The 72089-nt window shown below is 44.6% G+C and overlaps 2 long non-coding RNA genes across 5 annotated transcripts; one reads left to right on the forward strand and one right to left on the reverse strand.

The window, feature by feature from the left end:
• Nucleotides 1–7436: 7436 nt before the first annotated feature.
• On the reverse strand, nucleotides 7437–39907 carry LOC110125419 (uncharacterized). Of its 2 annotated transcripts, XR_011491519.1 has the most exons (4): nucleotides 39471–39907; nucleotides 38110–38202; nucleotides 10201–10269; nucleotides 7437–8665 (listed from the first exon to the last, which is right to left on the reverse strand). It is a non-coding gene; the product is annotated as an uncharacterized lncRNA (long non-coding RNA). The 2 variants fall into 2 exon arrangements; XR_002310057.2 differs by lacking the exon at nucleotides 10201–10269 and having other exon boundaries at nucleotides 7438–8668; nucleotides 39471–39612.
• Nucleotides 39580–51588, forward strand: LOC110125418 (uncharacterized). 3 transcript variants are annotated; one of them, XR_002310054.2, is made up of 3 exons: nucleotides 39594–40159; nucleotides 41127–41228; nucleotides 51295–51588. It is a non-coding gene; the product is annotated as an uncharacterized lncRNA (long non-coding RNA). The 3 variants fall into 3 exon arrangements; XR_002310053.2 differs by lacking the exon at nucleotides 51295–51588 and adding an exon at nucleotides 41431–42777; XR_002310055.2 differs by lacking the exon at nucleotides 41127–41228 and having other exon boundaries at nucleotides 39580–40159.
• Nucleotides 51589–72089: the final 20501 nt, after the last annotated feature.

Consider the following 72089-nt stretch of genomic DNA (forward strand, 5'->3'; position numbering starts at 1 on the left):
CTTGGGAGAGACCTCCAGAAAAGCAAAGATGGGGGACTTCAGTGGGCTCCAACCAGAGACCAGGACAAAAGCAAATCCAAAGGAACAGAGGGATCTCCAGGCTCAGAGGAGCTTCGGGAGAGGGATTATTAATTCCTCCAGGGCAAGCCTTCCTTCCAGCAGGAACAGCTTCCAAAGCTAACATTTCCCTGAATGCCTGCCTGACAGTGTGACCTAAGTCCAGTTCAAAAATGCATCTGAAGAATTGAAGGCAACAACTTCGATAATTTTATTCAGAACTGGAAAAAAGTGACCTTGGGCTAAGACTCCTCCAGCCCAAAGGAACGATTTAAGTGCACGTGTTATTGCTGTTATTTAATCTGCTATACCAGCACCCAAGAGAATAGAACAATTCCTCCTTTCAAGCTTCCTCAGACTCCTCCCATCACAGAACTTCTGGGATGGAGCGATTTGGACTTAAAAATGCTAGCTATTCTTGCTCATTATGTTCCAGTAGAATGCTACTTTTCAGAGCCCAAGTCCCATCTCCTGCTTTTTGCCCTGACAGCCATGGATTGTGCAGATCACATGGACAAAGCAGGGTTGCATAAGTTCTTCTTGGTGTTAAAGTTGAAAATAAAAATGATTGAGCACCACTCTGCCTTTGCCTCAGCTCAGAGAATAAGAGTCAGATGCTTTCTTTAATTTTCAGGTGCACTCAGGCTGCAAGCGCCCTGCAGGTATGTTTGAAAAACCCTTTTGAAAGGATCTGGGACTCCCCGGTAGCCCAGTGGTTAAGGATCCACCTGCCAATTCAGGGGACAAGGGTTCAATCCCTGGCTGGGGAACTAAGATTCCACATGCTACGGAGCAACTAACCCCATGTGCTGCAACTACGGAAGCCTGGGAACCACAACAAGAGAAGCTACTGCAATAAGAAGCCCAAACATGGCAACTAGAGGATTGCCCCCGATCGTCACAACTAGAGGAATCCTATGTGCAGCAGTGGAGACCGAGCAAAGCCAAAAATAAACAAATAAATAAATTCAAAAATAAAATAAAAATGGCAAGAAAGCTAAACTTAAAAAAAAGAGAGGATTACATGCCCCGTGGTGTCTCTTGGGCACATCTAAGCCACGGCTCTCCAGCTCTGATAAAGCATCCTTGATATATGCTTTCCCCTTATCTGTGCACACACCCGACATGCGTGCCTAAACTGTCCTCACAACACCTGCAAGAGTGATAAGCCATCCACTCTCAGAGACATGTTCAATATTTGTCACATTTCTCAACCTACCACTGGTTCGAAGCTTTCAGAGGGGTTGTTCGGCTTCCTCACATAAGTGCACACAAGGTTTACACCTTCCAGGCTGATTTGTTGCCCTCTGCAAGATTTTCCATCACAATGCAAATTTTTGGACATTTGAATCAATTTTTTGCTTATTTTTTCCTAATATAATGTTTCCATTTCTAGTCACTGACTTGAAAAAGTAGCACTGCATTTTTACTGTTAAGTTTTACTCTATATGCAATACATATATATTTTGCTATTATGTATGCTTCTTCTTAATTTAAACTTTTAATAACTTAAATCAACTTGCTTATTCATGTGTACAATGTGTTCAGGCTGTGTACCAGACAGGGAATTAAGGAAAATATAAACTGTATTATTTGGGCTCAAGGAATGCCCAATCGTGTTCAATGAATAATACAGAATAGCATAAAATACAGTCCTAAGAAACCTGTATGCAGGTCAAGAAGCAACAGTTAGAATCGGACATGGAACAATGGACTGATTCAAAATTGGGAAAGAAGTACGTCAAGGCTATATATTGTCACCCTGCTTATTTAACTTATATGCAGAGTACATCATGTGAAATGCTGGGCTGGGTGAATCACAAGCGGGAATCAAGATTGCTGGGAGAAATATCAGTGATCTCAGACATGCAGATGATAATACTTTAATGGCAGAAAGCAAAAAGGAACTAAAGAGCTTCTTGACAAAGGTGAAAGAGGAGAGTGAAAAAGCTGTCTTAAAACTCAACATTCAAAAAACTAAGATCATGACATCCAGTCCCATCACTTCATGGCAAATAGATGGGGAAAAAGTATAAACAGTGACAGATTTTATTTTCTTGGGCTCCAAAACATTGTGAACAGTGACTGCAGCCATGAAATTAAGGAAACTTCTTGCTCCTTGGAAGAAAAACTATGACAAACCTAGAGAGCATATTAAAAAGTCATCACTTTGCTGACAAATGTTCATATAGTCAAAGCTATGGTTTTTCCAGTAGTCATGTACAGATGTGAGAATTGGACCATAAAGAAGGCTGAGTACCTAAGAATTGGTGCTTTCGAATTGTGGTGTTGGAGATGACTCTTGAGAGTCCCTTGGACTGCAAGGAGATCAAACCAGTCAATCCTAAAGGAAATCAATCCTGAATATTCATTGGAAGGACTGATGCTGAAGCTGAAGCTCCAATACTTTGGCCACCTGATGCAAAGAACTGACTCACTGAAGAAGATGAGATCACTCTGATGCTGAGAAAGATTGAGGTCAGGAGAGGATGAGATAGTTGGATGGCATCACCGATTCAATGTACATGAGTTTGAGCAAATTCCAGGGGATACTGAAGGACAGGAAAGCCTGGTGTGCTGCAGTCACAGAGTCAGACACGACCAAGGGACTGAACAACAGCAACAATGCTTGATCTGTAGGATACATGAGCCAGCAGCTCAGGAACAAGTTTATAGCCTTCAAATCTCCAGAAAAACAGGATTCCTACCACAAAACTGGCCCAACATAGAGGATGGATGACAGCCAGATTCTTAACTAGCAACTGTTTCATAAGAGAACTGGAATGACCTCTTGCAGGACAAGTTAAAAAACTTCATATAAAGAACCCTGTGGAAAACATAAACTGATCCTTTTACCAGTCCTAATGTGGAGAGGCTCTGTCCCGGACATTTCTAGGATAAGATGGAGGAGAGAGACCCATCTGACTCTTAAAAAAGAAGAGCCTTCACTCACCTTGGGTGCACCGGTCCCAGAGCAGTGGGCTTTGGCTCTCCCTCACCTAGTTCCAAGGGGTTCATTTCACAAAAACTTACAATAGTCCTCAGACTGTATCAGCCTCCCACTCATCCCAGTACCATAGCCGTCCACATCTCCTGAGAGTTGACAGGCACATTATCAGGAAGAAAGGGAAGAGCAAGCCTTGACCCCAATTCAACCTTGGAGATCATCCTCCCAAGAGTTCTCAGCATCTTTTGACAAATGGCACCATCCAGAGCCCTGGAGATGTAACGATGGCTCCAGGCCAGCCTTCCTTGCACTTTTAGCAGCAGGCACTTTCACTTAGATCTTCCCCTATGAGCAGATTCAGTCAAACAGGTGAATCCCAAATTACATAAATCCAGTAGGTACAATTTAAGGGGGGATTGGGGGGAAGCAAACATTTTACAGTAAGAGAGAGGACACATTATTATCGTGATTAATATAGCATAAAATTTAGAGTATCTGATACTGGGGGGAATGGGGGGAAATTATTTTAAATAATTTGAAATTCATATCCCTTCTTCTAAGTGAGGTTGTTGTTGTTAAGTTGCTAAGTCATTTTCAAGTCTTTGCAACTCCATAGACTCCATAGTTAGGGCTTCCCAGGTGGTGCTACTGGTAAAGAACCCGCCTGCCAATGCAGGAGACATAAGAGACATGGGTTTGATCCCTGGGTTGGGAAGATCCCCTGGAGAAGGGAAAGGCAACCCATTCCAGTATTCTTGCCTGGAGAATCCCATGGACAGAGGACCCTGGCAAGATACAGTTTATGGGATTGCAAAGAGTCAGACATGACTCAAGTAACTTAGCACGCACTCACACACGGACTCCATAGTGAGCTCCCAATTCCAGTTAAAGTCAACCTTAATTCATTGACTTAGGTGTCAAGTCTTGACAATAGTCTCCACAAGGTTGTCGTATCTGTGTCTGTAAGCTGAATGACTTTGCCCAAATTACTTAACCTCTCTGATACTGTTTCCTTCACCCTAAAGATGAAGCTGTGATTTTTAGGTTCTCTTCCAACTCTCAAAATTTTAAATTCAATGACTACACTACACAGAAATAGCCTTACCCTTAAATAGCTATTTTTTATATAGGGAATAACTTCTGTAGGTAGTAACCTCCAGCATCCCAAGAAATGCACAGAGCCATGCTCAGTAGGCTGGGACAGACTCCTTCTCCAGGGAACTTAAAAGGAGTCTTCCAGAATGGCCAGGGTGATCCACTCACACCAGCCTTATAGTCACGCTTGACCCAAAAAGAGCCACACCGTCTGCAGGGATGAGGAACTCTGAAAAAGTAGGGCAGTGATGGAAACTGTACGATGTTTAGCCACAGCTGGATGGGATTTCAGGAAGCGAAGGGTCAAATGACAAGGTGACTGTCATGCTGTCAGCACATTATTCTTGCAATGCTTAGGTTTCTGGACACCAAGTGTTCAAACTGCCCCAAGGATTTGGAAGATGGGGTTGGGAGGAGAAGCAGAAGAGGGAGGGAAGGGTGAGGTGCATGCGTGTGGAGTGACAAGTTACCCTGACACTCACCTGAGTCCCTGAATGAGGCATTGTTTGTGCTCTTGGTAACCGGAGCTTCTCTGATGTGTCAAGTACATTAAGGGCTTCTCCACCCTTCCCGCTGGGCCTGTAGGGCGTGTTGGATGTGTTGAAACAATTCTAGGCTCAAGAAGATGGCTCACTAGCCACCGAAGTCGGCGCCCAGACACTGCCCTGGGCCTCAGGCAGCTCGGGAGATCTGCTGTGTCAGGGACCCAGCGCTATGGTCTTCTTGTCTTCCAAAAAGGCTGTGGCAAGCTGGCTGGTGTGAAACGGAGGAGCTCTAGGTGGCACGGACCTTTCGCCTGTATCCCTGAGGGATGAACACGGAAGATGCTCTGGGAGCTCCGGCTTCGGGACCTGACACCTGTGGACATTGCCTAATCCAGAAAGCAAAGGAACTACATTTGTTCAGCGGGGGAAGTGACCTCTGCTCATCTTGGGTGTAGAGACTGCCTGTTGCATCCATTTGAACACAGTGGCACCTAGGGGGCCATGTGCATGCACACACAGACACACACAAGTGCCCACCCCTCAGCCATCCCCTCTGCTGTGACCAAAGTGCCCCGGGCTCCCAGAGAATGTGAGAATGTGCTCTGCTTTCTGCCAGGGTGACAGTGGGTGGAACCAGATGGATCAAGTGCTGCAGAAAGGGTCCCAGTTTGACACGAAATTTGCTGAATGTGCTACTGGTACCAAACAGGGCAGAGGCTTCCCTGGTGGCTCAACAGTAAAGAGTCTCCCTGCAGTGCAGGAGCTGCAGGTGATGCGGGTTCAATCCCTGGTGGGGAAGATCCCCTGGAGGAGGGCATGGAAACCCACTCCAGTATTCTTGCCCGGAGAATCCTATGGACAGAGGAACCTGGCGGGCTACAGTCCATAGGGTTGCAAAGAGATACGACTCAGCAACTCAGCACTCGTGCCCGGAAGCAGAAGATTTCAGCCTCCGTTCCAGTGGCCAGAGCACAAACCCCACCCCTGGATCCAAATCCTTGTGAGGTCTCTGAGCACAGGTCCCCGATAACTCCACCCTGAACAGAAATGAAGCCCATGCCTGTCTCTGGGCTCTACTCACCCCTGCAGGTAAAGGCAGGTTGGGTGGGGCCCCTTGGAGGAGGCTCCCTGAAGAACACCTGTTCTGAGAAATGGTTAGGATGACTCACCACGTGGCACTCTTCCCTTGGACTCAGCCCTGACTGTGCCTAGCCGGCTCAGAGCAATCAAAAGGGTGGCTCTTGGGTGAGTCATAAAGCAAGAGGCTGACCATTTACACTCCTGGGGTTTGGGGGGGGACCCAAGACCTTTCCAAAAAGAAGCAGGCAGAACCGATTTCTATTCACTCTTTCTCTTTCTGGATTCTGTTTGCCTGTGGTGATGATGGCAAGTGCCACGAGAAGTACTAATACGCTTTTCACTGCTTCTAAAACTTGTTGAAAGTTTCTGAGCCATGTTCAATGAGAAGAGTTAAACTAAGAAGGCCACACAGTTTGTTTTTCAACATAAATGATCAGATTACACAACCGACAATCTAAATCTGTACCATTCAATATGGCAGCCACTAGCCACATGTGACCCTCTAGGTAGGTAAGTAGGTTTAGTTGCTCGGTTGTTTCCACCTCCTTGTGACCCCATGGACTGTAGCCCGCCAGGCTCCTCTGTCCATGGGATTTTCCAGGCAAGAATATTGGAATGGGTTGCCATTTCCCTCTCCAGGAGATCTTCCTGGCTCAGGGATTGAACCCAGGTCTCCTGCATTGCAGGCAGACTCTTTACTGACCCCATTTCAATCAAAGTCATTGAAATCTAAAATGCAGTTCCCCGGTCACACCAGCTGTATTTCAAGTGCTCACATGTGGCTAGTGGCTGCAGTAATAGACAGCAAGCTACAGAGCAGCTCCACCACCACGGAAATTCCTGTTGGATAAGACCTGATCTGAACACACGGCAAGTGTTAGACTCAGTTAACCACTCATTCATCTGTTTATTCAGCAAATATTTATGGAGGGTTGGCTTTGTTTCAGGAGAACCAGAGAAAGACCAGGTGGTGTCTGTGCTCCAGGACTTTGATTGGCACACATAGGGGTAATCATAGCTATGTACCTTTCTCATCCCGGGAATAAAACAAGCCTCAGACAAGTGAAGAGAACTCTTAAAAAGGTCAGCTTTAGGGCAGAAGAGGGGGGGAGGGAGTCAACTGGGTGAGCTTATAAATCTTTCATTCAGCACCTGCTTGCAGATGTGTGGGTGGTAAGTTAGCTTAGACTTGAGTAACAGGTGTCATAGCCACAGAGCGAGAAAACCAAGGAAAGACAGCCCAGACCCAGAATTCTCCTAGGAGAACTCCTGACTGTGCCTTTTAAAGAGGGCAGCTTTGTGAATGAGCTGGCGGGGGAGACGGCCATTTCTCACGCCATTTTATCCTAACCAAAGGGCGCGGGTAAGCTAAGTTTGCCATATACCTCCTGGAATTCCTGAACACCCAACTTCCCTCCACACTGCTGAGAAAGTGGTGAGCAACCAGCTGGCTTTTTCTCCAGCACAGCTGCTCCTTGTTTGAAGGATTTTCACTGAGTGATTTTAAATGTTTTTACAAGGTGTTCAAATTGGGCAACCGCATTTGATATGCAGAGTCTGAGAAAGCGATCACAAAGCACCAAGAGTGACTGGTTCCCACAGAACTTTTCAGGGAGGGGACGTCTAAGGAAGAAAGACACCAGAGTAAAGGGCAGACCCTGGCTTTAGTCACTTGAAATACCACCTGGAAAGGATGACTTGAGCAGGAAAGAAGCACATGGAAAAATGCAGGAAGCTGAATCAGAGCTCCCAGGAAGATGAGGAGGTTATTTTTCAACCCTGAGGGAGTTGTAATGAGTTACAGTTGGGTGATATGGTGCAGCCGTCCTCCAAAGACACTTTTGAATTTGTTTGGGGAGAATGTCTTTTCACACTTGGGGATCACTAGAGATGGTTTGTGAGTCACAAGTCCAGGTGCTAGGTTTCTCTGGGCAGCCACACTACAGAATAACTATTATGAAAGATTATGGAAACAGGAATTCTATTTTTTTATTATTATTATGTTTTGAGTAGGGTATGTATTCTCATGATTCAAAATTCAGCAAAAGTATGAAAAGGTTCAGGGTGAGAAGTCTCTCCCCACCCCCACCCCCTGCCTGCCTGGTCCTCACACCTCTCCTACCTCCACCTGGACAGCCATTTGGAATCCATCCCAAGCTCCTTTCTGTTTTGACAGGAAAATACAAATTATGTTTTAATTTCTCCCTCTCCCTCATCACCATTTCACACAAAATGTAACAACTATATACACTGGTCTCGCCAGCTCGCTTCAGTCATGTCCGACTCTGTGCGACCCTATGGTCTATGGCCTGCCGGGCTCTTCTGTCCACTGGATTCTCCAGGCAAGAATACTGGAGTGGGTTGCCACACCCTCCTCCAGGGAATCTTCCCAACCCAGGATTGAACCTGGGTCTCTTGCATCTCCTGCATTGACAGGTGTGTTCTTTACCACCAGTACCACTTGGGAAAAGCCTATTCACGGGTCTATCTTTTGCTTAACCATTTAATAACTGTCTTGGATGTCTTGTAATTCTTCTCTGTTGGGGTAGAGAGCACAGGTCATTCTTTTTCACAGTTGCATGGTTCAATGGTTGCAGGAAGGGGAAACCCCCTTCCAGGGCCCCAAGAATGGGCTTTTATCAAACACTCAGAAATGAATTGTCCAAGGAGATATGTGTGCTGAAAAAGCAAAAGACTCTATTGGCAAGGAGTGGCCAGGTGGGAAGCAGCAGGATAAAGGAACCCAGGAAAACTGCTCAGACGTTTGACTTGCAGTCTTGGGTTTTATGGTGATGGGGTTAGTTTCTGGGTTGTCTCTGGCCAATCATTCTGACTCAGGGTCCTTCCTGGTGGCGCTCGCATCGCTTAACCAAGATGGATTCCAGCGTGAGGGTTTCTGGGAAGTTGGCAGGATGTATGGTCTGCTCCTTCCTCCTTTTGGCCGCTCCAAGTTCTCCAGATTAGTTTTTGGTGGCAGCACTGCATTCATCATCGGGCCCTCCTGCTGTGAGACAACTCAGATAAGTGGTTATTATCATGCCTGACCAAGGAGTACAATTTTGTCAATGGTTCCCTCACAAGACATCATCAATTTAATGGTACCCTATTGATGGACACTTAGCTGCTTCCCATATGTACCATTTCAACAATGCTGTAGTTAGTTACCCTGAATATACATTATTTCACATGTATGTAGTACATTTCTACAGTAAAATCCCAGAATCAGAGGTTGAAGGGTATAAGCATTTATAATTTAGGTGGATATAGCCAAATTGCCCTCCATGGAATTTTGCAAATTTACACTTAAACCAGCAAGGATCCTGGGTGCCAACAGAATGAATTATCAAATTCTGGGATTTCTGCCAATACAATAGGTGAAAATGGAATCTCAGTAAGAACTAATTTGCATTTCTCTTATTATGAGTGAGCTCAAACACCTTTTATGTGTTTAAGAGACATTTGTGTTTGCTTTTCTATGAACTGTCTAAGAGTATCTTTTGCTCATTCTTCTCTGGAATTACCGGTTATTTTTAAAAGTCAATTACTTATTAATTTTTCTCATCAACTGTATTATCAATTTCAAACTCTTTACTTCTCAAGGACACTAGTGCTTTGTCTGTGATAGGAGAAACAAAGAACATAAACACAGAGCTAATCAGGAACACTCTTGCCCACAGGTGTTTTGATGATTTCCCATAAAATTCTCATCAAGGCCTTCCCGGCCCTCCCCTATACTCCGCCCCGCTGTGCCCGGCCCTGTCTCCTCAGGTCACAGCAGGTTTCTGACTGTCCCTCGATCATTGATTTTCTTCCTTGAGGCCTTTGTACTCGCTGTTTCCTCTTCCTGGAATGACACTTTCCCTTTGTCCTCCTGGTAAATTCCTCCTCACGTCCTCAAGGCCTGTGGCACCTTCTCCCACAAAGAGTGAGTGTGGAGAGGGGAGAGTGCCAATGTGAGGCTCTGAGGTTCTTCCTCCAACTCAGAGTGACTGAGGCGGGGCCCAGGCTGGGCAAACACCTGGAGAGCAATGTGAGTCAAGACATGGGGTCAGTGGGAGGCCCTGTGAGCGGCAGAGACTTATGAGGCCTGAGGATGGACCATCAGGAAGCGTCTGCAGGGCAGGGCTCGTGGAGGGGGAGCCTGGCGGTCATAAATCCTCATGGGGCGTGAGGCCTGAGCCTCTGCGCTCGGTGGGTTGTGCTTTCTGAAGAGACCTGAGGACAGAGAGCAGAGAACTGGGAAGGTCGGGGTATGAACACCAGGAATTCAGGACAAGGCTACAGAATCTCTCAGGGGATTGTAAGTAGAGCAATTTCAACTGGAAACCTAGGCACCCTGACCTAACCTGGAAGTCCCCACACTTCCAGGAACCCACAAGGAGAAAAGGAATGAGTGATAGCTCAGCCTCTGGCAAGAAGAGTAACTAAAGGAAAATATTAAGAAAGACAGAAAGTTCTGCGAGTGCAGACTCAGGGCAGCCAGAGACTGTGAGAGAGGTGGGAGAGCCTGGGAGGAGACTCAGGAAATACTTTAACCCTAAACCACACAGCGCAGGTCCCAGCCGCTGTCCGTCCCATCCAATGTCTGTCCAGATTCACCACAGTCTGAAAAAAAAAGGAGGGTTTCCTGGCTGCTAAATCGGCCTCCTGGCTGTGCTGTGCTTCAGGGCAGACAACTGGGGGGTTGGCAGGTACCATGAGGAAAGGAAAGGGGTCAGATGAAAAAACCTGGACTCAGCCTTTGCAGGGCCTCCCTGGTATCTCAGACGGTAAAGAATCTGCCTGCAAGGCAGGAGATGTGGTGTCACTCTCTGGGTTGGGAAGATCCCCTGGAGGAGGGCATGGCAACTCACTTTGGTATTCTTGCCCGGAGAATCCCCATGGACAGAGGAGCCTGGCAGGCTACAGTCCATGGGGTCGCAAAGAGTCGGACACGACTGAGCGACTAAGCACAGCACAGCACAGCCTTTGCAAGAGACGGGCCCCTAGCTAATCTCCTGGGGAGTGCCCTCAATCAGCCAGGAGAAGTCATAGCAAGAGCTCAGAGGCACCGTCTCATTGGAGGCTGCCCTAGGAGCAGCTGTTCAGTACAGCCCACTCTGAGGCTCCCCCATACACTTCCTCATGTATTCACTCTATTTGTTTGGGGGGGCGTCTACTTCATGTCGAGGGCTTCCCTCTTTACCTCAGTGGTAAGGAATCTGCCTGCCAATGCAGGAGATGCAGTAGGCTCAGGTTCGATCCCTGCGTCAAAGATATTCCCTGGATCTTCTCCAGGTAAGGTCCCCTGGAGAAGCAAATGGCAACCCCCTCCAGTATTCTTGCCAGGATAACCCCATGGACAGAAGAGTCTGGTGGGCTACAGTCCATGGGGTCGCAAAGAGTCGGACACAACTGAGTGACTGAGCATAAGGGAGCTCTGCATATTCAGCACTTTGCCAAGAGACATAAGGATGAGAGAAGCACCGCCTGCCCCATCACTGTGGTCCAGTGGGAGAGATGGACGCATATACCAGCCAGGGTCACATGTGCTCAGATGGAAATGAGCAGTGGGGCTTGCAGAGGTGCAGAGAGCAGGGCCAGGCCCAGATTTGGGGTGTTTGAAAGGCTTCCTAGCAAAAAAAAGGACTCTTCAACTGATTAGGGTCCCTCAGAGAATGACCTATCTGTGAGAGGCCCCTGGGTGCATGTGTCCCGGGGTGGAGTGGAACGCTTTCCCGCAGTACAGAAGGAGCCTTGAGTTAACATGCTGGTGTGTGTTCAGTTGCTCAGTCGTGTCCAACCATTTTGCAACCCTATAGACTGTAGCCCACCAGGCTGCTCTGTCCATGGGCTTCTCTGGGCAAGAATACTGGAGTGGGTTGCCATTCCCTCCTCCAGGGGATCGTCCCAACCCAGGGATTGAACGAGTCTCCTGTGTCTCCTGCATTGCAGGTGGATTCTTTACCCACTGAGACACCAGGTAAAGGAAGAGACTAGGAAACCAGAGAGATCAAGGCTTTCTTCCTCCTGATTATTCTGACCCAGCAGTCAAATTCCTACACAACTATACCTCGGAAGGAATGCATGCGCAAATTCCAAGTCCAGGATAGAAGCCCTGCCTAATAGAATCCATGCTCACTCTTTTATTACTGACTTTTGTATCAGCTCTTAGCTGATACAGTCTTCTGCATTGAACTCCTCTTCCCCTGTCTAACTCCTTTAAGGATCTCAGATCTTCCAAGAAGCCTTATTCAATATTTATATGGTCTGGATACAGTGAGGCTGCTTTGGTCTGCAGTGAGTGAGAACTGGAGATCATCAGAGCCTGGCCCTCAGCATCTTTCTCTTAGCTGCTGTTCCCAAGTGGCCCCTTCCCCAGGGGCCCCCAGGAGTCCTGCAGGTAAAAGGACATCTCTCTGTTCAGTCTTTGCTTCCACCCAGCACAAGTAGAGATCCTCCATTCCCTTTCAGGGCGGAGGAAAGTGTTCTGCGGTATTCTTATTTTAAACCCAGAAATTCAGGCTTCATTTTATTTTTCCTGACTTCATTTTTTATTGTAAGCAGTTAGCAGAAGCAAGAGGTCAATAAACCCTCGACGGACAACACAGGAAGGAAAGTGGATACGGGTTGTGGTGGTTTCGTCGCTAAGTCATGTCCAACTATTTGCTATCCATGGACTGCAGCACTCCAGGCCTCCCTGTCCTTCACCAACTCCCAGAACTTGCTAAAACTCATGTCCATCAAGTTGGTGAATGCCATCCAACCAGCTCAGCCTCCGTCCTCCCCTTCTCCTCCTGCCTTCAATCTTTCCCAGCACCAGGGTCTTTTCTAAAGAGTTGGCTCTTCGCATCAGCTGGCCAAACTATTGGTGGATACCAATTGGAACTGCTCTTTTTCCCTTTGCAACTTAGAATTCCCGAGGCCAGGCTGCCTGTTTTCTTTCATCAGAGGAATAGATGAGATCGTGGAACCCGTGATGTTTATTCTCTCCTCCATCAGGATGCTAAGTAATGAAAGCACATCTGGGCTTGCTGCCTGGGTCTTCAGTGAGCAGTGAAGGCCAGTGCAGACATCTGTGCTGATTGGCCTCCAGCACAAGTGTCTGGGGTAAAGTTACTCTAACCCCATTGCTGTCGTTTTAGCTTCCCAGTCTAGCTACAGAAAGGATACAGCTATGGCAGCCACATACAGGAGAGCCCTTCTAGGTCAGCTAGCTATGGGACAGCATCAGCAGCTGGGCCTCCTAGAAGGATGGGAGGCTTTTTGCCAGTGAAGGGCCTGCTTCTCTAACATCTTGGAGAAGTAACAGTGTAGCATCAAAAGTATAGGTCAGAGTTGGTAAATAGAGCAGAGCTATATTTACTCTCTCCTCTCTCAGGCAGACAGCACTACTAATCAATCATAATACTGTTCCTTTTGAAAATATGTACCATCCCGGGAGCCATAGTTACTGACACAGATCCTTGGGCTGCAGAGAAACTGAACGCATTGATCTCCTTTCCCAGGAAGTTTGTATGCTATGCTCAGTCACTTCAGCTGTGTCTGACTCTTAGAGACCCCTGGACCCTAGCCCACCAGGCTCCTCTGTCCACGGGATTCTCCAGGCAAAAATTACTGGAGTGCGTTGCTGTGCCCTCCTCTAGGGGATCTTCCCAACACAGGGATCGAACCCACCTCTCTTACTTCTCCTGCCTTGGTAGATGGGTTCTTTACCTCTATTCCAACTAGGAAACACTCCCAGGAAGTTAGAGTTTATCGCTAACATCTGAAACGGTCCTTTGCTGACACTTTTATAATTAAGAGTTCAAGAAAATGCATTCTTTTCTCCTTGGGAGAAAATCATTGAGCTGCTGGTTTATGGGGTGACTCATGGCAGGCAAAAGCCTGGATGGGGGGGCCTTCTTTCCAGGGAAGAGCCCAGAAGGTACAAACCTTGTCCAGGAGGACCTGAGATCAGATGGCAGGATTTCCCACATCCTGTAGCATACAGAGACAACTAAGTATTTCCCACAACCAACTGGGGCATGGAAGCAGCTAAGAGAAACAGGACATGGGAGGTATGGGGCCCCCAGAATTGACTGTGTATGTTACTCTCAGAAAGATGCCCAAAATAGATATTAGAATCTGCCTGCAATGCAGGAGACTGCCTGCAATAAAGGAGATGTGGGTTCCATCCCTGGGTCAGAAAGATCCCCTGGAGAAGGGAATGGCAACCCACTCCAGTATTCTTGCCTGGGAAATCTCATGGACAGAGGATCCTGGCGGGCTACATTCCATGGGATCGAAAGAGACAGGCATGACTTAGTGGCTAAACCACCATAACAAATAGAGAATTTTAGATTACTGATATCTTTAAGCTTGTATCCTTAGAACTCAGCTAAATGAAGCATGAATTCATCAAGCCCCTGTTCTCAAGGGCCCACATTATCTGGGGGACAGAGAAGCAAACAAGCCATTAGGATGTGATGTTTTCAGTGGAAAGGGTTTAAATGATGCAGAAGCTCTTTGTGCAGAAAATCATTTTGTGAGAGTTCTGCCATCTCTCTCTCTCCAATCTCACCTTTGGGACATATGTTAGTTATCTGTTGCTGTGTAACAGATTACCTCAAAACTCAATGGCTTAAAATGACAAACACTTATGATCTCGAAAAGTTGCCATGAGATAGGAATTTGGGTATGGCTTGGCTGGGTGGTTCTGGCTCAAGACCTCTCAGAATGTTGTAATCAAAACATTGCCAAGACAGGAGGCCTCCCTGGTGGACCAGTGGCTAAGACTTTGCGCTCCCACTGCAGCAGGCCTGGGTTCGATCCCTGGTCAGGGAACAAGATCCCACATGCCGCAATGGAGATAAAAAATCCTGTGTGTCACAACTAAGATGTGGCGTGTCCAAATAATAGCTAAAGATATTAAAAACAGCAACATCGCCAGGGCTGAGGTCCGTTAGAGGTTTGACTTGGGTGGGAGCATCCCGGTGGCTTACTCACAGAACTGTCACATGCCGGTTGTCGGCAGGAGGCCCGAGTTTCTCAGTATGTGGACATCTCCACAGGGCTACTTGAGTGTACTCATAGCATGGCTGCTGGCTGCCTCCAGAGTAAAGGAAGAGAAAGGAAAGAAACCACATTCTGTTCATCAGGAGACACTTACTAAGTCCAGGCCACAATCTAGAGAATTAAACTCTAGCTCTGGAAAGGAAGAGCATAAAGCAATTCGTGGACGTATTTTAAAGTCACCAAAGGCCATGAAGGAAATTAGATTCCTGAACTGCTGCCACGGCCCTGTTCCCCCAAATGTGGTGGGTGATTATGGGCTCAGTGATGATCCCATCACAGGAGGAAGATCCACTTGACAAGACTGGAACTGGGAACCAGACGCAGTCAGGAAAGGTTAGGGGTACCTAAGCCGAAGAGCAAAGGCAAAGTTGTGTCACTCCTGGGATGGGGCCCTCAGGAGCCCAGCACAGGGGAAGGGGCAGGAGCCACGTATAAGCTGCTGCTGCTGCTGCTAAGTCACTCAGTCGTGTCCGACTCTGTGCGACCCCATAGACGGCAGCCCACCAGGCTCCCCCGTCCCCGGGATTCTCCAGGCAAGAACACTGGAGTGGGTTGCCATTTCCTTCTCCAATGCATGAAAGTGAAAAGGGAAAGTGAAGTCGCTCAGTCGTGTCCGACTCCTAGCGACCCCATGGACTGCAGCCCACCAGGCTCCTCCATCCATGGGATTTTCCAGGCAAGAGTACTGGAGTGGGGTGCCGTTGCCTTGTCTGCAGGTATAAGCAGGGTTCACCAAAGTCCAAGGGGCCTCTTTGACAGGAGGATCCAGGAGGGACAGGGAAGTATCCAGAGGTCTAGCCACGGGGGCTGAGACCCAGGCCCGTGGCAGAGCTGCACTGCCCACTGGGCACCCCAAGCGTGATCTTAGAGACCCAGCCCACCAGGGGCCTCTCACAACTCGAGAAGCTGTTCTGCTTCAGCCAGAGCTGAGTCAAAATTTGGCAATCCAAACACTCCAAGTCAAGTCATTAAAATTTCAACACTTGTGTAAGTCTGTGTTTTAAGAGCTGGTATATTTCTTTCCTATTTTTTATTTAAAATTAAAAAAATGTTTTTAAAGTGTTGTGTTGGTTTCTGCCATGCAACAAGACAAATCAGCCATAAATATATATAGATCCCTTCCCTCCCCAGCCTCCCTCCCCTCTCCTCATCTCATCTCTCCAGGCCATCACAGAGGGCTAGACTGGGCTCCTTGTGCTATATAGCGACTTCTCGCCAGCTATCCATCTTATACTCGATAGTGTAAATATGTTGAAATTCCTTTCTCCATTCATCCCACTCTCTCCCTCCCCCACTGTGTCCACAAGTCCATTTTCTACATCTGTGTCTCCATTCCTTCCCTGAAAATAAGTTCATCAATATCATTTTTCTACATTCCATATATATGCATTAATATACTATATTTGTTTTTCTCTTTCTGACTTACTTCATTCTATGTAACAGGAAGATCTGGTATATTTTTAGATTTGAAATATATAGTCAATCCTAAAGGAAATCAGTCCCGAATATTCATTGGAAGGACTGATGCTGAAATTAAAACTCCAATATGTTGGCCACCTGATGGGAAGAACTGACTTATTGGAAAAGACCCTGATGCTGGGAAAGATTGAAGGCAGGAGGAGAAGGGGATGACAGAAGATGAGATGATTGGATGGCATCACCAACTTAATGGACACGAATTTGAGTAAGTTCCGGGAGTTGGTGATGGACAGGGAAGCCTGGTGTATTGCAGTCCATGGGGTCGCAAAGAGTCGAACACGACTGAGCGACTGAACTCAACTGAAATGAATGGGGATGGGGATGGGGATGCTCCAGAGGGGTCTCTAAAACAAGATTGACCAATCAGCATGTCATAGTGCACTCAAGGACTTTTCACTGGTGGGCAGGGCCCCCACCAGGGATATGCCACTGGTGACCAACACAAAGAACCTGGCACAGGGAGCAGGTGGGGGCTGGAATCCAGACTGTGTCCTGTCCACCAAGCCGGGCATCTTGGTGCAGGGGTGAGCCAGCTGGCAGGAAACGACACATTTGTGTATTTCCTAGTTTCTGCTAGCTGCTGACTCCACTAGTGGGTTATGCACCAGTTGAAATACAGATGCCTTTGGCCTTTAGGGAGGCCAGGAAGGCTAGGACAGTGGCCTGGGGCAACCAGCACAAATGCCTCTTGCTGGGAGCAACCTTGTGGTTAACTCAAAAGAAAAGAAAAGAAAATGAATGCCTGAATCCAGCCCTAACCAGGTGGCTAACCAGTCAACAAGCATCAGTACCAGACCTCAGGAAGGTCCGTGTGTGTCCAGTACAGGCCTCCTGCTTAGTAACTGATCCCTAGTATGGGTAGCATAGGTCCAGGACTGAGCAAGGCGGCACAGAAGCAGAGCCAGGGAAAAACAAGGGGATAGGTAGCCCACACACAGGGCTTGTCCTCATGGCCAGCTGGGAGGCAGCCTGCCAGGAAAGTGGATCCTTCCAGACTTTGCAAGCTGGCTGCTGGTACGGAAGAGCCATGCTGGGGCCCTCCTCTGAAATGCAACCATCTCCCACCCCCACCTCCACTCAGAAGAGCTCTATTCTGGCCAGACGGACAGGCTGTGATTGGGCCCAGAGCAGCATACAGGTGATGGATAGGAGGCTGGACCCCTGTGTCTAATAATGCTTGAATCTGGTGGAGGTTCTGTTGCACAGATCCCCGAAATGACAGATTTGGAGCCGGGGCTGGCGGACTGGGCCGTGCTGAAGGGTGTGACATATGCAGATGACTCACGTGCCTGCGCCTCGGGGAGGGGGGAGCTGACTGACAGCTTCATCTTGCAGCATCCGCAGCTCTCAGGGCCTGTTCATAAAGAGGCCTGGACTCTTCTCTTGTCTTCTGGCAACCGGCCAGCGCACTCAGGCATGACTTAGCCCAGAAATTGGGTTTGACTTTAAAATGCTCCTTGTGATGGTTAACCCTGCAGCCAAGACAGGCTCTGGGTTGAATTACTGAACGGCGCGGATGCTTGCCTGCCCCAGCCAGACCCTTTCTTCTCCGCAGCTCCCTTGTCTGACAAGTAATTTTAAATATGCAGCAACACACCACCCTGCGCTCACCCAGCCTAGCGCTGAGCCGCGTTCCAGCCATGCTTGACCAGCTGCCAAGACACCCAGGGGACCAGGCCTTGCTCCAGGGTCATGGGGACTACAGATTGGGGCCAATAGATATCTTGATGATCTCCACGCTATTGTTCTGAAGGAATCAAATCTTGCCACATCTAAAACTGAAATCATTCATTAACCCCAAACCAGCTGTTGTCTCTACTTTCATGAATGGAGCCACCATCTATGCAGCTGCCCAAGCCCATGTCTTGGCTTCACCCTTGCTTCCTGAGGCCTCCTCATTCTACAACCTGGGATCATCTCCAGGCTTTGTCTGTAGAGCCTCTAAAACATTTCTCAGATACCCCCAATCCTCTCCCTTCTCACTGCCGCTGACCTGTCAGGCTGTAAGCATCTCTCCTCTGGCCTCCTCATGAGTCCTTCCAGTCAAGCTCTCTTTCTCCAACCCTTTGACCACAACCATCGAATCATACTACTGTTCAACCTTCCTGGGTTCTTCATTTGAAGATAAAGCCTAAACCCGTTAGCATGTTAGAGACAGCTCACTTTGAGTATGAGTTCTGCCACTTGCAACTCAACCTGCAAAATAAGAGTAATAATGACAATGAGGATTTTAAATGAAAAGATGTATAGAAGTGGCATGAATCGGTATCCGGTTATTGAAAGTACCAGAAAACTCTCTTTTATAATTATTGCTACTATTCACACCCTGCTTCCCTCTCCCTTTCCATCTGTATCTCCTGACCAGAGGGTCATATTCTAGGCAACCATATACATCCACTAAGTGTGTCCTCCCATCTCATGTGTTGATGATTTACTGATACTATTCTCCTGCCTGGAATGACCTTTATCTCCTTTTCTAGCTGATGAATTGCTACTCCTTCAAGGCCTATCTCAAATGTTACCTTCCTTGAGATGGTCCTAATGTTCCCATCTTTGCATTTTCATGACCTTTTAACTCTATTATAACCCATTGCCTTGAAATATTGTTCTCACACGTGCCTCCTTCATCCTACAGTAAGCACTATAAGAACAGTGGAAAGGTATCCTTTCAAACAGTCATTCAATAACAGGGCACATGGCATCTTTCATGGGACAGGCACTGTACTAGGCACTGCAGGCACAAAGATGCTTTAGACACCATTTACATTAATCAGGGTTCTTTCTTGCAGACAACAGCATCCATTCTAACTAGTTTAAACAGAAAGACTTTTATTACAGAAAATTGAGTAGCTCACAGAATCTGGGGGAGGGTCAGGGCCAGGCTTGGTGTCTCTACAGACAACAGCAACGTAGCTGGGAACAACAAAGATTAAGAAAAATGGCCAAAGACATCAAGGCAATGTCCTGGTAGAAACACCACCATACAACCACCTGTGCTACAGGCTGCAGCCTAAAGACTCCAGAAGAACCACTATCACCACCAAGATTGCCAGAAGTTTCAAATCTTCATTGTTGGCTTCTGCAGAGGTCTCCTATGGGTATACTTGCTTGGCGGAACTTAGGTCACATTTCCTACACCCCCAGCTGTAAGGAAGTCTAGTTAGGGAGGGTTTGGAATGGGTGTTGAGGGAGCCACGCTACATCATCCTTGCTCTTAAAGAGCTCTAGCCTTGGGAGAAAGTCAGGCAAGGAAACGGACCTTACAGTGTTATCAGTGTGGCACCTGGGGAGGCAGTGAAAGCAAGAGGAGCAATTCCCAGGCCAGGTGAGGGGGCTTTGTATGAAAGGCAAAGATCTGGATGCCAAGTGTTAAGAGCTGGCATTTTATCCTGAAGGCAGTGCGTAGTCAGTACGTGACTTAAAACAGGTAGGTGACATAGTCACATTTGAGTTCTGGAAACGTCAACCTGGATTGGAGAGGGGCAGTTAGGAAGCTCCTGCCATCATCTGGATAAGATAATGATGGTCTTAAGCAGAGGTGTCAGTAGGGCTAGAGAAAGACAGAGACAGGAAATGTTTTAGACCCAGAGGCAGGTTGACGACAGGGATGAAAGAGATTGAGGCTTGTAAGTCAACGGCCAGGTTCTGGTTTGGGTGGTTGGGTAGACTGTGATATGTTTCGCCAAGATGTGGTCACCGGGGAAGGTATAAATTTGTGGGGAAGGATGATGAGTCCTTTTGTACCTCTGCTTCTGAATGGTTTTCTAGATGGTGCATGTGAGCAATCTGAGTGGGGATGTTGAGTAAGCACTTAGATAAGCCAGGTCAGGTACCCATGAGGGAGGTTTGGATGTCCAGCTGCTATTTGCTGCCTTTTTTTTTCTGACCATCCTATCTTGTTTCGGATGAGTTACACTTTGGGGCTCTCCTGGTGGCTCAGACAGTAAAAAATCCACCTGCTATGCAGGAGACCTGGGTTGGATCCCTTGATCAGGAAGATCCCCTGGAGAAGGGAATGGCAACCCACTCCAGTACTCTTGTCTGGAGAATCCCATGGACAGAGGAGCCTGGTGGGCTACAGTCCCTGGGGTCGCAGTCATGACTGAGTGACTCAGCACATACACCCACTTTGGGGCAACCATGTGGTTATGGGGAATGGCCCTCCTCACCTATATGAGCAGTCGTTCAATCAGGCTGTCTCAGCAGAGCACGCTAGCCTCAACCACAGAGACTGATTCAGGTGTGGTCGCATGATCTGAACTGGGCAGCTCGATGGGAAACATACCCAGGCTTTTGCTGAACCCATCAGAGGTCCAGCAAAAGACCATCAGATGGTCTGTTTCTATGAGGCTGACAAGTTGATAAATGAAACCGGAGAATGTCCAGGGGCCACGCTTCCATCAGGTCTCTCTGATTGAATATCAAGGTGCTGGATGGTACCGGGAGGCTGACGGGCTAAAGAAGAGGGGAAGTGCGTCACCCAGGGTGACATGACTGCGTCTCCTGCACTAATAGCACTACCTGCATATGCTAAGCATGTAATATACATGTAATGGATGAGGAAGTGAAGGAAGCCTTTAAAACATATACTTAGGATATGGTACTATATCATGTCATTTAAATTATTCATACCTTGAGATTGAAAAATAGATCACAATGGATCTAACAGATATGCAGAAATTTCTGGATTTTTCCAGACATGCTGTATGATTTTGCACAGCCATTTCACTTTAACGTTTGAAGACATTTGTGAGTAATACTACACACATCACAATACGAAACACTGCACGGAGATCAGCCATTCCTTTCCCTTCAAATGGTTGACGCCATAAAAATAATCACAGGGTAACAGTAGGACTCACTTTCAAAGTCTCAGAGGTGATTTTCTAGGGGCTGGCTCAGCAAGGCAGCAGATCTGATTAAGTTGCACAGTCAACAAAGGCAGTATAAATTAAATTGTCATTTTAATCAAGTAGGGATCCAACATATAAAAGCTATGTAATACTTCTTGCTTAACATCATGGACCGCACTTAATCCATAACTTTGTTTCGTAGGTATGCTATAAAACAGTTAAAAATCTAGTCACGATTCTCCATTTTGCTCCTTTCTTTGGCTAACAAAGGATACGAGAAACCAGGGGAGCCTACGGATCAGGCTGTGGGCAATTAATTCACCTGACCTCTCATTTTCTTTCCATTTTTCCACCTGTAACCAGAAACCAACATATGCCCTGAGCTTTAATGAAACAAATTACCCAGAGGGCATTTGGAATATTTTCCCCGGTTATGAGGAAGATGAAGGCACTGCGGGTGGTTAGAATTTGTTTGGGGCTGTTGGGGAACTGAGGGAGAAGAATGCTAAAGAAAAAGAGCAGAAAAATTGAGCAGGCATGGTTTGGGCCATAAAAGAATGGTCTGCACATTCCTTCTTCCTAAGCTGTAATAATAAACAAGCCTGGCAGGAAGACACGACTCTCCTCCCTCCGGCTTGTCCTTTCCTTTGCCGGGTGCCTCCCAGATCCTGCCGCTTGAGTCAGGCTGTGCCACCCTTCTCTGGAGTCCCCTGAGCCTGACTGAGAGAGTGTTTGTGTAGACAGGAAGCCTGAGAGTAATGGAGCTAAATAGAAACATTTCTGCTATCAGGAGATGAAGAAACACTGCAACACACATACATAACGCACATGCAAGCAAGCATGCAATTTTCTAATCCCTTGGGCAATTCTGGCCAAGGCTATTCACCTAGACTGTCCTGCTTTTGCCTGCATGGCACAGCTACCCCAGGGGTAATTTGCAGCAGCACATGCTTGGCAGGGGGTGGGGGGTGGGGAAGGGGAGGCTGGAGCAGTAGGCATTTTTGCTAGACAGATGCCAGCCCCCTACTCCCCACCCTTTCCAGAACCTGTCTGTCTTCTTCCTCTCAAACACCCTCTTTATTCACACCTCACACGCCCCATCCTCTTCTTAGGGAGAAAAGAGTGTATTATCGTATAGTGACTTTTCTAAGGCAGCAAGTAGGAAGGAAGTAGGAAGGCATGTGCAAGGAGGGACTGAGCTATCGGGTGGTCACAGAACGGCTGCTCAGTTAAATTAGCATTTGTTGAATGACTGACAGACGGAAAAGTGTTCGGATAACTCATAGAACCAAAAGAGCTTTAAATGCAATCCAGGAAAAAGCAGAATATTCTTTCCTCACTCTTCTATCCTACTCGACCCACTCAGCGGCATCTCTGAACTTTGTCCCCCACCCAGGAGTCTTGGGACTTCCCTGGTGGTCCATTGGCTAAGACTCTGTGCTCCCAATTCAGGAGGCTGGGTTTTGACCTGGGGTCGGGAAACTAGATCCTACATGCTGCAACTAAGACCCAGCATAGCCAAATAAATAGATAAATAAATATTTAAAAAAAAAAAAATCATGGGCCTAAAAATGCTACTTTAACCTGGCTAAGCCCCCAGATGATGAAATAAACCACATGTCTGAATAAGTGGAGGGGCTAATACTGTAGATAAGAATCCCTACAATACCAGGAGGTCTAGAGATTCTACCACCTCCGACATCACAGAAACCACTGCTTCTAAGACTAAAAAGGCCCCAAATCGTCTAATCCTTTTGGGTCAACTCAAACTGAAGGCAACTGTTAGTACTAAAAATGAAAGGAAAATAAAATAATAATGCTGTTGTCTTTGAGCTCCTGTTACGTGTCAAGTACTTCCCTAAATTATTTTATTCAATAAATATATTACCTCTGGTTCTACCACCCCACTCCACAGTTCGATATGCTGAGTTTTCGGGAGATCAAAGGACATGTCCAAATAACACACGGAACAGAAAACTCTGGCAGAGGTGGAATTTGAACTCAGATCTGTCCACTTCCTAGGTGCACACTGCTAACCTCCCTGGAAGGGAGGGGAGAGTGGCTTCATCTGCACTTACTTTCAACAAACAGTCCCCTTACTTGGCTACTGCATTTAGAGTTCTAGCCTGATCGTTTTTCCTGCAGGCCAGCTTTTCTCTTAAGAGAATCCCATTTTCCCTGTTACAGAGATAGCTGTCCCTGCAGAAAACCCTGCTGACCCATTAAAACGTTCTCATGAAAAGTGCCTCTGGCCAGACCAATAGGAACCAAGATGAGGATACAAACTCCAGCCTCTGGTGATTTAAGGATCTGTTGGCTTCATAGCCTATGGGGCTGGTACAGCTACAAATGCTATTAAGGCAAAGCCGCAGAAATAACAGGCCAAATTAAGCTTTAATCTCCGAACCATTGTAAAGATAATGAGTGCACTTTATAATAATTGCCGGAAGTGAAGGCAGTGAGGAATACCTTGGAAAAGGCCTCAGCTTCAGTTTCTTCTTGTGCAAACCAGGAATTGCAGTGCCAGCCAAGGCCCTGAGCTCAGAGAGGGCTAGGACAGTTAGTGAGGTGGAAACAGATTTAGAAACAGGCCTGCTTCTACCAAGGGGTCTGCCAGCCTTGGCTCATTACTAGTAGCAACCAGGATGACCACAGCAATCCCCACCCACCTTGAGGCGGGTTCTCCTGCATGTCTTTCCCTTAGGCTAGAAATCCAGCTCATTTATATAACAAGCTTCAAGGCAACACTTATCTCCAAGCAGGAGGGACTTTGACTTTATTCCCCTGTCTGTGACTTCCACAGTGGAGGCGGGCACTCCCAGCCTCCTGTGAATTTGGTGAACCAGCTGACCATGTCTGCCAAGCCTCCCTTTTCAGGGTACGTTTGAGTCATCATTGTCCAGCATCCTCAGTGGGGTGGGTTCATGCATCACATTGGGTTGTCAAGGCCCAGGGAGCAGAGGACCTAGGGGCGGTAACTGGGAGCAGCTCCCATCTATGTGTCTCCTATTCCTGTCTTCATTTTGGCTTTTGCTTGTTCAGTTTAGATGAGGGAACGTTTGCCCACAGAACTACAAGGAAGCAGGTAGAGAGGGCCCAGGGAAGACAGCTGCGATGAACGCTTGTGTGCAAGTCTCTGCTTTTGGATCCCTGAGGTATATATGTAGGAGTGCATTTGCTGGGTCATATGGAATGGTTCTATTTATATAAGGTCAGTAAGAAGATTGGTGATTGCCAGGAGCTGGGGTAGGAGCAAGGAGTAGGGAGTGACTACTTAATGCGTACAGGGTTCCTTATGGGGTGATTGAAAATGTTTGAGAATTTCATAGAAGTGGTAGTTGCATAGCATTGTAAATGCATCGAATACCACTGAATTGTACATCTTTTAATGGTTGATCTTATGTAAATTTCACTTCAAGAATAAAGTTAAAAGTTAATAAATAAAAAATAATAAAGTTTAAAGTTAGGATCCCAATTCCCAGGGAAATGCAATGTGAGATCAAAGTAACTGACAGCATAAGGGGCCCGTGCTGATAAATGCAATTCCCAGAGAAGCGTATTTTGTGGGGAGGAAGAGGTGTGAGGCTGCCAGGGCTAACACCATGACAGGCGGCCCGGACCTAAGTTTAGATTTCCCCTGAAATGGTAAGATTCCCTACCCCATCAGGTCACCTGGAGCCAGCCAATCAACATGCGCCCAGTAAGAAAAAGGGAACATATCAAGGGAAAGCTGAAAAAGCCCGCGAACGCCCAAGTTTGAAAAAAGCCCGCAAAAGTTTGGACCAATAAAATTACTTTGCAAACATGTAACCAATCCACTTAAGCCAGCTACCAACTGCTTATGCTCACCCTATGAATTTGTGTAACAGCTTGGGCTCGGGGCTCTCTGACCCCACACCACTGCATTGGATGCGGCAGGAGCCCTGACTCGAGTCAACAATAAATTTCCCTTTTTGTGAGTTGCATTGTCTTGGAAGCCTTCTCTCTTCCCGCTCGGGGATTCAGACATCAGGCATAACAGAGGTAGTCTGAGAGTTTCACAAAAATCTTCCTGCTGTCAATACTATCATAGGTACTCCTTAGAATACAGTTAAGTCCTTTAAACCTCTTTCATGAACAGTATTCACAATCCAGGTACAGATCTCTATACATCTTATATACCTCCAAGTTCAGAATCACTGCCCTAGAATAAAAGAAGGAGAAAAGAACCAGATGTTTATGTGCGTGTCTGGTCCTTGGAAGATTCTGCTTTGAAGATAAAGGAGGGAGAGGCACAGCACGGTGACAATAGTTCTTGCATGTTGCATGGTGACAACACGATATTGCATATTTCAAAATTGCTGTGACAGTAAATCTTAAGTTCTCATCACACACACATGAAATTGTATCTATGTGTGGGGATGGATGCTAACTAGACTTACTGTGGGGATCATTTTGCAGCATCAGTTCAGTTCAGTCCCTTAGTCGTGTCCAACTCTTTGTGACCTCATGAAGCACAGCACACCAGGCTTCCCTATCCATCAGCAACTCCCAGAGCTTACTCAAACTCATGTCCATTGAGTCGGTGATGCCATCCAAGCATCTCATCCTCTCTCGTCCCCTTCTCCTCCCACCTTCAATCTTTCCCAGCATCAGGGTCTTTTCCAATGAGTCAGTTCTTCATGTCAGGTGGCCAAAGTATTGGAGTTTCAGCTTCAACATCAGTCCTTCCAATGAATATTCAGGACTGATCTCCTTTAGGATGGACTGGTTGGATTACCTTGCAGTCCAAGGGACTCTCAAGAGTCTTCTCCAACACCACAGTTCAAAAGCATCTATTCTTTGGCACTCAGCTTTCTTTATAGTCCAACTCTTACATCCATACATGACTACTGGAAAAATCATAGCTTTGACTAGATGGATCTTTGTTGGCAAAGTAATGTCTCTGCTTTTTCATATGCTGTCTAGGTTGGTCACAACTTTTCTTCCAAGGAGCAAGCGTCTTTTATTTCATGGTTGCAGTCACCATCTGCAGTGATTTTGGAGGCCCCCCAAAATAAAGTCTGTCACTGTTTCCATTGTTTCCCCATCTATTTGCCATGAAGGAAAGTTATGACCAACCTAGACAGCATATTAAAAAGCAGAGACATTACTTTGTCAACAAAGGTCTGTCTAGTCAAGGCTATGGTTTTTCCAGTAGTCATGCATGGATGTGAGAGTTGGACTATAAAGAAAGCTGAGTGCTGAAGAATTGATGCTTTTGAACTGTTGGAGCAGACTCTTGAGAGTCCCTTGGACTGCAAGGAGACCCAACCAGTCCATCCTAAAGGAGATCAGTCCTGGGTGTTCATTGGAAGGACTGATGTTGAAGTTGAAACTCCAATACTTTGGCCACCTGATGCAAAGAGCTGACTCATTTGAAAAGACCCTGATGCTGGGAAAGCTTGAGGGAAGGAGGAGAAGGGGACAAGAGAGGATGAGATGGTTGGATGGCATCTCCAACTCAATGGACATGAGTTTGGGTAAACTCTGGGAGTTTGTGATGGACAGGGAGACCTGGCATTCTGCAGTTCATGGGGTCGCAGAGTTGAACACGACTGTGCGACTGAACTGAACTGACTGATGGGACAAGATGCCTTAATCTTAGTTTTCTGAATGTTGAGTTTTAAGCCAACTTTTTCACTTCCTCTTTCACTTTCACTGTCAACAAGAAGCTCTTGAGTTCTTCTTTGCTTTCTGCCTTAAGTGTGGTGCTATGTGCATATCTGAGGTTTTGCAGCATATACAACTATCAAATCACTATGTTATACTTGTTTAGTCACTAAATCATGTCCAACACTTTTGCAACCCCATGGACTGTGGCCCACCAGGCTCCTCTGTCCATGGGATTTCCCACGCAAGAATACTGGAGTTGGTTGCCATTCCCTTCTCCAGGGGGCTTTTCCAAATCAGGGATGGAAACCACATCTCCTGCATCAGCAGGCCAGTTCTTTACCATGGAAGCTGCCATTATGTTGTATGCCTGAAGCTAATATATTGTTGTATGTCAATTACACTGCAATAAACAAACACAAAACATTCCCACAGGACACAGCAGAACACATAAACAAATTAGACAACATGCCATATTTTCTAACAAGATGACTCAATGTCATTTACCTTTCTTCTATCAAGAGTATGTGGATCTTCTTAATATGATGTTTGTTTAGCATAATCTCAATAAACCCATAAATAGGAAAAATGAGGAGCATGGAAAATCTTGCAAATGTTTCTACTTGTTTGTAAGCTTTAGTCTAATTCTGTGTACATATTATTCCTTTTTTTTTTTTTTCTGTCCCACTGCATGGTTTACAGGATGTTAGTTCCCTGAGCAGGGATTAAACCCTTGCCCTTGGGAGTGAAAGGGCCAAGTCCTAACCACTGGATGCCAGGGAATTCCCCCATTCTGTGTACATATTAAATCTCTATAACATAACCTGAATCCATGTTAGTGGATTTATTTGTCTGGAATGCAGTCAAATGAGATGATGTCATCTCATTTGGGGGAGGCTTGAAAGAGGCTGAGGTCTATTAAAAGATACTTTTAAAAAATAAAAAAGGTAAAATCATGACTTTCATGCAAATACAAAATCATCACCTGTCAAATATTTTATTTAACTCATTAATCAACAAGGGAACCTGAAGGTATCACGAAAGAAAGGTCAAAGGTCATCTAACACATTTCCGGTTAGATGAAGAATATGAAAATGAATAGACAAGTGAATGCAAACTGTTCAGTATCTACAGATTATCAGTGGTGTTCCAGAGGACATGATTTGCATTCCTATGACTAGAGATTGTTACAATTAATTTCATACAAGCAAACATCTACCTCTGCAGAGATGTAAAATAGCCTCTTCAAAGACAGATGATTGAGCTGGCCCACTAAGCTTCAAAATCTTTCACAATTTTTTCCTACAATTCTCTAAAAAATTTCTTTTTAACTTGAGGTACAGCTCACAGCAGCACTATTTACAATAACCAAGACATGGAAACAACCTAAATGTCCATCAACAGATGAGTGGATAAAGACAATGTGGTACATGAATACAATGGAATACTACTTAGCCATGAAAATGAATGAAATCATGCCATTTGCAGCAACATAAATGGACCTAGAGATTATCATACTAAGCAAAATAAACCAGAAAGAGAGAGACAAATACCATATGATATCACATTTATGTGGAATCTAAAATATGGCACAGATGAACTTATCTATGAAACAGAAACAAACTCACAGAGAGAGAGAGCAGTCTTGCGGCCACATTTCTGAAGTCTGGGTGTGCTTTAACTGCCTGACAGAAGACCCTTGGTATTGACCTGGATCTCTCTCCCTCCAGCCCTTTAGGAAGGGCAATGTTCCCCCAGGGTCATAGAGACGAGAACTCCCAATCAGCTCACAGGCTAGAAAGACAATTTCTCGCATTTCCTAGACTGTCAAAGCCCTGAGGGCAAATTTTCCTGCAACTGAATGGTTTCCCTGTGGAAGAACATGGAAGTCTTATACACGTTCTTTACCAAGTGGCGAAAACAGGGGTGAAGACGGCTGAAACAATTCCCCTTGTCAGCACGACTCATCAGGCCCACCCCTCCTGTTCCCTGGTCCGTGGGCTCTCTTTTCCTTGGCATTTCTTTCAGATCACGCCAGGTGAGTCATTACCCACATGGCCCCGATTCCAGGTCCTCCTTGCTTGCTGTTGGTGGTGAATTTAGTCGCTAAGTCATGTCCGACTCCTGCAACCCGCCAGGCTCCTCTGTCCATGAGATTTTCCAGGCAAGAATAGTGGAGTGGGTTGCCATTTCCTTCTCCAGGGAGTCTTCCTGACCCAGGAAGCAAGGGGATCTTTCTTGCTTGTTGGGAAACCTTGATTAGCTGCATTGGTGCTGCCCTTCTCAGCCTGACTGGCACCACTGGAGCCCTAGCTGGGTCAATATAGTTATTCTGTTCCTGACATTTCTTGTATTCAGATGTCCCCCTCCATGAATTCTTCCTGGCTGGAGTCAAATTGTATTGAGCAGTTTGAAACAAAGAGAGCTATACTACAGACCCAATATGAGTTTCTTATCCATGTTCAAAGTCAGTTTTTCTCTGAGATAGAAACTTTAGGGTCTGGATATAGACCAGAGGGAGAGAGAGGATGCATAGCACTGAGTACAGAACATAAAGAAGACCCTAGTCCCACCCTTGAGAAAGTTGGTATCTAGGTGGGAAAGGTAGAGACTTTCTGTATTATTCAGGATTTTCCAGAAAAATAGAACCAATAGAATGCACATACATGTAGAGAGTGAGACAGAGATTTATTTTTAAGGAGTTGGATCGTGTGGTTTGGGATACTTGGCCAGTCTAAAATCTGCAGGATGATCTTAGACGCAGGTTAGAGACCCAGGGATAAGCCATTGTTGCAGTTCAAGTTCAAAGGTCATATGCTAGAGAATTCACTCTTCAGCTCCGGAAAACTCAGCCTTTTCTTCTATTCAGACCTTATCTGTTTGCATGAGGCTCACCTACATTGCTTTCCTGGTGGCTCAGTTGGTAAAGAATCTGCCTGCAATGCAGGAGACCCAGGTTCAATCCCTGGTTTGGCAAGATCCCTGGGAGAAGGAAATAGCAACCCACTCCAGTATTCTTGCCTGGGAAATCCCCTGGACAGAGGAGCCTGGCAGGCTACAGGCCATGGGGTTGCAAGAGTTGGACACAGCTTAGCAACTAAACCACCACCACCTACATTGTGAAAGGCAATCTGCTTTACTCAAAGTCTACTGATTTAAATGTAAAGCTCATCTAAAAATATCCTTATGGAAACATCTAGAATAATATTTGACCAAATATCTGGACAAGTTGGCCCACCTAAGTTGTTACATAAAATTAGCCATTACAGGGACTTCCCCTGGTGGTCCAGTGGTTAAGACTCCATACTTCCACTGCAGGGGGCACAGGTTTGATCCCTGGTGGGGGAACTAAGAATCCCACATTCTATGTGGCTGAGAAAAAAAAAAAAATTGGCTATCACACTTTCCCAGGTCCACAGCTTGGGTGAGCCAGTGGGTCAGTAGTCCAGATGCTGAAGACTCTGCCAAAGAATGAGGCTGGTGCTAGGAGAGGGGAAATATGGCTTCAGAGTGGCCAAGCACGAGGTTATGGAAAACTAAATCCACCTTATTACACTCTGTCCATCTCTCTAACTACCCGCCCCTCCCCATCTCCCCTCCCCCCACCTCACCCTACCCGCTGCAGACAGCTGCTCCCTATGATGAAACAGAGGGAAAAGTTCAGCCCCACTGGAACCAATGGTTTCTCTTTACGTCTGTTTGGGGCTTTGGGCCCTGGGCAATAGGTTGAATGGTGCCCCCCAAAAGATATGCCTGTGCCCTAATACTTGGAACCTGTGAAGATGACCTTGTGTGGAAAGGGAGTCATTTCTGGTATAATTAAATTTACAACCTTGAGATGAGATCATTCTGATTATCTAAGTAGGTCTAAATCCGGTAACAAGGTTCCTTGTAAGAGGAAGGCAGAGGGACACTGGATAAGAAGGTCATGTGACGATGGAGGCCATCACAAGCCAAGGAATGCCTGGAGCTCCCAGAAGCTGGAAGAGGCAGGAAAGGATTCATCCCAGAGCCTAAAGACACCTATTCCAAATTCCAGGCCTCTAGAACTGGGAGGCAGTTGATTTCTGTTGTTTTAGGCCACGAGGTTTGCAATCACTTGTTACAGCAGCCCCAGGAGACTAGCACCCCTTATTAGTGGCCTTGGAAGTTGTCTCAGGCACTATGGATCCAAATGACAAAATAAACAGTGCCACACTGCCTGAGGGGAGGCAATGCAATGCCCTAGCTACAGAGACACTGTAATGATACACACATATGTGTCCATTCATCCCCCTCCACAGATTATCCAGTGCCAGCCACGAGCCCCAGACATCATGGTAGGAGCTGATTCTACAAGGATGCTCGAGACATCCTGGGGAGTTGTTGCTCCAAAGCCGATTGTGACAGATGTCTCTTGGTCTAGTCTTCCCTTATTAACGAACAAATCATCCCATGATGAGCTGTGCTGTGTCCAGGGCTCGGTGTAAGAACCAGTTCTGATCCTGAAGCACTCCTTCCTGAATCCCTTTTGCGCCCAGCAGTTTGCGGCTGCTCTGATCCAGCCACATCCTCCCTCTCCCAGCTCCCTGTCAGCATCACTCGTATGGTCCCCAGAACCTATTTCCAGCCAAAATCCTTTCTTCCCTGGAGCACCTAGCAGAAAGCCCCTTGTGACAGTTGAGATTAAGAGTTCCGGCGCAGGGTCACGCTGCCTGAGTTTGATCCCCAACCTTGCTGTTTACTAGCTGAGTAAATTTAAGAAACTATTTGTGATTTGCTAGCCTCAATTTCCTCATCTATAAAATGGTGATAATAGTGCCTGCCTCACAAGGCTACTGAATGGATTAAGTAAGAACACTGTCTCATCCCCAGGTAATGCTCAGTAAGTAGCAGCTAATCATTATTTTTGCAGAACTGGTCCCCTTTTCCAGTTGTCCTCTGTCTCTCATTAGGAGGCCTGGGGTTCCCTCAGTTCTAACTTGGGAAGTTCTGTTTGCCCAACAAAGTCATGAAGGCATCTCTAGAGTGTGTGAGGGCAAATGGTCTTGAGCCAATCGAACAGAACAGCAATGAAAAGAACAACCTGGTAGGCTGTGCATCACACAGAGAGGAAATGGGGTTCAGCCTCAGTTAACACTGTGCCTGCCTGGATTTTCAAAGAAAGAAAGTGGCCCAAGCAAGAAAGGAGGTGGGGGTCCATGCTTCAGCATTCTTCACACTCAGAACCACGCTTATGCAACTCTGGGGGCCATTAGAACTGAGCTTGTGCAATGTGGCACGCCTAGAGGCATGCACCTCTGACATGTTGAAAGGTAGAGAGTTTGGTGGACTTAAAGATACTCCTAATTCTCTTTTAACTGAGCCTTAAGATTTACTTTCATTAAAAATGGCACTCAGAGCTCAAACATGTTTATGTACATGTTTAGAGCAGCACTATGCACAATAGCCCAAAGGTAGAAACAATTCACATGTCCATCAACAAATGCAAGGATAAACAAAATGTTGTATGTCCGTGCAATGGAATATTATTCAGCCATAAAAATGAATGAAGCAGCGATACATGTTGCAACACAGATGAACCTTGAAAACATTAAGCCTAATGAAAAAGGCCAGACACCAAAGGTCACATGTTGCATGATTCTGTGTATGTGAAATATCCAAAACAGGCAAATCCCAGAGACAAAAAGAAGATTGATGATTGCCAGGGACTGGGTGAGGGAAGAATGAGGAGTAATTGCTTAGTGGGTACGGGGACAATGAAAATGCTTTGGAACTAGATAGGTGCATACAACATAATGAATGTGCTGAATGACAGTAAGTGGTTTGCTTTAGAATTTTATGCTATGTTAATTTTATGTTATGTGAAGTTCACCTCAATTGTTTTAGAAGTTAACATGTAACCCTTTAATGGGCTTCCCAGGTGGCGCCAGTGGTGAAAAACCTGCCTGCCAATGCAAGGGACACAAGAGACATGAATTCAATAGCTGGAGGATTGAATCAGGAGGATCCCCTGGAGGAGGGCATGGCAACCCACTCTAGCATTCTTGCCTGGAGAAGCCCAGGGACAGAGGACTCTGGCAGACTACATGGGGTCGCAAAAAGCTAGACACAGCTGAAGCGACTTAACGGGCAGGCAGGCAACCCTTTAACATGAAAGAATTCAGAATCTGAAAACCATCAGTGCTACCCCTCCTCCCCAAGTCTGGTTTTAGGAGCTCTGCTTATTGCCCTTCCAGGGAAGAGAAGGATGGTGCAAATTTGGAGCCAGTGCAATGACTCATCCTTTCGTGGGGATTATTTTGAAAAGAGCCAACCAAAAAGTCGGGTCAGATCAACTGCAAAAGAGGGCTTTGATTTCAAAGGCCATTTGTTCTAAGTTATGTTATCTTTCTTGCACTCAACTAAAGCTTCCATTCCAGAAATATTAGTGTTTTTTTAATACCTCCCCCACACCAACTGTAAGATCTCACAGCAGCTTTCTGGATTTGCAGCAAACTCCACATTCCTTCAGAGCATGCTTGGCCAAAATCTTGAATGTCCCTGCTTGACATATGGAGAGAAAATTTGCTCTTCCCACTGCTGTACCCATTCTCTAAAAGGTCTTCCCAAAAGATACTCCTGATAACAATTATGCAAATGTGTGGCTAAGGCAAGCTTACATTTCTACTTCAGGTAGAACAAATGCCAGGATCTCTATTCAGTGCTCTGGGTACCTGAGACCAATGACTCCCCAATGCTTCTCGGATGGAATCCTTCCTCTCATTTATCACTTAGAGTAGGCTCTCTAGGGCTGGCATGGCAGTTTATCAATCTTGAGAATTTAGACTTCTTCCAGATTATTTATCTGCTACTCCTAGGATGCTCCCCTTATCCACTCAGTCCAAAAGGGCTCAACCCTCACATCCACACTTCAGCCTGCAGGACAAGAGAGAGAGGATAGGATATTTGCTCAGTCATGTCCAACCCTTTGTGACCCTACGGACTATAGTCTGCCAGACTCCCCATCCATGGAATTCTACAGGTAAGAATGCTGGAGTGAGTTGCCATTCCCTTCTGCAGGGGATCTTTCCAACCCATGGATCGAACCTGGGTCTCCTGCATTGCAAACAGATTCTTTACAAATGCCAGGGAAGTTTCCGAGAGAGGAGCAATGGAATATAAACTTACTTCCTTTCTGGAACATGACCTGAAATTTTCACTCTTCACTTCTGCTGATGCCCCATTAGCCAGAATCTAGTTACACTGTCACAGGTAGTCACAAGGGAGACTGGCCAAGTGCCCAGCTTAAACTTCTATTACAATAGGAAAGGGGGATAAGGGACATGGGGAAGTACAACTAGGACTCAGCCCCAAGCGACTCTGAACGTCGCTTGATGATCAATCGCCCCTCTGGGGTGCTGGGGTGCTCGTGTCGTGTGCAAGCCCCCCAGGGGTCACGTTGCTGGGGGTGTCCAAGCCAACTTAACATTCCTTCTCTTACCAATAACCCCAGTCTCTTTACTGTCATTCAAAACAGGAAGTCATGCCCCACCTCCCAGCTTTTGCTTATGCTCTTCCCTAACTAGAAATATTTCATCCCCTTCTCCACACGCATATTGACTTTACCATCCCCTCAAGTCTCATCTCCTCCCCAAAATATTCCCTGACAAGCCCAGCCCACTCTGACTTCCCACAGCATTTCTTGATCTTTATATTTTCATACTCTGTTCCCTGTAGCTAAGTCTTAGCTTCAGAACTAGACAGCAGGTTTCTTGAGAAGAAAGTCCCCATCATACAGTTTTCTTATATCCTCTATGGAATCTTGCTTAGTGCTATGCACCCACATCTGTTTAGTAATTATGCTTTGAAATAAACTGAATTTGATTAAAGTGACATACTAAATAATTTAGGACAATATTATTATTTCCCTTTAATTACAGTACTTTTTTAACCTAAGTTTTCTACATAATTAAAATCATTGTAAATAAGCAAATGCACAAGTACATAAGTATCTTCATAATTAAAGAAACAGGTTTTATTCTTATTTAGTTTTCTAATTCAATTGTAGGCTGGACAACTTTGCATCAGCAGTACCTGCGCTGTTTCAGAAACTAAGTAAGATAAGAATAGCCTAAGTGTCTAGCACAGGATCTGACACATAGGTGGTGCTGAGTAAATGCTACAAGAAAAAGTCAAGGGCAGAGTTTAAAGGTAAATTGAGTTCAACTGTTTACAACTTACTGCACAAACAAGGATTCCGGTGTTAGACTGGTTTGAACTTCGGTTCTTCCACTTATTCACAGTTTTGCCGAGCATTCAATGAATTGACTAGTATGTTTGCCATCTTCCATTATCTCTCATTTCCATGTACACCCTTCTATATATTTTTTTAATACTGTCGGTTTCTAGTCTGCAAATTATATTTCCCAGATTTCCTTGCTAGCTGATTTCCAGTTGGGGTATGTGATGGAAGGCACAAGGGGGACATGGGAAAGCAGGAGGAAAGAGGAAGAAACACTCTTCTTCCTTACACCATTTTTTTAAATTATTATTTATTTATTTGGCTGCCCTGGGTCTTAGTTGCAGCACTTGAGATCTTCTATCTTAGTTGTGGCATGTATGATCTAGTCTACTTACCAGGGATCAAACCCAGGCCCCCTGCTTTGGAAGCAAGGAATCTTAGCCACTGAACCACAAGACCTATTACACCTTCTTTTAGACTCCTGTGACTTTTGACACTCCTAGCACTGTTGTCAAGCCACTTTCTCAGAGGTCCTAGCCACACAGCACCACCTCGGCAGTCCTGCTACCAGGTCATGATGGCCCCGCAGCAGCCCAACTTCTAAAGTGGTGGCCTTTCTTCCGCATTCCTAGGTTCTCATTATACCTCTATCCTTTTGTTCGCCCGACCTTCAAGTTGCTCCCTGTGTTTACTCACCTCACTGCTCCCTTTTGGATGTTCCGACACCTGTGAAATTCATTCACTCTGTTAAATACCCTCTAGTTCAAATACCTTGTATAATTTCTGTTTTCCTGACTACCTTTTGACCAATACAGTATGTAATGTACTTAATGTATTTCATCTTCTCAACAAATGTGAGTTCTCTCCTAAGTGATTTCACTCTGCTGTGTTGTAATGGAAGTAAATATATATTAATTTTATTTTTTAAATTCTCATTTCTTTTTTTAGAGTTGTTTGTCTTTCTCCACAGGCTCCCAAGAATTCCACAAAGACCATGGTTCTCAGCCTTAGGTATGAACTATAATCAGCTGCAGAATCCTCAAAAATACAGATGATGAGGCCCTTCTAGGACCTTAGAAAGGATAGGACTGAGTTATTGCATTTTGAGGAAGTTCTCTAGGTAGTTATTGGTGCTAGTTTGAGGACCCCTGGTTTAGATACTCACAATATAGTACATTAAGTATGATCTCTTAATGCTTCATCATTGGTAAAATGTACCTGCTTACCAGTGTCTCAATACATGTTTTTTGATAATGATGCTGACACTTTACTCAATTACCAGTTGAATAATCTCTTGTTTCAGTGGCATTAAGATCAGACCAACAGTGAACTGGTTTACCAACATGATACTAGGTGTTTCTTGGCTCCATTACAGGCATGAGGGAGGGGTAGAGCAAACTCACATGGATGGTAAGTGGTAGAATCAAGGCTTGATGTGTTGAAATTTAGGGGCAGCACCAAGAAAAATTATATTCTCAACATCTAGGCCTATACCACGCATGCATGCCCAGTCATGTCTGACTCTTTGCGACCCTATGGACTATACCTTGGCAGGCTCCTCTGTCCATGAAATTTTCTAGGCAAGAATACTAGAGTGGGTTGCCATTTCCTATTTCAGGAGATCTTCTCAACCCAGGGATCAAACCTACCTCTCCTGTATCACTTGCATTGGCAAGCAGATTCTTTTACCACTGCACCACCTGGGAATCCCCAGATCTATATCACTCAGAGATAATTCAAGCCCGAGATGAGGGAATCTTAGGAAGAACAAAAGAGGATGCCACAAATATTGATCACATCACCTGTTCTCTGGATACTCTTACCTCTTTCTTTTCTACTGTTCTTTTCATACTGACCTTATTAAGGAAAACCTCAAACCCATTACAGTCTTACTCCTTTAAACCTATGTTTCTCTCACCCATCCCCCATACCAGATTTGCTAGATCCAAATCAGAAGCCCACAAAATGCCCCTTGGGTAAAGAGTGATCCTGTGAATGCTTTGCCCTCACAAGAAAATCATGGCACTAGACTCTCATCGAATGCTGTGCTTAGGCACTCAAGTCGTGTCTGACTTTTTGTGACCCCATGGACTGTAGCTTGCCAGGCTCCTCTCTGTCCATGGAATTCTCCAGGCAAGAATACTGGAGTGGGTTGCCATTTCCTTCTCCACATCAAATCCTATCCCTTCTAATTATTAATGTACCAAATGATGTCTCATTGGTGGGCTTCCAAATTCTACCTCAGCTGAGAAACCCAGTGGTAGCCAACAAAGTATAATGAAAGAATCCAGGAAAGGGTTAGTGTAACACACCGGGTGACAGCAAACGGTGTGTCTGTTTTCTCCTTTTTTTACCACAGCCCACAGCATATGGAACTTCCAAGACCAGGGATCAAACCCGTGCCCCCTGAATTAGAAGCATGGAGTCTGAACAACTGGACCACTAGGGAAGTTCAAGGACAACTTAATTATTATTTTAACAAGTAAATCAGAGCTTATACGTCCAAATGGCAAATTTTTTCAAGCCACGTTGCCATAGCTCACTGTATTTTAAAACTCTGCCTAGAGCCTTGCTGTAGATTTTTATGAAAAGTTCTCCATAGCCTCAAATGGGTGTATTTGATTATTTGGAAACAACTGGAGTCATTTGAAAGTAAGCCTGGTGAACAAGGTATGTGATCAAGCTGGGAGACATCATTATGTGCTGGGGCTGTAGCCAACTGAAACCAGGAAGGAAGGAGAGTGTGAACAAGTTGTGAACACAATTTGCAAATGTAATGGAAAGCATTTTAGATAGTATTTGGAAGGAATTACAGTCTCCCAAGATGATGATTTTAAAAGATCCCTCTCATTCTGAATAAACTGATCATATACATGTACGTGGATCTTTTTCTTTTTTAAATCAACCTGTTTTATTACAACCTATTATAATATTGTTGGAAAAGGCACTGGCACACCACTCCAGTACTCGTGCCTGGAAAATCCCATGGACGGAGGAGCCTGGTACGCTGCGATCCATGGGGTAGCTAAGAGTCAGACACGACTGAGCAACTTCACTTTCTTTTCACTTTCCTGCTTTGGAGAAGGAAATGGCAACCCACTCCAGTGTTCTTGCCTGGAGAATCCCAGGGACGGGGGAGCCTGGTGGGCTGACATCTGTGGGGTTGCACAGAGTCGGACACGACTGAAGTGACTTAGCAGCAGCGGCAGAATTATTGTAATAACTTTATAATATTATATTTACAGAAGTTGTTCTCAGTTCTGTCTCCATGTATGAAGATCCCAAGCTGTCCAGGGTATTTTCTCTGCCCATCACGACTCAAGGCAATAAGATTGTCTGAAAAAGACAGGGATTTTGGAAAAAGATTGGTATACAAATTTGGGCCTCAACTACTTACTCTCTCTGTGATCTTAAGCAAGTTATTTGAGCTCACTGTACTTTGGTTTTCTTATCTGTAAAATGAGTATAATAATACTTATCCCATGGGGAAAATAAGAGAATTAAAGAAAATAATGTATGCAAGTGCCTAGCGCACTGTCTTGGCCCAAAGCAGACACATGCAAACATGACTATTATCAATGTGTGGATGCAGTGTGGACCATTTTTCGTGTGTGTGTCTATATGAACCAGAGAGCCAAGCCCAGGACAGCCTATGATGAGTTCTAAGCAGGGCAGGGAGGAGTGAATGATAGCACACTGAAACAGTTTTCCTCTTCTCTTGATCCGCCAATGTCTTGTGCTGTACTTAGTAGCTCAGTCATGTTGACTGCAACTCCATGGACTGTAGCCCACCAGGCTCTTCTATCCATGGGGATTCTCCAGGCAAGAATACTGGAGTGGGTTGCCATGCCCTCCTCCAGGGGATCTTCCCAACCCAAGGATCAAACTCAGGTCTCCTTCATTGCAGGTGGATTCTTTACCATTTGATCTACCTGTGGGATCCTGCAAAACTGGAGTCTTATCATCTCAAAATGCATCAGTATGTTAGAATATTAATACAAAGATATCTCATTGACCCAGTGGTATTGAGGATGCAGCTTTCTACATACCCCAGATAATAAGCTTTTCCCTTTGACAACCAACACTTTCGATGTTAACCATTTGGGAGAAAATCATTCAAAAACATGTATTTACCACTGACTTTTTGAAGCAAGGGTCATGACTTAACATTTTCGTTTTAACCCACTGTCATCATTAGGAGCAAGCATTGCAACCTGGAGTGGGGCTCAGGCTTAGGCCTGCTGTCTGGGTTTTCTGACTTCTCCTTCCTCGATGTCAGTCTTTGTCCAGATGTGACAGGCTTGAGAGGAAACAAGTTCACCAACCTTGGAAACAGGCAGACACTCAGAAATCCCCAATGTTTGGGAGAGTGGTCACCAACTACTTAGGGCCATGGGTTCTTTGATAGGGTGTTCGGAGTGAGACCCTCCTTCAGCCATGTCAGCTTGAGCAAATTACTGTACTGAATCTGTTTCTTCCTCTGTTCAATGAGAATAAAAATAGTAGCTACATTGTAGGGGAGTCATGAGTCTTAAAAGGGGACACTTAGACATAAAGTGTTTCGCATGGCACAGGACAGACAGCAAATGCTCAATAAACATTACCTCTGTTCTTACTGTTACTGTAATAAAGCAGGATGAGCAGAGCCCTTTGCAGACAGCCATTGTTGTGTCTCCATACTCCACACCCTGTTACTAGGCAACAGGGCTTAGCCATTGATTGGTGCCTCAGATGGCCCCACCCACAAGCAACCAACTGTCAATGAACAACCATTACTTGTCCTGCTCAGCTATTGGTCAGCACCGCAGTGGACCCTGCTCACAAGTAACTGTCAGTGAGGAACCACTGGGGAAGTGATTGAGGAAAAGGTCACTGGTGTGGTGGTCGTCAGGTGGAGCTTGAAGTAAGAGGCAGATTCAGGGCTTCTCCTGGAGATCCTCCAGCTCACCCAGCCTTGGCCCAGCAGGTGAGCTGGAGGGCCCAGGGAACAGAGTGGGAACTACACCCTGAGAGATCCGGAGCCCTCACCAAGGCCCTCCACTAGCCATGGCCCAGGCCTTGAGGAGCGGTGAACCTCTCCCCCATCCCTATCTCTGTGACCTAATAGCAGTGGCCGTCTGCCTGACCTGTGAGACCTGGTCTCCCCATTTGGGCCACCTGAGGAGACTGAGGGCCAGCTGGGTTGGGTGCCTGGCTCCCTCAGGGATGACAGCTGGGAAGACTGGGAACCTGGCCCTGAAGGAGCTGCCAACCGAGATCCGCCTCCTCTTAGCCAGGACGGGGACGTTGGAGGGTGAGAGCTGTGGTTCGGGGTCTTGCCCTTTCTGGTCAGGACAGAGAATAACATTCATCTGGTAGAGATTTACAGGAACATCCTCACCTGACTATGACCAGACCTCAAGAACGAAGGAGCTGACACCGAGACGTTTGCAACAACTCACCACGCCCATCCCTCACCTCTTGCTTTTAAAGGGACTTCCTGAAAGCTTTCAGTAACTTTGGGGTTCTTAGGGCATAAGTCACCCATCTCCTTGTATGAATCGGTAACAAACCTTTCTCTCTTCCAAACTCTAATGTTTTAGCCTTGATGGTCCCCGCTGGGTGTCCGGCATACAGACTTGCAATGTCGGTAACTACTAGCAAGTAAGGTCTCAGGGACACTGACTGCTCTCCCGTGACACTCATAAACACCCACGCTTTGTACGTCTTTTCTTCCATCCACTAAAGATTGTGGAAGGAGTAGCCTAATGGCCAGTGACTAGAGTGCTCTTTGTTTTCCCCCATAATCTGGTAAAACCACCAGATAAGAGAGTTTCAGCCAATGAAAACCTCCAATCATTCTATCAAAGCCAATCCAAGCCTTCTTGTTAAGGACCACATTTCTTACACCGTGAGTGGCCAGCCAGACCAGCCATCTGCACCTCTGTGAGCCCTGCAGGCAGACACATTGAGAGTAGGAGGGGACCCCAGGGGACCAAACACCTCTGTCAGATGAAGTCATCAAACCCTGGCTGGTGATCCCTGGTGGCAGAAGGGCAGGGAGGCTGGAAGCCCCCAGAGCCTCTCATTTGGCACCCTTCCTGGCATTGAAAAGAAATGTGCCCAGAGCGATGGCAGCTGCATTGATCTGATGAGGATTAGGGAGACTGTGCAGCTCTCCAAGTGGTTATTTTCTATCTTGTGTATCCTGTAGGGGGTTAATTAACATCCTCGACGGTGTGCTATTCTGGCTGTTTCACCACTGGGGGATGTAATTTCAGGTCACTCTGAAGTTAAGTGAAGACAACAACAACAGCTGCAGCCTTTGTTGAGGTCCAGACTGCCAGCCGCTGAGCAGGCCCCAGCCCCGCACTTCATTCTGTGTGAGCACCATTAATAACCAACAAGGGGCACTCAAATCAGGGGACTAGAGCTTTCACTGAGCATGCGCCCCTGGGTTAGGGGCTTTGTACTAACTTCCTGGTGACATGCCTCCCCCAGGGACTCACTGCCTCAAAATGAGATTCCCAATACAAGTGCCAGACAGGAGCCTATCTGACAATTTTCTGTATTTTATGTCCCCAGGACTGTTCTTTCTCCATTGAACCTATGCAAGCTCCATTTACACATCAGCAGCTGTAGCCCACTTTATCCAGCATTGTTTTTTTTTAATATATATATATATAAAGTTGGAGGTCTATGGAATTTTTATAAAGCAAGTCACATTTTAGATGCACTAGCTGACCTTGAAACTGCACTAGTTCTACTGCCACATAACAAATTACCCCCAAAACTAAGTGGATAACACAATAAGGAATATTTATTATCCTCACAATGCCTGTTTGTCGGGAATTCAAGTGTGTCTTATCCATGCAGTTTCTGCCTGGGGTGAATCATGAGGTGACTGTCATGATGTCAACTAGACCTGCTTGTGCCCGGGAGGGCCAGCTTCCAAGATGGCCTGCTCACACGGCAAGCAGGTTGATGCTCTTCTTGTTGGAGGCCTTACTTTCTCCAAACATGAGCCTGTCAGGCTACTAAATGTGCTCACAATAAGGCCACAAACTACCCTGAGAGTGAGTATCCATGAGAGGGAGCCAGGTAAGAGACGTCCTTTTTATGACTCAACCTCAGAACTCATGTTCTATTCTCTAGAAGGCAGGCAATCACGCAGCTGGGGAGGGAATTAGTTCCACCTTTTTTTTTAATTGAGGTATAGTTGCTGAGAGTATTATATAAGTTTCAGGTGTATAGCATAGTGATTCACAATATTTAAAGGTTATACTCCATGAATAGTTATTATAAAATATTGGCTATATTCCCTATATTGCACAGTATAACCTTGTAGCTTATTTTATACCTAATAGTTTTTACTTCTTAAGCCTCTACACCTATTTTGCCCCTTCTCCCTTCCCTCTCCTGACTGGTAACCAATAATTGTTCTCCACATCTGTGAGTCTTGTTCTTTCTTGTTATATATTCACTAGTTTGTTTTCCTTTTTAGATTCCACATACAAGGGATATTATACAGCATTTTCTTTCTCTGATTTATTTCACTGAATAGAACACCCTCCAAGTCTATCAGTATTGCTGCAAATGGCAAACTTTCATTCATTTTTATGGCTGAGTAATATTGCTCTGTATATGCATATACTACAGCTTCTTTATCCATTCATGTGCTGATAGACACAGATTGTTTCTATATCTCAGCTATTGTAAATAATGCTGCAATGAACATTGGAGTGCATGTATCTTTTCTTTCTTTTTTTGGTACTTTTTAAAATAGAATTCTATTTATTTTTGGCTGTGCTGCATCTTTGTCGCAGTGTGGGCTTTTCTCTAGTTGTGGTACTCAGGCTTCTCATTGCAGTGACTTCTCTTGTTGGGGGGCATGAGCTCTAGAGCATAGACCCAACAGTTGTGGCACACGAGCTTAAGGCATGTGGGATCTTCCCAGATCAGGGATTGAACCCATGTCTCCTGCATAGGCAGGCAGACTCTTTACCACTGAGCCACCAGGGAAGCCATGTATCTTTTCAAATTAATGTTTCTATTTTATTGGGATATATACCCAGGAGTGAAATTGCTGGATCATACAGTAATTCTGTTTTTTGCTCTTTGAGGAACCTCCAGACTGTTTTCCACTGTGGCTACACCAACTGACATTCCCATTCAGTGTCCAAGGGTTCCTTTTTCTCCACACCCTTGTCAACATTTGTTATTTGTGTTCTTTTTGATGATAGTCATTATGACCAATGAGAGCAGATACTTGAGTGTTGTTCTGATTTGAATTTCTCTGACAATGATGTTGAGCATCTTTTCCTATGGATTAGCTCTACTTCTGAAGGGAGCAGTATCAGAATTAGTGAGCTTATTTTTATGCCATTACAGACACTAAGAGGTGCATAATTCATTCACGTAACAGATACTTATTTAGTACCTACTACATGTTCACATTGTTCTAGATGCTTGGAATACCTCCTAGACAATACAGACCAAAAGTCCCTGCCTGCCCTTGTCAAGATAAATTCTAGTGGAGAGAGACAAAAAATGAACAATAGCAGAGTAAGTGCATTTTATAGCAACCCACTCCAGTATTCTTGCCTGGAGAGCTCTTTGGACAGAGTAGCCTGGTGGGCTACAGTCCAAGGGGTCACAAAGAGTCAGACACAATTGAGTGACTAACACTTCACTTCATAGTGTGCTGAGGTTTTAAGTGCTGGGGTGTGGGACAGGAAGTAGTGCTTTGGAGTCCCAGAGTCAGGTTACATTTTAAATGAGGCCAACAGACTAGCCCTCACCGAGCAGGTGGAGTGGGACATGCGAGTGTGCACAGTCGCTCAGTCGTGTCTGACTCTTTGTGACCCCATGGACTGTAGCCCGCCAGGTTCCTCTGTCCATGGAATTTTCCAGGGCGAGAATACTGGAGTGAGTTGCCATTTCCTACTCCAGACCCAGGGATGGAACCTGTGTCTCCTGCATCTCTTGCATTGGCAGGTGAATTCTTTACTACTGAGCCTTCTGGAAAGCCAGGAGTGGGACAGGCGGGGGTTTGGAAAGGTGGTGGGCCGTGTTGCGTGTGGCTGCGTGAGCCAGTGTATGACCACAGAGCCCAGCTCCTATGAACCCTGGTCATTGTTACTATGGTCCCTCGTGGGTGCAGGTGGGGAGTGGCGTTTCCCTGCAGCTGGTGTTCCCACCCCAAACCCCCAAGCAGAAAATGCCCCAGTGGCCGTCCCCAGCTGCAGGTGGCCTTTGAGGCTGCTCAGACAGCACTTCCAGGCCTTGCTGAGACACGCGGCAGGCAGCCACACAGCGGACGTATAACACGGCGCAACCGAGGGGAGAGACAGTGAGTCACTCGGTCCTGCAGCGATCATGTTTGCAGGAGCAGCACTTGGGCAATGCTGAGTGTGTGATTTTAGTGTTTAAATTCAATCATGATGTTTCTACAACAGGAGGTCAGCTCCAAATGACCCTCGACAGGAGCTGCCCAACCCAGAGAACCACCGAACTCTGGAGGCTTCAGAATCGTGAAGGAGGGAGGTGGGAAAGAGAAGCCATTCCAGACTTGAGTGTGGCTGAAGAAGGGTCAGTGCACAGGAGACCCTTGCCGATGGGCTGCCCGGAGCTGGAGGGGCAAGGGATGAAGCAGCTTTGGGTTGGTGCCAGAGAATTCCATGGGGTGCCCGGTTCTAATCCAGGCAGATTAGAAGGGTCCCAGGGCGAGTGGAAGCGTGAGAGGCATTTATACAGAGATCAGTTCAGTTTAGCTCAGTCATGTCCAACTCTTTGTGACCCCGTGGAGCGCAGCACGCCAGGCTTCCACGTGCTGCAGTCCATGCGGTCGAAGGGAAGTGTGAGCCCTATTCAAGGAGTGGTTACTGACCTGGAGGGTGTGGTGACTAACACCACGGGGGCGTCAGCCACCCCACAACCTCTCAGGCAGCCTATCTGATGGAGAAGGACCCCCTCCCAAGGGAAGAGAGTGTGGAGGTGCACAAGAGGGCCCAGGCGATGGTTCTGGGTCTGAGCATGGAGGAAGAGATGGTTCCCCGACAGGGTCAATGCCAGCCCAGGGGACCTTGCCCAAAGATGGCTGTGAGGAGAGAAGGAATGAGAAAGCTTGGTCCCTGGAGGTGTGTAGCCACTAGGCATCTACCAGGAGAACAGGCCACAAGCACCTGGATGAGGAGCCCGACGGGTACCAGAACAGTCTACAGCCACGTCCAAAGTCCACAGAGGCCAACAGTCAGGGCTGCAGGGCGCAGACACAGAGCTGCACCAAGAAAAGCATTCATTCCTACTCAGAGGACAGCATCCCTGAATGGTTAAAAGGCAGAGGCCAGGAAGATCCTCTGTGGGCCAGTGGCTAAGACTCCGCGCTCCCAATACAGGGGACCCAGGTTCTATCCCTGGTCAGGGACTTAGATCCCGCATGCCACGACTGAAGATCCCACCTGTGACAACTAAAGATTCTGCTTGCCACAAAGAAGATGGAAGATTCCACGTGCTGCAACTAAGACCCAGCACAGCCAAATAACTTTTTTTTTTCTTTAAAGGCAGGTGCTGGGCAGGGATGGACATTCAGGTTTGTATCCTGCTTACGCCACTTATTAGCTGTGTCAAACAAGTCTCTTAACCTCTCTTCAGCCTCAGCTTCCTCACCTGTCAACTTCACACAGCTGGTGAGACATAAATGAGATAAAACACTTAACACAGTTCCTGGCTATAGAAATAATCCGCAAATAGCTGCTATTTTTATTGTGACTATTTTTGCAAATGTGGACAGCTGCTGTGGGGGGCTTTGTTTGGTTTTGTTGCCCAGCATCTCTTCCTGTGGAATTGCCCCTCCTACTCCCACCCACTTGGTTCTGGTGTCCGGCTAATCCTAGCACTTGGACCCCTGCTGACAGGAGATGGGCAACTGACCAATCAGATGCTCTCTCCGGGGGACTGGAACTCTTTAAGTGTCGTCATGCAGGAAGGCAGTTAGAGCTGAGTCATCCTGCGACGGGGAATTTCCTGGAGCAACTCCTGCTTCATCCCTCCCAGGGTCTGGTATGAAACTCACACTTCCAGTGTCTGAGCTTGGCCGGTCTCGCCCCATTGAGCCTCTCACTGCAGCCAAGTATTTCTCCTGACGAAACAGCCTCAGGGTGAGCCTTTGGAAATGGCCGTGTGAATGGCAGCGTGGGGACTGGAAGCTGGGAAAGAGGAAGTGATCTTCCCATCTACTGTCTTCCCTTATCACTTAGGCCATCAGGAGGGCTTCTCTCCTGCCACCTCTGCTTTTTTAAAAACTTTTGTTTTTTCATGGTACTATTTGTGCTTAAATTCAGATAGTGAATAGAGTTGGGACAACTGGGTAGACATCTGGAAAAGATAAGCTGCATCAATATATGAGGGTAAATTCTAAATGGATCAAAGATGTCAATGTAGAAAGTGAGAACTTAAAGTCACTAAGAGAAAGCATAGATGAATTACTTTATAAGCTTTGAGTGGGGAGGGTCTTTCTAATTATAACTCAGAACCCAGAATCTATCACAGAAAATATTTATAAATATGACTACACACCCATCAAAAACTTAGCAGGAAATTGTAGTGAAGACAAATGACGAACTAGAAAAAATGTACAATATAAATGATTAATTTCTCTAAAATATAAAGAGCCCTTAGAAATTAAGAAGAAAAAGATCAAAAAATAATAAGAAAGTGAGCAAAGAACATAATCAGAACATTCAGAGAAAAATATAAATGGCTTTTAAATATTTAGAAGATTCTTAATCTCACTTATAATAAGAGCAGCCGTATTGACACCTGACAGACTGACAAAAACTCAGAAGTTTGACAGTGTGTTCTTCTGATGAGGCTGTGAGAAAATAACCACTTTTACACAATTCTGGTGGGAGAATAAGATCTCACAACCCCTGTGGAGAGCAATTAGGCACTGTCCATCAAAAGTACAAACATATTTGCCCTTTGACCTCTGGAAATTTATTCTACAGCTATATCTGCACACAAATGAAATAACATATGTATGAGGTTTTTCATTCCTGCATTGTTGGTATTAATATTAGAATAACACTGGGAACATCCCTAGTGACTAGGGCTTTTTAGGGAGGAGGTTTGAGCTAAAGGTTTAAAAAAAAAAAATCCGTGTCCTGCTCTCCCCCCTCCGTTCCCATCCCCAGTTCTCAATTATTAATACCAAATGCTTTAGTTTCGTTTTCAGGTATTTATTACTATATTTCTTTTTTAAATGCTTATATTATTTCTTGAGTTTCAGTTTAAGCATTATCTAATGACTACTAATGAAGAGAAGCATTTAACTTCATTATGGATTTCCCACTCCTAATGCACACACATGGAACTATTCACAATCCTCCTATTCTTCCAAAGATTACATTGCAACTTTCTGTTAAATTAATATTCATATCTGGAATATTATGACTATGCAAATATTGCTTACAGTGGAGACATAGGTATGGAACTATTAAAATTCCTTCCTTGAGCATTTAAAATGTTTTCCTGGAGTTAATAATTGGCCTTGTTTTTCATTTGACACTTGTTAGTGTATTTAACAATGCTTTGTCTCCCAAATATCCTATGTATTGTACATTTGCGATCCTCAATCAGTCCCATTGGTGATGGACAGAGAGGCCTGGCATGCTGCGGTCCACAGGCTTGCAAAGAGTCAGACATGACTGAGCAACTGAACTGATCAGCTCCATTTTTTCCCCAGGAGATGCTACTATGGTAGTCCTTCATGCTCTTGTTCTGTTCTCTACTGGTTTCCCTCTAGGTCTGCTGCACAGCTCTCATCTTAAAGCCTATCCTTACTATCACCCTGAGAATTTCCTTTGCTCACTCCATCTCATATTTTGGATCCATTCTAGTCTGGATCCCAAGTCCCCTATATTTGCTCACTTATTTTAGTAAAGTACATCTTCTAGTAGATTCTTAAGAAAGAGAAAGAAATCAAAAGACGCTTGCTCCTTGGAAGAAAAGTTATGACAAACCTAATTCGCATATTAAATAGCAAAGACATTCACTTTGCCGACAAAGGTCCATATAGTCAAAGCCATGGTTTTTTCCAGTAGTCATGTACAGATGCAAGTGTTGGACCATAAAGAAGGCTGAGCACCAAAGAATTTATGTTTTTGAATTGTCATGCTGAAGAAGACTCTTCAGAGTCCCTTGGACTGCAAGGAAATCAAACCAGTCAATCTAAAAGGAAATCAACTCTGAATATTCATTGGAAGGACTGATGTTGAAGCTGAAACTCCAATACTTTGGCCACCTGACTCAAAGAGGCAACTCATTGGAAAAGACCTTGATGCTGGGAAAGATTGGAGGTGGGAGGAGAAGGGGATGACAGAGAATGAGATGGTTGGATGGCATCACTGACTCGATGGACATGAGTTTGAGTAAGCGCCGGGAGTTGTTGATGGACAGGGAAGCCTGGCGTGCTGCAGTCCACGGGGTCACAAAGAGTCAGACACGACTGAGCGACTGAACTGGACTCCACAGTTAGGGCTTCTCTAACTGTAGATGGTGCTACTGGTAAAGAATCCACCTTCCAGTGCAGGAGACATAAGAGATATGAGTTTGATCCCTGGGTTGGGAAGATCCCCTGGAGAAGGGAATGCCAACCCACTCCAGTATTCTTGCCTGTAGAATCCCATGGACAGGGGAGCCTGGCAGGAGACAGTTCATGGAATCGCAATGGACGTGAGTTTGAGTAAACTCCGGGAGATAATGAAGGACGGGGAAGCTTGGCGTGCTGCAGCCTATGGAGTCTCAAAGAGCTGGACGTGACTCAGAAACTGAACAACAACAAGAAAGAGCTGTCATGTCTCAGCTGGGAAGGAATTCGCCTGCAATGCAAGAAACCTGGGTTCAATCCCTGGGTTGGGAAGATTCCCCTGGAGAAGGGAAAGGCTACCCACTCCAGTATTCTGGCCTGGAGAATTCCATGGACTGTATATGTATACTCCATGAGGTCTCAAAGAGTCGGACATGACTGAGTGACTTTCACTTTCACACATAGTTTTAGTTTGCCTATACAGTTGGCCCTCCATATCCATGGGTTCTGCATCCTAGAATTCAACCAACTGTGGATCAAAAATACTCAGGAAAAAAAAATCCAGAAAATTCCAAGATGCAAACTTGAATTTGCCGCAAACCAGCAGCTATTTATATAGCATTTACATTGTATTTACAACTAATTGTATCAGATACCATAAGTAATCTAGATATTTAAAATATACAGAAGGACGGGCATTGCTTATATACAAATATCACAACATTTTTTATAAGGGACTTGTGCATGAACAGATTTTGGCAACTGTAGGGGGGTCCTGTATGTCCCAGTTCAAAAATATTTTTTTTCAAATGTTTCATTTCCTGACAGCCCCCAGGATTGCTATTGAGAAGTTTGCTGTCATTCTTTTCCTGACCCTTTGTTGAGGTGTATTTCTTCTCTCAGGAAATCTCTCAGTAATCTTCTCTTGATTCCTAGTGTCCTGAAACTTCGTGATAATGTGCCTTGATGTGAGGTTTTATTTTATGATTATTTCTTGTGTTTGGGCTCTCCATGGGATTTCTTGTATTTTATTTCTACGGCAATTTCCTTTCCTCAGCTCTCTCCTCCTTTTCCAAATATGCTATCAGTTGAATGTGAAACTCTTACATCAATCCTGTCAATTTCATATTGTTTCTCTCCTACTTCCAAATCTGTAGCTTTTATTTCCTTTCTATGAAATTTCACCAACTCTATTCTCTTAACTTTTTTATTGAATGTTATTCTGGTATTGCACTGTTAACTTCAAAGAGCTGTTTCTTATTCTCTCATTTTTATAGGACCTTGTTTTTATTTCATAAACTGATAGCTCTTTTGATTTTTTTCCTGCTTCCTTAAAGTTTCTTTTTTTCCCTTTTGGTTTATGTCTTTCATGCAATCAATCTGCCATGATAAATGCAATTTTCTAGCCATTTTAAATGGTGGAAGCTTCCAACTTCTAAATCTGGTCTCTCTTGTATTCTTCAGATTGCTTTTTTTTTTTTTTAAATAACTACATGAGTGATGTATAAATGTATTCTTCTTGCCCAAATTCAAACAATACAAAGTATACTGAGAAAAATGTAGAAGTTCCCACACACACCCACTCCTGTTCCCAATAATCAGTGACAGGAGTCTGGTGTGCCAAGATATTTCCTACCATACAATCTAAATCCATTTGAGTTAATGCAGACATAATAAACTGGCTTTCATGGAGGATCCAGATTGGGTGTTTTGTGTTTTAATTTGTTTGTTTGGTCTATGAGAGTTATTTGATTTCTGACTCAACTACCCAACATTTCAATGTTAGGAGATAAAATAAAAATTCAGATTCCCAAACTCTCTCTAAAAAATTGGAAATTCTGACAACAATGGACCCATACATCCATATTATGAAGGGGGTGTCTTTTCTCCTAGGCCCCACTCATCACGTGCTCACTCACAGTATTGATACTTGCCTGGCTCTGGTAAGCACTGGAGTTGGTGACACCAGCCTAAGGTGTTGGTGTGTGCTCTAGAAGGTATAACACATCCATCACTAACCAATAAGCACTAGTGTACCCTATTATAGGTACATTTGTCAGATGGGAAAACACAGTGTTGGAAGGCCTCCTTTACAAATGTATGAAAAAGGGTGGGGTAGACTGGTCCCCAGGCCAATTGTTAGGTCTAGAAGTTAGGATAGTCCATTAATCCTGATCCCTGACTTCCCTGAGTAGTAGTTCCCCCCCCCCCCTCCCGCAAAAGATCTTTTTCAATAGAGATTCCATGGCAGCAAAACACACTTTCTGACTTCTAAGCAGATGAGGTATAAAAAGAAGGGCAGTTGAGGCAGGAAGCAGCAGAGATGCTGACCTGCCAAGAGGAGAGGGCACTTAGTATGGGCTGTCACCAAGGCCACCTGAGGATGAATGACTGAAACACACTCTCACATAGCTGATTCCCAAGACTTACTCCCTAGTTTCTCCAGCCACCCACAGTGCCATCTTCTAAGCAACATCTCTGTGCATCAAATGCAAGTGAGTTTTTGCTGTGTGTAGCTCTGATCGCTCCATACAGTTCTTCTATCTCATTCAACTCGGTAAACAGCCCCACATCCACTCATCCAAGGCAAATCACTGTTTAATCCCAGACAAAAGGTAAAGAATACAGTGAGAGCATGGAGTCCTAACCTCTGGACCACCAGGGCTTTCCCAAGAATACAGCTGTTATAAATCTTTTCTATTTAAAAAGATTAGGAAAAATCTAGTAAAATCATTTCTGTAGGCAGATATTTAGCTATAAGAATATATTATGGATTTGTCAGTGGGAGAAAACATCCCTGGCCCATTTTAATGCACTGCATACAAACACATTTTAATGTACCTTTTTTAAAAATTTCACAGGTGTGTGGGATGGAAGAGACTGGCTGGACCTCACTGTGTGTCTACAGTACACAGAGCAAAGAGCCTTCACTACTGCCAGGCTCCAGCCCAGTAAAGATCTCGTGGGACATTTTTCACAGCAGAAGAGCATGATCCCTGCTGTGGCCACTGTCGTCTCCTCACCTCACCTTCATCTTTCTCCCCCTTCCCCGTCAGCCTCACCCCCAAGAGCCCAATAACCAGTCCCCAGTTGGCCCTTGGTGCTGAAACCTGTATAGAGATCATAGAAACAATATTACAGCCAATGCTAATGTTTTTCTTGCTCCTGGTGAGATACCAGCCTTTCCTCCACTAAATTGCTTCACTATGTTGTACTTGAGACATGAAATTTGTCTTTGGTCATATTTTCATCCAGAGAAAAAACAAAGTGATGTTACAGGGAGCTCTACTCAATATTCTGTAATGGCCTTTGCAGAAAAAGAATTAAAAAAAAAGAGTGGGTATATGTGTATGTATAACTTTGCCATATACCTGAAACTAACACAACATTGTATAGTTATACACCAATAAAAGATAAAAATTAAAAAAAAAATTTTTAATAAAAAGTAATTTTTAACTCAAAGCAAGGATTTTTTTTTGCTATTTATTTTTTCCTATAGTTTTTTTAAACTTTTTATTTTATATTGGAGTATAGCCAATTAATAACGTTGTGATAGTTTCAGATGCACAGCAGAGCGACCTAGCCATACATATGCATGTATCCAATCTCCCCCCAAACTCCCCTCTCATCTAGGCTGCCACGTAAAACTGAGCAGAGTTCCACGTGGATCCTTGTTGATTATCCATTTTAAATATAGCAGTGTGTACACGTCCATCCCAAACTCCCTAACTATCCTAATTGCAAGGATATTGAACAAAATTCTGAAAAGTCAAAAAATAACATATAAAATAAAGGGGCATTTCATGAGCAATACAGATAAAAAGATCCAGGCTCCTTCCACAGATACTATTTTAGGATATAGACAAAGAAAAAAGAAAGAGGGGTATGGGAAGAAAACTACATGATATTTCCCTCTTGAATTCTGAATTAAATTTATGTCTACCTTTGCTTTCATCTAATATTGCTATCATAATTTCTCTTATTTGCTTCCCATTCTTGCATAGAAAAATGGAATTCTGCGCCATGATTGAATCTAAATACTAAAATCATTTAAGATACCCTACTCCTGGGACTCAGAGCAAAATGTAATAAGTTTCTCAAAATGTGACCTAATTATAACTGTCCTTTTAAGTTTTATTTCCCACTGGGACCAAATGTCTGCAGTTAAAAATAATTCTTGAAACAGGTCCATGTAGCCACAAAAGTTTTCAGAGTCACTTAAATGTTATCCATATCCTCAATTTATTTTTCTCCTCTGTTCATGTGTGATAAAAGCCAGACAGCCAGAAGAGGCAGGAGGCCAGGCCACACTTCAGGCAGAGAACACGCTGGGCTGGAATTCTCACAGCCCAAGTCTTTCCTTCTGACCGGACGAGAGGTCAGCTTACCACCGGCTCACTGCCATTCTATGCACCAGTGACCCAGTATCATTGCTGCTGTCGGTCCCCGGAGAAGCCTTGAAAGCCTCATAGTCAGAACTTCTTGCTCTTCTCTTGCCAGGCCCCCATGAACAACAGACTCACGTGGTTTGAGCCCCATTCTCATTCACTCCCTCAAATGGCCTTTGAGATGCTCAGGCCTCCATCTCCCTGGCCCAGGGTTCACTCTCTCCTTCTAAAGCCATTTCAGTGCATCTCCTTTTAGAGGCAATTGTATGTTTCTGAACAGAAAAAAGCCCACTCGGGCTGGGCAGCATCTCCTGCCTGATTTGCCCTGATTCAAAGGGACCTGGCTCTTCACTGTGGGATTTTCTAACGTTACTGTCAGAAGCGGTTGCTTTTTCAAGTCTCCCTTTAACTCTGAACAGGAACAAAAGATGAGGGCTCTTCTCATCTAAGGCCACATGCCCTGAAGTTTCAGTACGTGTGTCCTGAAGTTACACAGACCTAGGCTTGAACCCTAGCTTCACCATTCATCTGACTCCAGACCCATGCTCGAACTTCCCAAGTCTCAGTTTCCTCATCTGTGAAATGGGGATGATAAAGGAGGGACTTTCTAAGGTTATCATAGGGATTAAAATGGATAAAGAATGCTAAACAGTTACCACAGAGCCTACATGTTGTAGGCACCCAGTAGATATGAGCTATTATTATTAGGGCATTTGAAAAACTCACTTCTTCCAGCTAAGATAACGTCTTTAGTGCAGACACAGGATGCTATTTTTGTTTGTCAAGGGTGCCAGAAGGACTTGAGCCAAAGATGGCTAGAAACTAAATTACCTTAGTCTTCTGGATGCTGTTCTCTCCTGAATCCAGCTCATAGAAGAAGTAAACAACTAAGAAAAGAGAGAAGCCACAGCCAGGATCTTACCCAGGAGGCCCTGGCGAGAGCTTACAAGCAAAGACATGCCATTTCCAGGGCCTTCCCCATCCTGAAAAGGAGAAACGGAGTTTGGAAATGAGCAGATACATTTTAATTTTAGATATGCACATTTATTCTGTGTTCAATGGTATCCTTGAACTTCACTGGGAGCATGAGTGACCAGTTGACCAATGTTCGAAGCTGGATATGAAATAGCAGGTCTGGTGTTGGCAACTTTATAGATGATATAGATAGTCACTGGGAGCTCCCCACCCAATTTTGGCAAAAACCACTGTGGGCTTCTACCCAGGGAGGCAAGAAGAAAAGGAACAAGAAAAGAACATTGCTGGCTAGAAGCAACAAGGAACAGACAGGCAAAAATGAGAGCTGCGGAAAGCATGGCTTGGCAGTGACTTTGATGAGGACCAGAGGGCAAGGGGAGCGATCAGCAGGAGGACTGAGAACCCTCAGAGCCTTTCCAGCTCACCTGCTGTGTTTCTATACTGTGCCAGGCGCTGTGAGGTCCAGAGACATCGGAGAGCCAGTCTCCACACAAGATCTCCACACAAGGTCTCCATACAAAGCATCCGGCAGCACTTCTAGAATATTAATGCACAACGATAGAGCTCACATGTAAGACAAAGGTAATGGAAACAAGACCACGCACGCATACACAGTCACTCAATCGTGTCCGCCTCTTTGCAACCCCACAGACTGTAGCCCACCAGCCTCCTCTGTCTATGGAATTTCACAGGCAAGAATACTGGAGTGGGTTGCCATTTCCTCCTCCAGGGGCTCTTCCCCACCCAGGGATCGAACCTGCATCTCTTGCATCTCCTGCATTGGCAGGCAGATTCTTTATCACTGAACCACCTGGGAAGCCCGGAAACATGAGAACCTTCCATTAAATATTAATAAACAGGAGTTATCCTCAACCAGTGAGGAGTGGGCGGCGGTCTTCAAGCCTTCTGACTCCTTGACTATGAAGAAGGGTCCCTAAGGGAGAAATACACCCCTCCAAGTTCCCTTTATGGGCTGGCCTCCCAAGTTTCACTGATCCACTCCCTCACCTAGCATCACCTGTTATGTTCTTTCCCTAGGCTGCCATCACAAGTGATGACAGACAGACTTCGTAGCTTGAAATGACAGGAATTCCTTTTGGCCCTGAAGTCCACAGTCAAAGTGGTTGCAGGACCGCATTCCCTCTGAAGGCTCTAGGGGAGAACCCCACCTCGCCTCTTCCAGCTTCTGGTGACTCCAGGTGTCCTCAGCTGGTGATGACATCACTCTCATCTCTGCCCCCATCCTTCTCTGCGTCTATGCCTTGTCCTTTTCTAAGCACACTTGTCATTGGATTTAGGACTCATCCACATAATCCAGGATCATTTCACATCTTGAGATCTTGAACTTAGTCACATTTGCAGAAACCCTTTTTCCAAATAAAGTCACATTTATAGGTTGTGAGGTTTAGGGCATAAGCACAGCTTTTTGAAGGCCATCCTTTGACCCACTATACCAGCCAAATAAACCACTCAGACTCATCTCAAACCTCGTTTTCAGTAGAACCAGAACAAAGCAAGCAGCCAAAGAAACACATTATCTAGTCTATCCCTCCACTACCAGGCAGGTCCCATAGAAACCATACCAAATACATAGCTCCTAACATCTATCAAACCTCAGTGGCCATTTGATTCAGCGCTGTAGCACTAGGGTTTAGCACACAATGCCTGGCACATAGTAGGCCTCAAAAAATCATGTGTAGAATGAACAAAATCTCACCATCAGATTCCCAGGTAGAGAAATAAGCTTTCTTCTTTCATTTTTTGTTTGTTTGTTTGTTTGGCTTAGTTGCCCCAGGGCATGTGGGATCTTAGTTTCCCAACTAGGGATCGAACTCACATCCCCTGCATTGCAAGGAGGATTCTAATCCCAATCCTTAACTTTTCTTTTAACAGTTTTTTTGAGGCATAATTTACATACCACAAAATTCACCCACTGTAAATGTGCAATGTGATGATTTTTTTGTAAATTTACAGAGTTGTCCAATCATCACCACAAACCAGTCTTAGAACATTTCCATTAGCCCCCCAGACTCCCTTATACTCGTTTTCAGTCACTCCCCACTTTCACCCCCAGCCCTAGGCAACCACTGATCTGCTTTCTGTCTCTATAGATTTTTCCCTTTCTGGATAGTTCACATAAATGAAATTACACAATGTGTTGTCTTTCATTCCTAGCTTCTTTCATATAGCATAGTATTTAAGGCTGATCCACATTGTAATATATATTAGTAACTTGTTCCTTAGTGTTGGATTGTATTCCATTGTATGGATGTCTGACATTTTCTCTATCCATTAACAATTGATGAGCATTTGGGTTGGTTCCAATTTGGAGCTGTTATGAATAATGTTGCCATAAACAGTCATATACACGTCTACGTGTAACCATGTATTTTCATTTCTTTTGAGTAAAAGCCTAAGAGTGAAATCTAACTTTTCATTTAGAAAATTTTCCAGTCTTTAGGAAAGCTGAGAGAACAAGATATTATACACCATTTACCTCTATTCTCAATAGGTAATGTCTTGCCTTATTTACTTTTTCTCTCTATCTCTATAAAATATTTTTACGTGCTATTTGATAGAAAGTTGTAGACATCGTGACATATTTCCTCTATTTCACCTCAATTATAAGGCAACTCTCCTACATAACCACCAAACCACTATCACAACTAAGACTTTTCTCCCAACTTTATTTTGAATTTTTCAAATCTACTAAAAAGTTAAAAGAATAAGACACTGAAATGAGCCTTAACTTTACCATTTCCCATATTGATGCTTTGACCCTTCTTTCTCAAATCTCGCTGCCACTGCTCCTGAAATATTTGTGTTGGGTAGTTCTTGGTGCAAACGCATGGAATATTCCATGTGTCACATTCTTATCCCTTCATTGTTTATTCCTGGAGTGCTCAGGGCTGGTTTCAGGAGACTCCAAGATGCCTCTAATGTGTTGTCCCTGAGGCATAGTGCAAGAGTCTCAAAAGTTCCCTTACCTCCTTCAAGACTTTGCTCAGATGTCAATTTCTGGATGACATCTACCCTTCCCCATGCTGTTAGAAGTTCCACCCCATCTTCTCCCGTCACCAGTATTCCCTAATCCCATTTACTCTGTTGTATTTTTCTCCAAAGCATGGATCATCTTCTAAGATAATGTATAATTCACGTATTTGTTCTATTTATTTATCAATTGTCTCCCCAAAACAGACCATAAGCACCATGAGGGCAGAGGTGTTTATCTTTTGGTTCACTGCTGTATCCCCAGGCTCAATTTTAGTGCCCGGCACATGGAGCACTCAATAAATCCTCACAGAAGGACTGACTGAATGAAGGCTGTAGGGCTATATGTGGGTGAGCATCCTGCAGCCCATCAGGGAAGCAGGAACTGACTGGCACTGAGCCAGGCATCCCCCCTACTGGCAGCAGGTGTGGGAAAGGATCCTGGGTTTAGCATCAATTAACATTCAGCTGACATTCTGAACCCCGAGTGGAACGCTTCAGGGTTAAAAGCCTTTAAAAACTGCAAACTGAACACCCTTCCCCCAGCTTCAGTAGAACAGACCAGAACTTTCCACAAAGGAAGTCTCCCAGTACTTTACTGAAGAAAGATATTTTTTGCCTTAGAGAGCAACCAAGAGCAAGTTAACTCTCCAAGGACCACAAGAGACTGGAACTCAGCCAGGCCTGGGCTTCCTGGAGGAGGTGAAAACCACGCCCATGTATCCTTATAAGGCCCTCTTCCGGAACATTGCTGACCCTATGCTGGACCACTCGTCCACAGTCCATCCCACTAACTGGGGGAACACCTGCCTTGAGTGGAAAGAAGCTGGCTGACGTGCTCTGGCTTGTGAGAGACGCCAGTCAGACTCTCGCCCTTGGAGCCTAAGGTAGGAATAGACGGGGTCCTGCAAGAAGCAGGTATGGGCAGGTGCTGACACAAGGGTTTTGAGTCAGAGTGCTGGAGAGAGGCTGTGAGACAGAGGAAGTCATGAGGACACAAGGGGAGTCGAAGCTATGAGACAGAGGAAAGCCCTTGGAAGAACACCAAGAGGGTGAGGAATTCCCCCAAGCCCTACCACGAGGTCTCTAGAGCCGCCCTGGAGTCAGGATACATCTGGTTCCAGACCCTCTGAGGCCTGACTAGTCTACCCGTCCTGTTTTCCAGAAGTCTCCATCACCCTCACTGTTTTGCAATTTCTTCCCCACAGACCTCATCACTTGAACTAGGCTGAGTGACAACCCCCCAAATCTGAGTGAAATAGAGATCTGTTGATTCCACTTACAGGAGGTATCTAGAACAGTGAGATTTATCAAAGAATCAGAAAGTACATTGATGGATGCCCGGGGTGGGGGAAGGGGTGATGGGGAGGAGAAGTGAGGAGTTAGTATTTAATGGAGACAGAGTTTCTGTTTATGAAGGTGAAAAATTCAGGAGACCAATGATGGTGAGAGTTGCACAACAATGTAAATATACTTAATGCCACTGAACTGTGCAGTTAAATGTGGTTAAAATAGTATGCTGTATATTATGAGACTTTTACCACAATGAAAAAAAAAAAATAAGAAAAAAAAGCATAGCACCTGAGACACTGTGTGCGCTTTAGTTGCTCAATCATGTCCGATTCTTTGTGACCCCATGGACTGCAGCATGCCCTGCTTTCCTGTCCTTCACTGTCCCACGATACCAATCACCTTTTCACTCCTGGGCTCCTATCTACCATTAATTTGATAGCCAGCCTCAGTAATTTTGTGGATATCAAAGCTTTCGGTAAAGTTCTCTGCATTTAAAACGCAGTCTTCTTGAAGCTCTTTCTTTGCCCGTATCCTTCAGATGTCTTTCATTAGATTTTCTTTGTCAGGGTATTTTAAATTGTTCTTTTTTTCAAAGGTTCATCCTGTTTTGTTAAAATCTACGGATAGAGGGAATCTGTTTCTTTACCCTGTTCTTTACAATTGTAGATGATCCCTAATGAGCATTTTAACTACATTCTTTTGACATACCGTCATCCTTGAAAAGTATCTATAGTTTCAGGTTACAGCTTGTTTTCATCTCAAAACACCAAAAGAAAAAAAAAACCCATCAAGAGATGAAACACCAAGGAAAAACAGGAGACCATTTTTCCAGGAGAGATTAAAATTTTAGGTTCCTAAACTGTATATCCTCTCATGGGTCAGTTGCTAGGCTGGAGGGCACTACGCCTTAAGGGCCAGCCACACTCACTTAATTTGCAGGTCTGCCTGCAGATCCTCAGAAAGGAGATCTAGAACAGGATGAAGCTTCGCATACACCACCCTCCGATTTTCCCCTCCTGTCCTTCCTCTAGCCCTCTACTCTCTTGGGGGACTTTATTCATCTTTCCTTCCTCCCAGTAAGATGTTTTGAGGACTGACAATGGGCCACATACTGTGCTGCTCTGCTGGGTGCTGGGATGCAGCGGCTAAAATGACCGGGTCCACCTTATGTTTTCTAGCAGCGGGGAGAACTAAAATTCATCATCAAATCACTTCAATTAGGAGTGCTACATAGGAGCACTGCAGGGTGACGGGACAGCGTATAAGACTGGTCTGGGGGCTGCCTTGAGAAAATGATATTTGAGCCAAGGGCCCAAAGGATGAGTAGTGGTGAGCCAGGCAAAGAAAGAAAGAGATCTCCTTGTTCCCCGAAGACCACCAGCAAATGAAGGACCCCTGCTCCCACTTGGCACCTTTGGCTGCTGACTTCACACTGACCTTGCCCAGTGCCCTGTGTGCTGATAGCTCCGCAGCCCAGGCTTAGACACTTGTTTCTGTTCTTGTCTGTGTCTGACCTTGGCCTGGGCCATTTTCTGCCCCACTTCACCCACACTGGTGCTGGCAGCTCACAGGATCCCTCCCCAGCTGGGTACCGAGATAAGTGATGGCAGCTTTTTTCCTCTCAGGGTATCAGAAAACTCTTCTTTCCCAATAGGATTCTTTTCTGCTCTCATGACAGTAACTCCAGCTCACTGCGGGGTGTGTGTATGTGATATGGTCAGTGGTGTTGTGCAGGAAACTATTTCTAACACAGTTGCATCTTCTTGGCAGCATGTTCGCTGCAAGATCTCGGTGGCCGGAGAACCACGCGTGCTGGGTCAAGTCCGGCTGCAGCTTACTGCTGTCCTCGTTCAGACTAACAGGACCTGGACTGAGTGATATTTCTCACATACTTCTCTCCAGGTTAGACAAGCAGCTGCTGAATTCCTCTCTTGCTCTGGATAAATTCAGTTGTTTTGCTAACTGGACCACAGCTTCTTTTTTCAGAACATCACAGGCATATTTTGGGGGTTTTGTGAACAGGTGCTGCATGCAGGAAGCACGATTCATTTGTTTATTAGGATGTTACCCTGTGTTTTGAAAAACAATTCGGAAAGGAAAAATGGCCTCACCGATGCCTTTTGCTTTTTCTCCTCAGGCTGTAAGCTGCGAACAACCGCTGTTACCTTTCGTTTACAGAATCCCCATCTGGTTAGGTACTTTGATTTATGTTGGCTGAAATCCAGAACGGCTGATTTGGTTTATTTTAAGGAGTTTTATTTTAAGAAACTTTTGACATTTAAGAATTTAATTGGAACAATCTGTACCCAGAAATTTTTTAATGCAGTCTAGGATTCAAAGAACTGACTCATTTTGAAAAGACCCTGATGCTGGGAAAGATTGAAGGTGGGAGGAAAAGGGGACAACAGAGGATGAGATGGTTGGATGGCATCACCGACTCGATGGACATGAGTTTGAGTAAACTCCAGGAGTTGGTGATGGACAGGAAGGCCTGGTGTGCTGCAGTCCCCGGGGTCACAAAGAGTCAGACACAACTGAGCGACTGAACTGAACTGAAGATTCAAAGATATTCTTCAGCATGCATGGGGTTTTAAAAGAAAGCAGGCTTTTCCACACCTGGCTGGTCTTGGTTCTTCAGGACTTTGTTGAAGATGTGGTGGGAGAATTCTCAGGATGGGACTCCCAGCAGTGATGAAAATGGGCAGAATGGCTACTTCTCAGAGTATCTGGCCCTCAGCCCATCCTTAAGCTCAGCTTACAAACTCTGCTGGATGGACTTGTCCACCACGAGCCAGTTACAGGGAGAGGAAGAGTGTGCCGACGCACCACTTCGCCCACTCCTGTCAGGTGGTCAGGCCTAAACTGAGTTGGCTTCAGGAAATCTGTCTTATTCCCTCGACCAAAGGTCAGCTTGCCCTAGTTCTAAGAGGCAGACAAACCAGGTTGGATTAAAGCACCTCCATCAGAAAACTGAAAAGTGTTAGTCGGTCAGTCGTGTCCAACTTTTTGTGACCCCATGGGCTGTAGCCCACCAGGCTCCTCTGTCCATGGGATTCTCCAGGCAAGGATACTGGAATGGGCTGCCATGCCCTTCTTCAGGTGATCTTCCCAACCCAGGGATGGAATCCAGGTCTCCTGCATTGCAGGTGGATTCTTTACCGTTTGAACCACCAGGGAAGCAAAGTCACAGCTAAAAGTTCAAGAGCCTATGGTGGGGTTTAATGCTCCCAAGAAGCACCCCAGTTTCCAGAGGCTGGCCTGAATCTCCAGGGATGTTACCCACAGTCTCCAGAATCCTTAGTGCTTTCTGGGAGCCTCAGCAGATCTGGCATCCCTGAAATTGCAGCTGATTGAAGCAAAGAGCTTCCCAGCCTCCAAGAGGGGATGGAGAGAAAGAAAACTCATAGCTCATCAAGCCTTGTGGATCCTAAGAACTGGGAGAGGCTGGTGTTCATCAGGCCCTGGGTAGCAATTGGTGAACCACATGGCTAGTGCCCGCTCCTCTCTGCAGCTGCACTTTTGCTGCTGGCATTGCCATGTGTATGCACAACCAGTGCTTGGACTCAGAGGATTTCCTCTAATTCTTCCATTTCCCTACTTCTCTAGACCACCTCTCCATTCTCCATTCTCCCTGTCATCATCTTAGAGTCATTATCTACCTCACTTTTCTGCCATAAGACTCAATCATTAACTGTATGTCCTTGGTCCAGTTTCTTAATCTCCCTGCACCTCAGTCTCATCTATATAAAAAATACCTACCCCACTTGCAGAGAACCTTTGATGTCAAGAGTTTGAACTTATTTGGGAAATGAAGGGGAGATAAATGGTTTTAATGTTTTTTGAGCACCTACTGTATGTCAGAGAGTTCCAGAAAAACATCTATTTCTGTTTTATTGACTATGCCAAAGCCTTTGACTGTATAGATCACAACAAACTGTGGAAAATTCTTAAAGAGATGGGAATGCCAGACCACCTGATCTGCCTCTTGAGAAATCTGTATGCAGGTCAAGAAATAACAGTTAGAACTGGACATGGAACAACAGATCGGTTCCAAATAGGGAAAGGAGTATGCCAAAGCTGTATATTGTCACACTGCTTATTTAACTTATATACAGAGTACATCATGAGAAACGCTGGACTGGATGAAGCACAAGCTGGAATCAAGATTGCCTGGAGAAATATCAATAACCTTAGATATGCAGATGACACCACCCTTATGTCAGAAAGTGAAGAAGAACTAAAGAGCCTCTTGATGAAAGTGAAAAAGTTGGCTTAAAACTCAAGATTCAGAAAACTAAGATCATGGCATCTGGTCCCATCACTTCACAGCAAATACGTGGGGAAACAGTGGCAGACTTTATTTTTGGGGGCTCTGAAATCACTGCAGATGGTGATTGCAGCCATGAAATTAAAAGACACTTGCTCCTTGGAAGAAAAGTTATGACCAATCTAGACAGCATATTAAAAAGCAGAGACATTACTTTGTCAACAGAGGTCCATCTAGTCAAAGTTATGGTTTTTCCAGTAGTCATGTATGGATGCAAGAGTTGGACTATAAAGAAATCTGAGTGCCAAAGAATTGATGCTTTTGAACTGTGGTGTTGGAGAAGACTCTCGAGAGTCCCTTGGACTGCAAGGAGATCCAACCAGTCCATCCTAGAGGAAATCAGTCCTGAATATTCATTAGAAGGACTGATGCTGAAGCTGAAACCCCAATACTTTGGCCACCTGATGCAAAGAACTGACTCATTTGAAAAGACCCTGGGAAAAGATGCTGGGAAATATTGAAGGTGGGAAGAAAAGGGGGATGACAGAGGATGAGATGGTTGGATGGCATCACCAACTTAATGGACTTGAGTTTGAGTAAACTCTGGGAGTTGGTGATGGACAGGGAGACCTGGTGTGCTGCAGTCCACGGGGTCACAAAGATTCAGACACGACTGAGCAACTGAACTGAACTTGAACTGTGTGTCAGGCTCTATTAGACGTTTTACATTGACTCTTGAGACTTAATTAGCATACACCTCCCTCTGCCTTACAGCTGTAACTCCTGTTACTCACCTACTTGTAACTTGCTGCTGTTCAGTCACTCAGTCGTGTGACTCTGCAATCCTGTGGACTGCAGCATGCCAGATTTTCCTGTCCTTCCCTATCTCCCAGAGTTTGTTCAAACTCATATCCACTGAGTTGGTGATGCCATCCAACCATCTCATCCTCTGTTGTCTCCTTCTCCTCTTGCCCTCAATCTTTCCCAGCATCAGGGTCTTTTCCATTGAGTTGACTCTTTGCCTCAGGTGGCCAAAATGTTGGTGTTTCACCTTCAGCATCAGTTCTTCCAATGAACATTCAGGATTGATTTCCTTTGGGATTGACTGGTTTGATCTCCTTGCAGTCCAAGGGACTCTCAAGAGTCTTCTCCAGCACTACAATTCAAAAGCATCTGTTTTTCAGCTCTTAGCCTTTTTTATGGTCCTACTCTCACATCCGTGCATGACTACTGGAAAAGCCATAGCTTTGACTATATGCACCTTTGTCAGCAAAGTGACGTCTCTGTTTTTTAATATGCTGTCCAGGTTTATTTTGGTCTTCCTTCCAAGGAGCAAGAATCTTTTAATTTCATAGCTTTGGTCACTGTCTGCAGTGATTTTGGAGCCCAAGAAAGTAAAATCTTTTATCTTACTTGTATCTTACTCCTGGCAGACGAGATTACTCATTCTTTCTCACTTGAGCAATCTTGAAACTCTCCCAATACTTTGTTTTTTATCATACTTTTCTTTCTACCTGGCCTATCTCACCTCTCCAGAGTGAAATCCTATACATCTTTTAAGATCCATCAGCAAATGCTGGTAAATATTTAACAAGCAGCTCTGCAGAGAGAAAGAGCCCTGCTTTGTAGTGTTTGCCAATGTAAAAACTCCCACCATGGCCAATTTCAAGTTACCAACCTGGTATCAACTGGCTCACAAAATTTCTGAAAATGCAGAGACTGGAAGGAGTTGCCTATAGTGCACCACCGAACCCACAGTGTCACCTTTCTTGATACCCCCAAGCTGTAAGATTCCCTCCCTCCTTTATTAGTAATTTCCACTTTCTCACAAAAAGTCTTCTTCATTATATTAGGGTTTTAATGAATCCCTGTTATCATTATGAGCTTTACAAGGACATGAACTGTGTCTTACTCATCTATGTATTCACAGTGCTGCCTAGAACAATAATGATGTTTCAATAAATATTTGCCACATTAGGCCAATGATGAAGATTATTGCTAGGGCTTGACACACGCTTACAGGGAGGATACAGTGACATCATTAAAGCACTTCCCAGAATACTGGGCCCAGCGAGTAATTTGTGACAACTAATTTTTCTGTCACTTGTGGCTTCTGGAATTAAGGGAGCACAAATTTTAACTCTAAAGGTGGTTCTCAATGACTCCCCCCAACCCAAAATATACATGCATTATAATCACCTGGGAAATGTTTACAAATCGCTGTGCCCAGGCCAATAAGTCAGACATCAGTATTTTTACATTTCCCCAAGTGATTCTGTTGTGCACCAAGTTTGAGAATCACTCTCCTATATGTATCCAGTCCTCTCCCTGGTTGATGAATTGAGAATGTCAAAAAGGAAATAGAACTAACTACTCCTTTAAAAAGTCTCCTGTTCACCGAACAATTCCAGTAAATAGAAGGAAAACGCACTCTCAGGATTGCCTTATTTGGCAATCAAGCTGGGTGGAGTCACCTGGGCCGGGCAAAGCTGAGCATGAGTAACCCAGCCTTCTGTAGGGGCGGGAAAGAAATCTCTCTTTGTCAGCAAACTCCTGTAAGTGAAGTTTTTTTTCAAGCTGGAGAATTTTAGAGGCATCTCATTGAAACTAGATTTGGTCCTTGTGGTGACTTCGTGCAGATTAAACAAAAGTAAAATTTGTTTCAGTGAACATCAGTGTTATTTGTCCCAATTCTTTTCTTCCACTAGAATTCTGTAGTATTGAAATTACTGAACTATGAAGGCTCAGAATGATTCTTATTCTCTTATTTGTGGTAATGAGGATGGACTTCCTTAAAGTCAAGACAATATCGCATTTCTATCTTTGAGAAGCAGGTATTGCTTTCCCCATTAGAGTTGGTGAAACTGAAACAGTGTGAAATCTGACTGGTCCAGAGTGACATGGGGGGTGCCAAATAGGAAATCAAAGATTCTTGTCCTCACCATTTGACACTCGACATACTTTCTTTATATTTTATGGATGTTTAGTTATTGTGGTCTTGTCATCTATTTCTCATGTTAAAGGCATTTACTAAAAAAAAAAAGCTTTGAAAGGGTCTTATCTGAAAAGTAAATTAAGCAATTCTGCTTTAGTAGTTTACTCCCTTTGTTTTCTCTAATAAAATGATAGTCTGAGAGTTCACTTTAAAGAAGGGGGAATTGGGAGGAGGAGAAAGAGTCTATGTGTGCCTGTGTTACTAAACCACATTTTAGAGGTCTAATATGCTATGTTTCTTTGATGTGTCACTATGGATGAGTCTTTAAAACCTGATTTTCTTTTTGGAGGCACTACTGAAGACGTGTATGGAAGTGTTAGGGGGCTGATGGTAATCCTTCAAGGAGCACTACTGGCTGTGTTGGATCCCACCAAATGCTTTTGTAAAACCCATGTTAATTTTGCACTTAGTCCAATTTGGAACTTTCTTATAGAGACTCTGGACTGTTTCTGAAATAAACATTTTTAGCTAAGCTATTCAGTGGATTATAATTTTTTCTCCTGTGGTATATGTATAGCAAGTCGTTAAAATATATGGAATTTTTTAAAACTCTAAAGTAAAACAAACTTTTAAAAGAAATCTTGGCAGAACCTCAGATTTTAGATCAAGGCTCTGTAATATCATAAACCCCTCAAATTCCCAGCATCATCAGAACTCTGGCTGCTCTATGAATCACAGCCCCAAAACCATGACTTCCCTTTCCATTGCTTTTTCTCTGTTCTAATATTACTTGTAAAGGACAGATATTGTGATGCCAACTTCTATCATATCAGATTTACCCCAAAGCACCACCAACAGGGACCACTGAACACCATTATGGGTAGAGCTCTGAATCAGGAATCAAATCTTTCATAAGATCTGGTATCCTCTCATGCTAAGTCACTTCAGTTGTGTCTAATTCTGCAACCGTATGGACTGTAGCCTGCCAGTCTCCTCTGTCTATGGGATTCTCCAGGCAAGAATACTGGAGTTGGTTGTCATGTCCTCCTCCAGGTGATCTTCCCAACCCAGGGGTTGAACCCTCATCTCTTATGTCACCTGCTTTGGCAGGCAGGTTCTTTACCACTAGCGCCACCTGGGAAGGCGCTCAGGGTTACAGTAAACAAGGACGGGACATTGTGTAAACAATGTCCATAGGTAAGAGAACTTTAACTGCTTCCAGCAAACAAATAACATTGGCTTATGTAAGACAGAAGTCTCTTTCTCATTCTGTAAATGTAGGTCTGGTATACCAATGGCATAGTTTCAGAGACCTGGGCTCTGCCATCCTTGGCACATAGTTTCCAGTTGATGGTTCAAGATGGCTGTTTGATGGACTTCCCTGGTGGTCCAATGGCTAAGACTCTGCTCCCAATGCAGGAAACCTGGGTTCAATCCCTGGTCAGGGAACTAGATCCTGCATGCTGCAACTAAGACCCGGTGCAGCCAAATAAATAAAAATAAATATTAAAAAAATATAGAAATAGCTGCTTGAGAAAGAGGAAGGAGAAAATGTAGGAAAGTAGAGAAGCTGAGGGTACACATCAGCTGTTTTGTTGGCAAGTTTCCTCCCATTCATATTACATGGACACAATTATTCCAACTGACCATCTATGGCTGCAAAGGCACTTTTGAAATATGATGTTTGTAGCACATAATCATGGCCCAAGTTAAGACTGGAGTTCTTCTACAAGCAAGAAGAGAACAGATATTGAGGTTAGAATCCAGCAGAGTCTGCCACAACCTGAACAGTGTCAATGCTGGTGTTCAGATTTGAGAGGCTGCCATAGTTAAGTAGGAAGCCTAGAGTTCAGGAGAGCTGGATTGGCTCTCACTTCTATCCAAGTATACAAGTGACTTAGTCATCTCATCTGTAAAATAGCTATTTCATGGTTAAAAAAGTAATTGTTGCAGAACATGATACGATAAGCATATAAGAAAACCCCAAGATAACCCACAAGAGACACAGGTTCTATCCCTGGGTCAGGAAGATGCCCTGGAGTAGGAAGTGGCAACCCACTCCAGTATTCTTGTCTGGAAATTTCCATGGGCAGAGGAGCCTGGCAGGTTACAGTCCATGGAGCTGCAAAGAGTCGGATACAACTGAGCTACTGAACACACATGTAAGATAACCCCTTGTTTAAAATATCTCCTGAATACATTACCTGATCTAAAGCACATAGGATGGCCAGAACTTCGAGTTGAAAGGGACATTCAAGGATATTTAACTCAACCTCTCTCCAAATATAGGAATGTCTGCCACAGTAACCCTGACAGATGGTCCCTGTCCTGTGCTTGAGCACCCCTAGAGTGTTACTTTGCAGTTCCATGGGCGGACAGCTCTGGTTGTCAGAGAGTTTATCTGGATGGTGATCTAAAAGCTGCCTCCCTTGAACCTCTGTCTCCTGAAACAGCAGAGAACAACATCATTCTCTCTTTTTCATGGCAGAGCTTCAGCTTTTGGAAGATAGCTCTTCTGTCATCACTTGGTCTTCTACCCTTCAAGCCAAGCATTCTGGATTGTTGCAACTGTTCCTTAGGTAACCAGGTGCCCATCCTTCCCACCATCTGGGTATCTTTTTCTATATTAGTGTTTCTCAAACTCTGTTGACTATGACCCAGAGGAAGAAATCTATTTCATGTATCATCAGTATACATATACATACATGTAAATGAATGTACATGCATGAAACAAGTACAAGTTGTTTGTAAAACAACATGTAGCCTTATTAGCAGACACAAACTTGTATATTTTCCAATTCAACTCTATTCTATTCAATCTATTGTGTTCTAATTTATTTTTTAAAGGCAGGTTTTTATTCACTCAGTGGATTTCATACTCACTCATGGGTGGCAGCTCATAGTTTGAAAATCACTATTTCAGACACATTCCAGCCTATAAATATTCTTAGAAGGTAGTACCTTGATGCTGCAGGCTGACTGCAATTAGCAAAAAGGGCTTTTACTTCCTGAGACCAGAATTTAATGTCTTTATCTTAAGGAAATCTGTTGTTCGCTAAGCCATGTCCATCTCTTTCCGACCCCATGGACTACAGCAAGCCAGGTTTCACTGTCTCCCAGTGTGCTCAGGCTCATGTCCATTGAGCTGGTGACGCCATCCAACCATCTCATCCTCTGTCACCCCCTTCTCCTCCTGCCCTCAATCTCGATCTAAATGCATTGAATTAGAAAGCAACACTTTCACATTACTTGGCTGAACATTTGAGTCTGTTATAACTGACTTTCTCTGTGTGAACAGCTTCTATATACGCCTGCTCTCCCCCACCCTCTCCTTGTGCAATTGATTTTTTTAAACCTAGATACAGAGCTTTAATTTAATCCTATTAAACTTCATCTTTTTCAAGTTTTGACTTTTTTCAATGTTTCAAAAACTTTTTGGACCATTTTTGTCATTAATCTTTCCAGCTTTATAGCATATGCATATTTTATCAGTATACTTTCCATGGAATAATAATTTTATGGTTTAGCCCTTAAAAGATGACTCTTGACCTAAAGTCTCTGCCCATATCATAGTCATTTACAAACAAATGGTTGAGAAAGAAGCAGGAAAGACAGAGATCTGTGGTACTAGACAAGAAAATAAAAGCTCTGAGAGGCTGGATTTGAGATGATTTATATATGTAGATTTATATATATATATAAATGATTATATATATGCATATATAAATATATATAGGTTTTCTCCTTAAACTCAAATTAGATAATGTTTACCCATCATGTGGCATGAAAATGTCAACATGTTTCAGTCTTCATGGGCACTCAATTTGTGACAGTCAAGCATATATGGCTTATATTGCTAAGGCCTGGGAATTTCCCCCAGAAACCCTGGAGGAATAGAGATCCCCTGATGAAATACCATCTCTTCCAGCTAGAAAGTAAAGGGGGGTAAGTGTGCACAGTTTTCATTTGTTTATTTATTCATCTGTTTATTCTAGAAATATCTGTTGTGCCAAACACTGAGAAGCAAAAACAGGGAGCCTTAAATTAGGCTGTGGGGGTGTGGAGGACAGAGGAAATGCAAAGCAGGGAGGCCTAAGCATCTCCTCCTACTCAGGGAGGAGGCAGTAATAATTTTCAGCCCTTAAGTGTCAGCTCAAGAAACAGAATGAAGTAAGTCAGAAAGAGAAAAATAAACATTGTATATTAGCACATGTGTGCGGATCTAGAAAAATGGTACAGGTGAACCTAGTTCCAGGGCAGGAATAGAAGCGCAGACATAGAGAATGGACATGTGGACATGGGATGAGGGGTCGGGGAGGAAGGTGGGGAGGGCATGAATTGGGAGATTGGGATTGACGTGTATATACTACCATCTTTACAACAGACAGCTAGTGGGAACCTGCCTATAACACAGGGAGCTCCTCTGTGATGAGCTAGATGCATGGGCTGGGGGGAGAGGAGGGAAGGAGGGGAAGGTCCAAGAGGGAAGAGATGTATGTACACGTATAGCTGATTCACTGCATTCTACAGCAGAAACTTTGTAAAGCAATTTACTCCAATTTTGGGGAAAAAAAAAGAACTTCAAACTGTGGTGGTGCTGGCTTAGTCACTAAGTCGTGTCCGACTCTTGCGCCCCGTGGACTGTAGCCCACCAGGCTCCTCCGACCATAGGATTCTCTAGGCAAGAATACTGAAGTGGATTGCCATTTCCTTCTCCAGGAGATCTTCCCGACCCAGGAGCTGAACCCGGGTCTCCTGCATTGCAGGCAGATGCTTTACCGACTGAGCTAGGAGGCACGCGCGTGCACGTGCGCGCGCGCACACACACACACAAGAAATGAGGCCTTAAGAGTTGGTAAGAGTTAGCTAGGCAAAGAGAGCCACGTGCCAGAAGGCTCAGAGGTGAGAAACATGGGTACTTAATGAACAGCAAAGAACAAGAACATTCCTAAAGTGCTTCAAGAACGACACGGTTTTGTACACACTGATTAAAAGGAATTTACTTGCCAAATGCACAAGGTAAGGCTGTGGGGCAGAAACCCGAGGAGGCGGCCTCCGTCCCTGTTCCAGGAAGTACACTCATGTTTCTACTTAGGATCCTGCAGAGTTTAAGGGCAGCTGGCGGACACTTAACGTCCTCGCTACCTGTGGGTCCCTATTGGATCAATAGAAGCTAAAAAGGTCAGAGTGGAAGAAGAATGGAGATGGGGTTAGCAAGAAAGGGAGTCATTTTCATGTGATCTTCACGACAAATTCCAGACTCAGAACCAATAGGAAGTATTTTTTTCCCCTTGATTTTTCTCTTCTTTTTTAAACTGTCTGGTTTGCTTGTTTTTGCTTTTTGTGATTGGTTTTTTGTTTTGTTTTTCCCCTAATGAGTAACTTCATTCTACATGGTACAAAAACTCAAAAATTTAATTAGGATGGGTGGTCAAATTTCCTTCCTTCCTCACCCGCTGCCACCCAATTTGTCTTCCAGAGACAAACAAGGGCTTTTTTTATAGGTCCAGAAATAGTCTGTGCACATACAAGTAATATGTACACATGTATAAACCTACACCTTAGTCTTTTTTATATGTCCACAAATAATATATGCACATACAAGTAATACGTATGCATGTAGAAACCCACACCTTTTTTTAAAAGCCAAATGGCAGCATAATATACACACAGACAACAGATAGTATTTTTAAAGTATACCTTATCTTTCCTTTTACAGAATGGTCCAACCCAGAAGGGGAAAAACATTTTTCAGTGAAAGAGAAGTGACCAGTCTTCAAGGAATAAGAAAACTAGTAAATATCAAGAAGACAGTAAATAGTTGTCTAAACTATATGTATCTATTTTTCCCCAGTTTCAACATTTACATATCTCAATTTTTCATGAAGAAACAAGAATTTGTAGGAAAAAATATAAAGGGAAATATTGTTGGTTCTTAAAGATGTTTACTAAAATCCTTGAATTATAAAAAAGCTTACAATCTTTTGCTGTCAAATACAAGACACGATAAAAAGAACACCGAGTAGTTATACTTTGTACTTAAAATTTTGTGCAAGCTTGAGAATTCAGAAAGCTACACATGACTCTGTATGCAAACTTCAGAAATATTAACAATCTGTACTGAAAAACAGGGCCATCTAATTTTCTCTTTCGTACTTCCAGATTTGATGCAGAAACTAGGGAAAGAATGTTGGGGTGAAATGAAGAGAGGGAACATGATAAATGAGTAAGAAGATAATTAAAGCATGAAGCTTTCCACATCTCCAGATGATGGTAATGGCAAGTGTATGTAGTTTTAGCTAATTAATTGGTTAAGAACAATTTGCCTCAGTGACTATCTCACATTTGAATATGGAATGTTTTTTGCTTTGCTAGAAACTGAGAATAGAATTATCTTGGCGCTTGTAAAACAAATAGTTTTTGGCCACCAAAAGTGTAATTACAAGTCAGGAAACCCAATTTGAATTAGTCCTACAGAGACAATTTTCCCCTTCACGCTGTGTAATTCATTGAGACTCAAGAGAGGGTAAATTTCCCTTCCGCTGAAACCTTGTTACTGCATGAGAAAATAAGTTGGTTGCAGTTTGGACTCAGTGTATTCTTAACCAAAAACAATATTGCTACTTGAGCAATCATGCACCTTATTCTTCAGACCTGATAACTTTGGAAGTTTTTAAATATCAAACCCACCCTCAAAGTGGAAGAGCTTGTCAATCCTATAAGGTTCAAAAGAAAGTACCATAGATGCAGAAGGTAATTCCATAGGAGGAATTACAGAAACATTGTGAGCTAAACTGGCAGCATTAA

Source organism: Odocoileus virginianus, chromosome 15 (assembly GCF_023699985.2).
Source record: "Odocoileus virginianus isolate 20LAN1187 ecotype Illinois chromosome 15, Ovbor_1.2, whole genome shotgun sequence".
NCBI lineage: Eukaryota > Metazoa > Chordata > Mammalia > Artiodactyla > Cervidae > Odocoileus > Odocoileus virginianus.